This window comes from Myotis nattereri, assembly GCF_964212035.1.
Source record: "Myotis nattereri genome assembly, chromosome: 1".
NCBI lineage: Eukaryota > Metazoa > Chordata > Mammalia > Chiroptera > Vespertilionidae > Myotis > Myotis nattereri.
The window spans coordinates 26,823,944-26,890,923 of NC_138075.1; the positions used below are offsets into that span (position 1 = coordinate 26,823,944).

General features: G+C 42.9%; 2 protein-coding genes and 1 pseudogene across 3 annotated transcripts; 1 reads left to right on the plus strand and 2 right to left on the minus strand.

Annotated features, from left to right (window-relative positions):
• Nucleotides 1–7,342: 7,342 nt before the first annotated feature.
• Nucleotides 7,343–9,684, minus strand: LOC308515303 (disintegrin and metalloproteinase domain-containing protein 20-like; the record flags this gene model as incomplete). The annotated part of the gene is made up of 1 exon (XM_081085947.1): nt 7,343–9,684. The coding sequence occupies exon 1, from the start codon at nt 9,539–9,541 to the stop codon at nt 7,343–7,345; it is 2,199 nt and encodes a 732-aa protein (XP_080942073.1). The 5' UTR covers nt 9,542–9,684.
• Nucleotides 9,685–24,473: 14,789 nt separating this feature from the next.
• On the minus strand, nt 24,474–26,873 carry LOC308530065 (epsin-1-like; annotated as a pseudogene). The gene has a single exon. The product of its transcript is annotated as an epsin-1-like (transcript).
• Nucleotides 26,874–27,946: 1,073 nt separating this feature from the next.
• On the plus strand, nt 27,947–57,443 carry LOC308516623 (synaptojanin-2-binding protein). Its single transcript, XM_081087665.1, has 4 exons — nt 27,947–28,131; nt 45,743–45,879; nt 55,523–55,618; nt 56,908–57,443. Exons 1-4 carry the CDS (start codon nt 28,068–28,070, stop codon nt 57,046–57,048), a joined length of 438 nt encoding a protein of 145 aa, XP_080943791.1. The 5' UTR covers nt 27,947–28,067; the 3' UTR covers nt 57,049–57,443.
• The last annotated feature ends 9,537 nt before the right edge of the window (nt 57,444–66,980 follow it).

Sequence of the window (66,980 nt, forward strand, 5' to 3'; positions counted from 1 at the left end):
TTCTCTTTTATATCTTTCTGGGGTCTTCGTCCCGCAAATATGGATGATGCTTCTGGTCCTTTTCACGGGCTTTGCAAGAAGGCCAGGTGTTGGGCGCTCCAGGCCATATCTGATGGTCTGGCCTGGCACTAGCATTAATAACCCCCCTACTCTGGGGCAGTGCACTGTTCACAGTTTTATAACCTCTGTATTTAGAAAACAGGCTCTGCAAGACCAGTTCCTGGAAAAGAGGTAGCAACTTAATTATAGGTTATCAAGAATGTACACTGGGCGTGCATGGCACAGATTCAGATTGCTAGCTGCCCCCCACCCCCAAATATCAGGGTTACATTGGAATTAGCCTTTTAGCCTCCTCAGCCTCAAGTGCATGACAGGCAGCCATTGATTTAGTAATAGTGCTAATTGCTGTTATGATCAGAAAAAGTATCATAAACAACCAGGCTTCATGTGGCATAGATAAATGTACTTATTTATAGCTTTGTCCACAAGGGCTATATTCATCCATCCCCGTTATTTGTGTCTTATAACTTAGCCCTTTCTTGATATGCCAAAGCCCTAGAATTAGGATTTAAAAAATTTAAAGTTAACCCTGAGCATTTATGCCCTTGTGTTAACTGGGAAATGTCCAGCTGTCATGAATCTGTCTCGAATATCTGGCACCAATTAGAAACCACGTTTTAAAAAAAAATTTTTTTTTTGTTTTATTGCTTAAAGTATTACATACGCCCCAGTGGCTTGTGTCCATTGGTTATGCTTATATGCATGCATACAAGTCCTTCAGTTGATCTCTTACCACCCCCCAACCCTCCCCGGGCTTCCCGCTGTAGTTTGACAGTCTGTTCAATGATGCTCTGCCTCTGTATCTATTTTTGTTCATCAGTTTATAATGGTCTTTATTATCCATAAATGAATATCATGTGGTATTTTTCTTTCATTGACTGGCTTATTTCACTTAGCATAATGCTCTCCAGTTCCATCCATGCTGTTGCAAATGGTAAGAATTCCTTCTTTTTTACAGCAGCATAGTATTCCATCGTGTAGATGTACCACAGTTTTCTAATCCATGGGTACTTAGGCTATTTCCACATCTTATCTATTGTAAATTGTGCTGCTATGAACATAGGGGTGCATATATCCTTTCTGATTGGTGTTTCTGGTTTCTTGGGATATATTCCTAGAAGTGGGATCACTGGGTCAAATGGGAATTCCATTTTTAACTTTTTGAGGAAACTCCATACTGTCTTCCATAGTGGCTGCACCAGTCTGCATTCCCACCAGCAGTGCACAAGGGTTCCTTTTTCTCCGCATCCTCTCCAACACTTGTCGTTTGTTGATTTGTTGATGATAGCCATTCTGACAGGTGTGAGATGGTACTTCATAGTTGTTTTGATTTGCATCTCTAGGACGATTAATGACTTTGAGCATGTTTTCATATGTCTCTTGGCTTTCTGAATGTCCTCTTTTGAAAAGTGTCTATTTAAGTCAGTGGTTCTCAACCTTCTGGCCCTTTAAATACAGTTCCTCATGTTGTCACCCGGCCATAAAATTATTTTCGTTGCTACTTCATAACTGTGGTGTTGCTATTGTTATGAATTGTGTTGTAAATATCTGATATGCAGGATGGTCTTAAGCAACCCCTGTAAAAGGTCGTTCGACTGCCAAAGGGGTCACAATCCACAGGTTGAGAACCGCTGATTTAAGTCCTTTGCCCATTTTTTTTTTAAATATATTTTATTGATTTTTTACAGAGAAGAAGGGAGAGAGATAGAGAGTTAGAAACATCGATGAGATAGAAACATCGATCAGCTGCATCCTGCACATCTCCCACTGGGGATATGCCCGCAACCCAGGTACATGCCCTTGACCGGAATCGAACCTGGGACCTTTCAGTCCGCAGGCCGACGCTCTATCCACTGAGCCAAACCGGCTTCGGCCTTTGCCCATTTTTTGATTGGATTGTTTATCTTCCTTTTGTTAACTTGTATGAGTTCCCTATAAATGTCAGAGATTACACTCTTATCAGTGATAACATTGGCAAATATGTTCTCCCATGCAGTGGGCTTTCTTGTTGCTTTGTTGATGGTTTCTTTTGCGATGCAGAAGCTTTTTATTTTGATGTAGTCCCATTTGTTTATTTTCTCTTTAATTTCCAATGCCCTAGGACAGTGATGGCAAACCTATGACACGCGTGTCAGAGGTGACATGCAAACTCATTTTTTGGTTGATTTTTCTTTGTTAAATGGCATTTAAATATCCTATCTAATAATAGAGAAACATGGTATTAACCGTAACTTCACTACCCTTCCCATTGGCTAATCAGCGAGATATGCAAATTAACTGCCAACCAAGATGGTGGCCGGCAGCCAGGCAGCTGAAGTGAACAGGAGGCTTGCTTGCTCCAGTGATGGAGGAAGCCAAGGTTCCCCGCCTGCCGCTGCTGGCCTCTGAGCTGCAGTCTAAGAAACAATGTTGCAATTATAGAAGCTAAACAAGCTCCAGAAACCTGCTTTCAGCCAGCCGGGATATCAGAGCTTAGAGTGGCAGTGATGGCAACAATGTTTCAATTAGCCACAGCCTCAGAGCTGGAGCTGGCTCTCAGCTCCAGTGACAGCTATAGAAGGTAAATAAATCCCAGAATACAAAAAAACAAAACAAAACAAAACAAAAAAACAGAAAAAAAGGAGAGGCTGGGAGCTTCAGTTGCCCGCCAGCCTGAAAACGGCCCTCAGCCCCTCACCCAGACTGGACAGGCACACCAGTGGGGACCCCCACTCTGAAGTGGGTGTGACCAGCTGCAAACAGCCATCAGCCCCGTCATCCAGGCTGGCCAGGCACCCAAGCGGGACCCCCACCCTGATCCAGGACACCCTTCAGGGCAAACCAACTGGCCCCCACCCGTGCACCAGGCCTGTATCCTATATAATAAAAGGGTAATATGCAAACTGACCCTAACAGCAGAAAGACTGGGAATGACTAGTCACTATGACACACACTGACCACCAGGGGGCAAATGCTCAATGCAGGAGCTGCCCTCTGATGGTCAGGGCGCTCTCACATGGGAGGAGCTCTGCTCAGCCACAAGCCAGGCTGATGGTTGCCAGTACAGCGGTGCTGGTGGGAGCCTCTCCTACTTCCTCAGCAGTGCTAAGGATGTCCGACTGCAGTTTAGGCCTGCTTCCCGCTGGCAAGTGGACATCCCCCAAGGGCTGCCGGGCTGCCAGAGGGATGTCAGATTGCTATCTTAGGCCCAATCCCTCAGGGAGCGGGCCTAAGCCAGCAGGTGGTCATCCCCTGAGGGGTCCCAGACTGTGAGAGGGCACAGGCCGGGCTGAGGGACGTCCCCCGTCCCCCCAAGTGCACTTTTGTGCACTTGGCCTCTAGTATAAAATAAATATCAAAAATATAAATTTTTGCTTTACTGTGGTTGCAAATATCAAAAAATTTCTATATGTGACACAGCACCAGAGTTAAGTTAGGGTTTTTCAAAATGCTGACATGCCGAGCTCAAAAGGTTCACCATCACTGCCCTAGGAGCTGTATTGGTATAGAAACCACTTTTAAGGAATACAATGGTAGCATTAGCATGACACAACCACCCTTAAGAAGTGATAGCCTACCCCTAGCTGGTTTGGCTCAGTTGATAGAGTGTCGGCCTGTGGACTGAGGGGTCCCAGGTTCGATTCTGGCCAAGGGCACATGACCGGGTTGTGGGCTCGATCCCCAGTAAAGGGCATGCAGGAGGCAGATGATCAATGATGCCCTCCCATCATTGATGTTTCTATCTCTCTCTCGCTCTCCCTTCCTCTCTAAAATCAATAAAAGTATTTTTTAAAAAAAGTGATAGCCTACAACCTGAGTTGTCAATACTATTTAGAAACATATTAGATGGGCAACTCACCCACCCTTGGGTTAAAATCTTCTTTCACCGTTTTGGAGAGAGCATGATAACCAAAGACAAAACCACACACACTCAAAGTTATGGTAGTAGAAATTAAACAGCCCGAGGGGAACCAAAGGTCCTCAACAAATGTAAAACAGATTAGTGAGGACATGAACCAATATTGAAAAGTGGGGGGGAATGAGGGAAGATCTTACCGGGTCCACAATTAACATGCTCTGGTCAGCTGGCTGCTGAAACTGAGACAGAATTTCTCCCCTCCTCGGAAGAGAGTCTAGTTTCAACAGTTGCCCATGCATCAGCAAGAAATAACCCTGTTAGTCAATGGTCATCAACCTTGATTTTAGGAGATCCTGATGACAACCGCAAATGCAGCACCGCTGTTAGATAGGAGCATAGGCAGCAGAGACTCGGACCCATCCTGGATGAAGGTCCAAATCACTCGACCACCTACTAACTAGTAAGCCACCTGACAAGTGCTGGCCATGAGAGCTCTATACAAGATGGACAAATTGCAGTGTCACAGACTGATTCTCTCCTGCTGCATCCCTCCTCCACCATCTGGACTCTGTGTTTTCAGAAAGAGGCTTGATCTGAAGCCTGAGGCATCTAAAGGGCACAAATATAACACACCACTTATCGCACTCTGTCCTAGTGCACTATTTCTGAATGATTGCTTCCTGTTTCCTTTGACCTAAATTTGTGTCTTTGTGCACACATCAGACAACCTGTTCTCTTCTGTAATTTAGAGGCAGGCTGCGATTGGTCAATTCCTTAGATATTAACTGTGAGACACTATGACTTCAATAACCAGAGGCCTTATGAAATGACGTATCAGTGATCAAAGGCTCCTTAGGTGTAGTTTTACAATTAAGATGCAAGGCTGAAGTCATTATATTTGCAATACTCCAGGTTTAGCACAACCAAAGAAAAATAATGACAATTAGGAAAATGACAGAGTTAGCATAGTAAGTGCTTCAAACCTGGAGGCTTTTCTTAGATTCTCTCTTTGATCTTGATATATCCTTAGAAATATCTACACTAATAAAAGAGAAGCATGTAAATTGACCGTCCCCTCTGCTATGCTCATCAGCCAATCAGGATGAGTATGCAAATTAACCCAACAAAGATGGCGAGCCTGTAGGCAGCATGCACATGCACAGGCGCCAAGCGGCTGGGGGCAGGCATCACACCCCGCCCCACCCCGGTCACTCCGTGGCAGTCTGCAGTACATGGAGGCAAGGAGCGGCAGTGGCAGGGTGGGACACCAGCCTTCCTTTCCACCTGGGCCGCTCCAGACAGGAGAGCAGTGCTTGTGGACAGGGGAGGCAGCCGGTGGAGGACGGCCTGTACTCTCCACATGGCAGCGGTGACAGCCGTGAGCACACCAAGAGGAGCCTTGGTGAAGTAGCGCCTGCAGGCCATCAGTGCCGAGGAGTGGCTGTGCAAGTCCTGCCTCCTGACCCAGGAGGTGCGTGATCGCAGGGACAGCCACTGTGGCGGGCCAGATAGACATCCTCCTGGCCACACAACAGGAGTTTGTGGATCTGCGAAGCCACAGTCCTCCAGTGTGCACATCCTCTCCTCCCCCATTGGCGTGCGAACTCCCCCCAGCACGCTGTCACCCTCGCTTGCCTGCAACAGTCCCAGACCAAGGCGCATGCCAGTTACTTCCGCCCCTCCGCCACACTTCCATCAAACCAGCATGCCTATGTCCCCCACAGGACGTGTGCAGGTCCCCTCCGGCATGCTCATGTCCTTTGGAGAGTGTCTGGGTGTTCTGGGTGCTGAGGGTGAGTGTCTCTGAGATGACAATGAGAGGGCGGTGTGGTGATGACCTGTTCCTGCAGAGGCCAGTGCAGTGAGGAGATCACCTCCATGGGGCTAATAATGCAGGTGCTGAGGCAAGAGCAGGTGCAGACAGACACACCTGGTGGGTGTGGGTGGCCCTCGCTGAGGTGCCTTTGGTCAGCATTCAAGATCAGGAACCCAGAGGAGGCAAGGAGTTCCATCCTCTCTGTGAAATGGTGGGATAGTTGGGGCGACTGCAGAGGAGGAATGTGCACTTTGGGTGCCAGCACCCATGAGCAAAGGCTGCCCTGACTGAGCCTCGCTCACTTGGGTCCTAGCGCACGCCTGCTGGACAGTGGGTGACAGGACCTGCTTTTCCGAGTTAATGAGAGAAAACATTGGTTCTCCCGCTGCCTGTGAAGGTGGAAAGTGGAGTGGGGAGACATGCAGGGAGTGAGCGAGGTTCCCTGTCTGGGGGTTCTAAATCTGCTTTTGGTTCCTTTCACCGCTGACTAGAGATATACAGGGTGTTCCCCCAAAATGTATACACACTTTGATTACCTACTAATTCCAATGGGTTTAAGCATGAAAAGAAAGACACACAATGGAGCTGTCATCTGTTAAAAGTCGGGGAACAAACAGGCAGTCGGACATTCCCCAAGGGGTCCTGGTTTGGAGAGGGTTCGGGCCAGAGTGAGGGGCCTCCTTTTGTGCACCGGGCTACTAGAACATGTATAATTTCTGCATGTCATTGTGGGCCTTGAAAGCATAAAATTCTAAGACTTCATGAAGGCTCACATACTGAGCAGGTGGTAGCTCTACTGTTGACATCACGGGCCTATGCCACGGGAGTTATTGATCCTCCCAGTCTGTCTGACGAGGAATTCCTCTTATGCTTACTTTACTAGCAATAAAGTAAACAAATAACAAAAATTAGCCCATAACCAGTTACAGAAAACCATTATAAACAAAAGTGCACACCACTGTCCACAAGGTTTTCTACTGGTGAATGTGTAAGACACAAGGACCAACATCTTATGCATGTACAGGTCCGCATGCTAGTGAATCTAAGACAGTGGTTCTCAACCTTCTTAATGCTGCGACCTTTTAACATAGTTCCTCATGTTGTGGTGAGCCCCAACCATAAAGTTATTTTCGTTGCTACTTCATAACTGTAATGTTGCTACTGTTATGAATCATAATGTAAATCTCTGATACGCAGTATGTATTTTCATTGTTACAAATTGAACATAATTAAAGCATAGTGATTAATCACAAAAACAATATGTAATTATATGTGTTTTCCTATGGTCTTAGGCGACCCCTGTGAGAGGGTCGTTCGACCCCCAAAGGGGTCGCGACCCACAGGTTGAGAACCGCTGATCTAAGAGTTCCTACTGTCATCTACAGGAATATTAGCAATATGGCCACATATGACGTGTTAAAATGAGTTGAAACACATTGGACCTTTTTAAATTTCCAAGTCATTTTATTTCAAGATGACAACCTTGGAATAGCTGTAGGATGATGTCATTATCAGAGTGAGGATTGAGCATTTCTCCCAGTAAGTGCAATGTGATTTTACCCATTGTGTAGGTTCCAGTTAGCATTTAGTAAAGTTGTGGGGATTCTGTTTCTGTACCAGTTGAGTTTTTAGTCCTCTTCATCCTCATCAGTACTTAAGTATGAAATGCAGCCAATAATGAATGCACACAGTAAAAGGGCTGAACGAATCATCAGTACAACTAGACCCTGGTTTACATTCATGCTTATTCTGCCACGAGCAGATGGTTCTATGTCAGGTGGAGGGCCACTGTCTATACTACCACCCGGTCCGCTGTTTTCACACAGTGGTGGCCTCCGTCCCTTCTGACAGTGACAGTTTTTATTATTGTTGCACACTCCTCTGTAATTGCATTTCTTGACATCACAGTCAAAGGCCATGTCTTGATGAAAAGTACAATTCATGTTATAACAGTAACTTCCTGGCCCACATGTTGCACCATCTATTACTAACGCAAGTGGTGGCAGGTCTATCCCAAAGTGTGTATCGTATCCAAAGCACATTTCTTGCTTAGCTAATAGCTGATGAAATGTAGTGTGCTCACCTCCACCAGGCACTTGTTGGATATCACGACAGTGCAACGTTCCGCAAAGAACATCATCTTGTTCACATGGTTTATGTCTTTCTCCCCCTTTGAAGAAGGACTGCCCACAGCTTCCAAATCGGTCACCCCTTACATTCAATGTATCATAGCACACTTGCGGAGCATCGCTTACTTTGTAGCCAAATAGAGCTTGACACTGCATGTCACGGTCACTACAGTTTCCTCTTACGCAAACGGCTAAAGGTGAACACGGGGTTCCATCCTGGATATAGAAGTCATTTGGACAAGTATTTATTTTCCCATCACAGTATTCTGGTAGATCGCAAATGCCACCCTTCTCTCTACAAATCCATCCAGGATTAGCATATTTACAGTTCACACAGCACTCTCCTGCACTGCAGTCACTACCAAGGGAGAGGGCACAATTGGTCTCACAACATTTATTTTCAGCACAGTCTTTCAAGGAGCCACAGTCACATTCTTCCCTCTGATTTATGATCTTGTCACCACAACGAGGAGCTACATAAGGAAAATTATCGTATGGTCCCCTTGTGTAAGCCAAACATTCATCATAGCCTTGTAATCGATAGTGGATATGCGTATAAGAACAATTGCTGAACATATCGTTAAGACCTGGCGTAGGAGCCATGACACAGAAAGTCCTTCGAAAACATTTACAAGCAGCTTCATCATGTTGCATGCCAAAAATATGACCCAATGTATGTGCTGCGATACCGGCACCTAAAAATAGATGAACATTTGCTACATAGACAAACATTGCCCCCCAGTTGGGGTTGCATATTCCATTTTGGAAGCCAAAATGATTTGCACCAGCGATTTTATGTCCCGTAAGAAGTATTGTAGTATCATGAGGGAGAGAACCAAACATTCTATAATATTTCCACAAACCAAAACTTTCCATAGCTTTAGGCGCATTGTTAAAAGTTGTGACGTCCGTGTGATCTGAATCGTCCCAGATGCACAAAATAAGTAGGTTGACAACCAGAAGATGTTGGTGAAAAATGCTGTGTAATATGCTGTTAATCATCACCACTCTCTCTATTAGATCTGTCTTATTGGGCCTGCTCCTGAATAATGAGTTACTAACAGTGTAGTGAAGTTTTAAATCTCTTCTATGGGGCCACCACAAATACACGGGCGCTGCTCTAGGGGTTTCAGCAAACTTTGCCTCTTCATATGCTGGATCTGCGTCTTCTTTTCCAACGGTACAACTTTCGTCCTCTCTTGGTTGTTCTTTCACAAGCAGAGAAACCACATGCTCAAACTTGGAAGAAGCCTCCATTGGTTTGATTTCATAAGTCGAGTCATCCACCTGCAGCATGCCACGCAGACCCCCATAGCAAGTGTCCAGCGTGCCCATGGACCCAGGAACCCCCTCCAAGTAGCTGAAGTAGTAGCAGTCTCGAGGGATAAAGGGGTAGTCCTCCTGCATGGCACCTTGGTCGTTATCGGTGATAACCGGAAAATGTCTGGGCAGCACGTTCTTCTTGACCTTCATGTGAACCACATGTCTTCGGCCACTGAAGTGAATCCTGTAGGAGAGCTGGCCTCGTACCCCAGCTCCACCCAGCCTGTGGGACACCTTCCTGGGGATCACAATTTCAGAGGAAGTGAAACGCCACCCTGGTAGGGCATGGGAACAACTGACCTGGGACAGGAGTAGCCAGAGGAGAGGCAGCCAGAGAGCCCCTGTCAGGTGGGCCTTGGCCCAGGCAGGTGCCATGAGCGAGGGAACCTGTGACCATAGAAAGTGCAGGCCAGACTAAAGCTGCTGTAGCACCTTTTCCAGCAGGAGGAGAGCAGAGAGAGGCTGGAGGTTGGGCACCCCCCAGAGACTGGGAGGGGGAGGGGGTAGCTATTACATAACAATGGTGCATTCTTTGGGGGAGGCTGTGCTCAGTGATGTAGGGAGTCTGGGCTGAAAGGTCCCCTGGTCTCTTGGAGAAGACTCAGGGAAACGATCAGTGGATTTTGTGGCAATTTTAAGACACTCGGTGGCTTTTTTTCCTCCAGCCTAGAACATAATAGGTCAACATGACATTAAAATGGAGAATGGTGAGGAGAGTGGAAGCTTCTCTGTATAAGAATTTTGAGGAGAGAATTAGATTCTCTCACACTTTTTAAAAATTAAATGCAGTTGGGCTGAGTGATGGAAAGGAAGTATAAACAGATGTCATGAATAGAAAAGCCAGGGTGTATAATGATAGTTTCTTGTAGAGTGAAACTCACACCTACTTTATGTCGCCAAGATTGTAGTCCTAGGAAATTAATTGCCCACTAAGACTTGCACATGAATATTCATAGCAGCATTATTCATGAATTTATCCTACCAAATGGAAACAAACAACCAGTACTCAATAGACGAATGGATAAACAAAAGGGTATATTTGTCCGATGGAATATCTCAGTAAATCAGACGAGACTCCTGATACGTGTAAGAACATGGATGAGTCTCACAGATATGATGATGATGATGATGATGAGGAGGATAGAGAGAAACAGGACCAAAGCAACTTAATATAAGATTTAATTTTTATGAAGTTCTAGAACACTCCAAAACCAGTTCTGGTAATAGAATTTAAATCAGTAGATCAGTAGTTTCCTGACTTGGGAATGGAGGAGTGGAGAGAACTTTCTAGTGATGGAAAACTAGTGCATCTTGACTGGGGTGTGTTATAGATTAAGTGTTTGTGTGCCTCCCAAATTCACATGTTGAAATTATAAGTGTGTCTGGGTTTTGTGAAGTTTGAGTAAAATTAAATTTAAAATTGTATCAGAAAAAAAAAAAAGACCAAAACATGCAGCGTGGTTGTCTCTATCAGGTCCCACTCAAATCACCAATCTGGCCCCTACAAAAACCCTATTGATCCTGAAGAATGACTGTAAATTACATCAAGCTCTACCCAGTAGAATCTCTTATTGTAGCTGCTGCGTCAGATGTGCTGTCATTGCTAGAGCAAACTAAGCTGCCCTCAAGTGCATGACATGCAGCCATTGATTTAGTGGTAGTGCTAATTGCTGTTATGACCAGAAAGAGAATATCATAAACAAGCAGGCTTCATGTGGCATGGATAAATGTACTTATTTATAGCTTTGCCCACAAGGGCTGTATTCACCCATCCCCCTTACTTTTGTCTTATAACTTTGCCCTTTCTTGATATGGCAAAGCCCCAGAAATAGGATTTAAAAAATTTAAGGCTAACCATTAGCATTTCTGCCCTTGCGTTAACTGGGAAATGTCCAGCTGTAATGAATGTCTCGAATATCTGACACCAATTAGAAACCATTTTAAGGCATACACATGGTAGGCCTTAGCACAACACAGCTACCTTTTAGTAGTTATGGCCTACAACCTGAGTTGTCAATGCTATTTAGAAACATCTTAGATGGGCAACTACACCCACCCTTGGGTTAAAATCTTCTTTCACCGTTTTGGAGAGAGCATGATAACCAAAGACAAAACCACACACACTCAAAGTTATGGTAGTAGAAATTAAACAGCCCGAGGGGAACCAAAGGTCCTCAACAAATGTAAAACAGATTAGTGAGGACATGAACCAATACTGAAAAGTGGGGGGGAAGGAGGGAAGATCTTACCGGGTCCACAATTAACATGCTCTGGTCAGCTGGCTGCTGAAACTGAGACAGAATTTCTCCCCTCCTCGGAAGAGAGTCTAGTTTCAACAGTTGCCCATGCATCAGCAAGAAATAACCCTGTTAGTCAATGGTCATCAACCTTGATTTTAGGAGATCCTGATGACAACCGCAAATGCAGCACCGCTGTTAGATAGGAGCATAGGCAGCAGGGACTCGGACCCATCCTGGATGAAGGTCCAAATCACTCGACCACCTACTAACTAGTATGCCACCTGACAAGTGCTGGCCATGAGAGCTCTATACAAGATGGACAAATTGCAGTGTCACAGACTGATTCTCTCCTGCTGCATCCCTCCTCCACCATCTGGACTCTGTGTTTTCAGAAAGATGCTTGATCTGAAGCCTGAGGCATCTAAAGGGCACAAATATAACACACCACTTATCGCACTCTGTCCTAGTGCACTATTTCTGAATGATTGCTTCCTGTTTCCTTTGACCTAAATTTGTGTCTTTGTGCACACATCAGACAACCTGTTCTCTTCTGTAATTTAGAGGCAGGCTGCGATTGGTCAATTCCTTAGATATTAACTGTGAGACACTATGACTTCAATAACCAGAGGCCTTATGAAATGACGTATCAGTGATCAAAGGCTCCTTAGGTGTAGTTTTACAATAAAGATGCAAGGCTGAAGTCATTATATTTGCAATACTCCAGGTTTAGCACAACCAAAGAAAAATAATGACAATTAGGAAAATGACAGAGTTAGCATAGTAAGTGCTTCAAACCTGGAGGCTTATCTTAGATTCTCTCTTTGATCTTGATATATCCTTAGAAATATCTACACTAATAAAAGAGAAGCATGTAAATTGACCGTCCCCTCTGCTACACTCATCAGCCAATCAGGATGAGTATGCAAATTAACCCAACAAAGATGGTGGGCCTGTAGGCAGAGTGCACGTGCACAGGTGCCAAGCGGATGGGGACAGGCGTACCAGCCCACCCGGCCCCAACCCGGTTACTCTATGCCCGTCTGCAGTGTGTGAAGGCAAAGAGTGGCAGTGGCAGCGTGGGACGCTTGGCTTCTGCCCCGCCTGGTCCGCTCCAGGCAGGAGAGTAGCGCTTGTGGACAGGGGAGGTGGGCTGGTGGAGGACGGCCTGTACTCCCCACATGGCAGCGGTGACAGCCGTGAACACTCCAAGTGGAGTCTGCAGGCAGAGCTGAAGTAGTGCCTGCAGGCCATCAGCGCCTAGGAGTGGCTGTGCAAGTCCCGCCTCCTGGCAGGGACAGCCACCGTGGTGGGCCAGATTGACATCCTCCTGGCCACACCACGGGGGTTTGTTGATCTGCAAAGCCACAGGCCTCCGGTGTGCACATCCTCTCCTCCCTCCTTGGTGAGCAAACGTCCCTCAGCACACTGTCACCCTCGCTTGCCAGCAACAGTCCCAGACCAAGGCGCATGCAAGTTCCTCCCGCCCCTCCACCACACTTCCATCTACCCAGCATGCCTATGTCCCCCACAGGACATGTGCAGGTCCCCTCCGCACACTCATGTCCTTTGGAGAGTGTCTGTGTGTTCTGGCTGCTGAGGGTGGGTGTCTGTGAGATGACAGTGAGAGGGCGGAGTGGTGATGCCCTGTTCCTGCAGAGGCCAGTGCAGTGAGGAGATCACCTCCGTGGGGCTAATAATGCAGGTGCTGAGGCGGGAGCAGGTGCAGACAGACACACCTGGTGGGCGTGGGCGGCCCTGACTGAAGTGCCTTGGTCAGCATTCAAGATCAAGAACCCAGAGGAGGCAAGGAGTTCCATCCTCTCAGTGAAATGGTGGGATAGTTGGGACGACTTCATAGGAGGAATGTGCACTTTGGGTGCCAGCACCCATGAGCAAAGGCTGCCCTGACAAAGTCTCGCTTGCGTGGATTCTGGCGCATGCCTGTTGGGCAGCTGGTGGCAGGACGTGCTTTTCTGAGTTAATGAGAGAAAACATTGATTCTCCTGCTGCCTGTGAAGGTGGAAAGTGGAGTGGGGAGACATGCAGGGAGTGAGCGAGGTTCCTTGTCTGGGGGTTCCAAATCCGCTGTTGGTTCCTTTCACCGCTGACTAGAGATATACAGGGTGTCCCCCCAAAATGTATACACACTTTGATTACCTACTAATTCCAATGGGTTTAAGCATGAAAAGAAAGACACAACAATGGAGCTGTCATCTGTTAAAAGTGCGGGCACAAACAGGTAGTCGGATATTCCCCGAGGGGTCCTGGATTGGAGATGGTGCAGGCCAGACTGAGGAGTCCCCATTTCCCCCCACCCATGTGCATGAATTTCATGCACTGGGCTACTAGAACATATAAATTCTGCGTGTCATTGTGGGCCTTGAAAGCAAAAAATTCTAAGACTTCATGAAGGCTCACATACTGAGCAAGTGGTAGCTCAACTTTTTTTTTTTTAATATATTTTATTGATTTCTTACAGAGAGGAAGGGAGAGGGATAGAGAGTTAGAAACATCGATGAGCGAGAAACATTGATCAGCTGCCTCCTTCACACCCCCCACTGGGGATGTGCCCACAGCCAAGGTACATGCCCTTGACCGGAATCGAACCTGGGACCCTTCAGTCTGCAGGCCGACGCTCTATCCACTGAGCCAAACTGGTTAGGGCGGTAGCTCAACTTTTATACAACTACTGTTGACATCACGGGCCTATGCCACAGAAGTTATTGATCCTCCCAGTCTGTCTGACGAGGGATTCCTCTTATGCTTACTTTACACTAGCAATAAAGTAAACAAATAACAAAAATTTAGCCCATAACCAGTTACAGAAAACCATTATAAACAAAAGTGCACACCACTGTCCACAAGGTTTTCTACAGGTGCATGTATAAGACACAAGGACCAACATCTTAAGTAAATACAGGTCCTCTTGCTAGTGAATCTAAGACAGTGGTTCTCAACCTTCCAGAAGCTGGTCCATCCTTGCTGCTTGACACAGTCGCTGCAGGGAAGAAACATCTGACCAGCATATGTCTCAAGGGACCTGGCATATATGGCATATTGTTCTTAATATGTTTGTTCCCCTTCTTAGCGCTATGTGTTTTAACCAAGGTCACCTCTCTGAGAAAGGTTGTTTTCCCCAGGTGGGGATTTTTCCCTGGAGTTAGGGATTAACAGGACTAAGAAAGGGAATAAAACCCCTTAACTAAGTGCCAGGCGGGTAATTAATCACTTTATCTATGAACAATCACGCTTAAACTACATAATCTTTATTTAGGATAATCTCCTTCAGTTACTTCCTTGTAGCTTAACAGAACAATAGTGTAGTGACCTTGGAATGGAGATAACAAATGCCCTAACCTTTGGAATAGAATGGATAGGATTAAAATCAACTGGTATAAATACAGATGTAACAGGAGAATAAAGAGAGAACCTGGCTAGAACCTGGCTGGAGAACCTGGCTAGAACCTGGCGAGAGAACCTGGCTATGCTGATCAACTGAATGCTGCTGCCTCCATTTCCTTCCTTCTTCACCAACTCCGTCCACACCTTTGGGAACCCCTGGACCTGCTGGTGTTGAACCCCAACACCTGGCGCCCAAACAGGATTCCCCTAGGTAAGCCCCCTCCCCCCCGCCCCCCCCCCCCCCCCCCGCACTCGGAACGGATAGGACTGCACCATAGGGTGCTGCAGACACCCCTATAGAGGATAAGTAGGGTAAGAGGGTGGATAGTACAGAACTTAGATTGAGAAGATGGGCCATACTGAGTCTAAAGAAAAAAGACTGTGTATTGATCTTTTAACACATATGCTTGCTAGCAGAGGAGTTAAGGTTACTCTGAGTCAGACAGAACGTTTTATACAAGAAGTATGCCCATGGCTTCCTGAGGAAGGAACTGTTAATTTAGAAACTTGGACTGAAGTAGGAGAGCAATTAAAGGCTTATTACAGATTCCATGGATCTGAGAAGGTCCTGGCAGATACCCTTTCCCTCTGGAATTTAATTCATGACACCTTGGCACCAGAGGCAGAAACGGTGGAACTTTCTCAAACTTTAAATAGTCCCTCAGCTCCACCTAGACAGGACACATCATTATTGTCTCCAGTTCAATCTAAGAGCAAGTTAGTTATGCATACTGATCGGAAGGAGAATAATATCATAAACATGACCCTTGGTCCTTTCCAGTCAGTAGAGAGGAGAAAAGCCCTCCCATTCAAACCAGGCTCCCTAAATCAGAAAAGAAGCCTAAACCAGGTTCTCCGGCTCCTATGAGCTCCATGTCTAAATTTCAAAGGGCTATAAGAGAAGCTGAAGCTAGTGGAGATCTTGAATTCTCACTCTGCTTCCCAGTCGTGTATGAGAGTGAGGGGGACGAAAACCCCACCTGGGAGCCTATACCTTACAAAATACTTAAAGAATTAAAATTGGCCTGCTCTGAATATGGACCTCTAGCTCCTTACACACAAACCTTGGTAGAAGCCCGAGCCAGTAAATGGATGACTCCTTATGATTGGTCACAGGTTTGTAAAGCCTGTCTCTCAGGAGGCAATTACTTATTATGGAAAACTGAATATGATGATCTTGCTAAGAGAGCTGTAGCCACTAGCAAGAATTCCAGAGGAGTAATAACCCTAGACATGATATTAGTAGAAGGTGATTTTATCATGGCTCAGGAGCAAATGTATATACCCAAAGAGGCACTTATTAAAGTAAACAGTTGTGCAGCAAATGCCTGGAAATCCCTACCTTGTACAGTAGGAAAAACAACCACCCTTACAGAGGTTAAACAGAAGGTTGAGGAACCGTATCAGGATTTCCTTTCTTGCCTCATACAGGCAGTCAAGCGAGTAATCACTTAATGAAGAGGCAGCCGATATCCTAATCAAACAACTGGCTTTTGAAAATGCTAATAATACCTGTCAGGCTTTATTAAGGCTGATTTGCAGAACGGGAACTATAAATGATTTTATAGAACAGTGTGCCGATGTAAATCCAGCATTTATACAGGGTGTAGCTATAGCTGCAGCCCTCAAGGGGGAGACATACCCTCAATATGTGCAGAGCATAGGACAAGCCAGCAAAGATACAGGTAATAAAAGAAATATGAACTGCTACTCTTGTGGCTTATCTGGGCACTTTAGCAGAGAATGACCAAATAAAAATAATAATACTCAGGCCAGATGGCAAGCTCCTCGACAGCCTGGAAATACAGCAGGGAATAATATTAATCCTCCAAAAACTGTTTGTCCCCGATGTCAGAAAGGATTCCATTGGGCAAAGGAATGTAGATCAAAATACCATAAAAATGGCCAGCCTTTAAATTCTACAAACTGCTCCCAAGGAGGTTATATCCCATCACCTCAATTGGGAAACTTGAGAGGGGACCAGCCCCAGGCCCCTGCAATAATAGGGGCATCAACTCCCAACCCCTATGCAAATTTCAATCAGTCAGTGACCTCTTCAGGGCAACCCCAGGCAGTGCAGGATTGGACCTCCATTCAACCACCCATGCAATACTAACCCCAGACTCGCAGGTAGCAGCCATTCCTACAGGAGTGTCTGGGCCGCTGCCTGAGGGAACTGTAGGTTTAATATTAGGACGGAGCTCCACCTCGTTACAGGGGATCTTAGTCATCCCAGAAGTTGTTGATGCAGACTTCACAGGAGAAATACAGATTTTACTTTCCCCACCCACCACAACTATACAGATTCAGCCCAACCAGAGAATTGCCCAATTACTCCTGTTACCAATACATAAAATAGGGACAGCTGTTACCCAGGAAGCCAAAGGGGCCGGAGGCTTTGGATCCAGTGATACAGCATTTTGGATACAAGAAATCCATGCTGCTAGACCTACAAAAATTTTACAAATTCAGGGAAAACCAATTGAAGGTCTATTGGATATAGGAGCAGATGTTTCCTGCATAGCAGGGAAGGATTGGCCCTCTTCATTGCCCACACACACCACTTCCACTTCCCTAGTAGGACTAGGCAAGGCATCTAATGTAAAAAAGAGTTCTCAGATTTTAACCTGGGCTGATGAAGATCAACATTCAGGAACATTCTGTCCCTATGTAATTACGACTATCCCCTTTATATTATGGGGAAGAGATATCTTGTCTCAAATGGGAGTTCTATTATTTAGCCCCAGTGATAGAGTAACATCACAGATGCTAGACACGGGATTTAATCCAGAAGAGGGATTAGGAAAAGAAAGTAATACATCACACTCCTCAACAGGATTTATAATTGGGGCCATTGCCCTTAGGACTGCTGATCCCATAGTCTGGAAATCGTCACAACCAGTATGGGTCGAGCAATGGCCCTTAACATCTGAGAAAATATCAGCAGCCCGACAATTAATTGATCAGCAATTAGCAGAGGGACATATAGAGCCCATATTTGTAATAAGAAAGAAATTAGGCAAGTGTAGACTTTTGCAAGATCTTAGAACCATAAATGCCACCATGGAAGATATGGGCTCCTTACAACCCGGATTGCCCTCCCCTGTGGCAATTCCACAGGAGTATTGTGTTGTTATTGACTTACAGGATTGTTTTTTCACTATACCTCTTCACCTGGCTGATTGTCAAAGATTTGCATTCAGCATACCATCAGAAAACTTTGAACAGCCTTATCAGAGATATCAATGGAAGGTTCTCCCACAAGGGATGAAAAATAGTCCTACATTATGTCAAAAGTTTGTAGATAAATTTGCAAGTTATTAGAAAGAAATTTTCAGATCTATATCTTATCCATTATATGGATGATATTTTACTAGCTCATAAAGATTGGGCTACTTTACAGGAAATTCTTACTCAGACCGTCCTTGCTTTAGAAGAACATGGTCTAAAAATAGCCCCAGAAAAGATTCAGACTGAACCTTCTTTTTCCTACTTAGGCAGAATATTACATACCTCTACAATCACCCATCAGCCTTTACAATTAAGAAAAGATAATTTAAACACATTAAAATGATTATCAGAAACTATTAGGTGATATCAACTGGGTCAGGTCATATCTAAAAATAACCACTCTTGACTTAAAACCTCTATTTGACATTTTAAAGGGAGATTCTAACCCTAAGTCTCCCTGACAATTAACTGTAGAAGGAGAAAAGGCTATAGCAAAAATAGAACAGGCCATCAATAAACAGCAACTACAGTATCTAGATTATTCCAAATCTTGGGCCTTAATTATTCTAGCCACTAAATATACTCCTACAGGATGCTTATGGCAGGAAGGACCATTAGAATGGATACATTTACCTGTCACTCCTAGGAAGATTGTACCACCCTATCCCTCCCTAGTGGCCACTCTCATTATCAAAGGTAGACGACGCAGTATCGAACTCTTTGGAAGAGAAGTTACTGAGATAATAATACCTTATAAAAGAGAACAATTAGACACACTATTACAATTTGAAGAAGAGTGGCAAAAGCTATAGGTAACTTCCCAGGACAATTTTACATCATTTGTCAAGATCACCTCTATTGCAATTTCTCTCCCTACATCCGTTTATATTTCCTATTAAATGTTCAAAAGAGCCATTATCACCTCCTGCCTCCTTAGTATTCACAGATGGTTCCTCTAATGGTAGGACAGTAATAATCATTGACTCAACAACCCATGTTCAACAAACCCTAGAGACGTCAGCCCAGAGAACAGAGTTTTTGGCAGTCATTTATGCTTTTGAACAATTGCAACAGGTTCCCTTTAACTTGTACACTGACTCTCAATATATAGTTAAATTATTTCCTCATATTGAGACCGCCTCTCTCCCACAAGGAAGAACAGCCATTTTCTCTTTGTTAGCTCAGCTACAAACTTACATTCATAAACGAGAAAAGGCTTTCTATATTGGACATATTAGAGCTCATTCCTGCCTACCAGGACCCTTAAGCGAAGGAAATTATCAGGCGGATTTACTAACTCGCCCAGTAGTTTGTACAGCTCTAGAAGAAGCCCGGCAGTCTCATGCCATTCACCATCAAAATGCTTCTGCTCTCCGACTATATTATCGCATATCTAGAAAAGCTGCTTGAAGTATTGTGCATGACTGCGGCCAATGTCCTACTCATTTTCCTAGCCCTGCTACTGGAGTTAATCCAAGAGGATTTAGACCCTGTGACTTATGGCAGATGGATATTACTCATGTCCCATCTTTTGGCAAACTTTGCTATGTGCATGTTGAGTGTGTTTCCCCTCCACGTCCTGCGTGGTTCAGGGTTCAGGATCTGGAAGAGCCGCACACAAATGAAAGAAAAGAGACAAGAGACAAGAGATAATTTGGAAATATTAGGGAGCCAGGCGGGCAAGTCCAACTCAAGGAGAAGGACTTCCACTGGTGCTCAGGCCTCACCAAGCTTTTATATGGTTCGGGATCCACCCATAGTATAGCCCTTAGGCAGGGAGGTCCCAGTGACACACAGACTTATTCTTATCAATAAGGATTTACATGAGTATCTAATCAATAAGGAATTAAATGAATTAAGGTGGGGAGGATGCTTCAGCTACCATTATCTAGATTAACTGGGTGGTGCACAGCTCCGACCTTTGCTAAGGCTTCAAAGGTCATCAGCTTTTGGGGTCTCTATGCTAGTGAAGACAATAGGTGGTTTCCGACATGTGCATGTTTGTATTGATACCTTTTTCTCATGTTATCCTTGCTTCTGCACGTACAGAAGCCTTTAAAGATGTAAGTCAACATTTATTTCAATGTTTTTCCTACCTAGGAATACCAAGGGCACTTAAAACAGACAATGGGTCTGCCTATACCTCTAGAGCTTTTAAAAACTTATGCTCTACATTCGGCATTGCACATACTACAGGAATACCCTACAATCCTCAAGGCCAAGCAATAGTAGAAAGGGCTCACCAAACTTTAAAAACACAAATTAAAAAATTACAAGAAAATGAGTTTAAATATTCCTCTCCTCATCATGTTCTACAACATACTCTATTTGTAATTAATATACTAAATGTAGATTCTGAGGGAAATTCCCGGATGTACAGACATTGGAACCCTGATCTAACTAAACCTAAAACCCTCGTCAAATGGAGAGACTTGCTTACAGGAGCCTGGAAGGGACCTGATGTACTTTTAACCTAGGGGAGAGGATATGCTTGTATATTTCCACAGGATGCAGACTCACCTGTGTGGATTCCAGACTGTCTAGTCCAGGGGTGGGCAAACTTTTTGACTCGAGGGCCACAATGGGTTCTTAAACTGGACCCGAGGGCTGGAACAAAAGCATGAATGGAGTGTTTGAATGAACTAATATAAATTCAAAGTAAACATCATCACATAGAAGGGTACGGTCTTTTTTTTCAATAGTTTTATTCATTTCAAACGGGACAGATCCGGCCCGTGGGCCGTAGTTTGCCCACGGCTGGTCTAGTCTGACCTTATGTCTCACCGCCCTCCATCTCCGCCTCACCCTAGCACACCTGACCAGTGCCCATCTGCAGCAGATGTGCAGCCCTGAGCTGGAACAACCTGTCCATTGGGAGGATCACATGTGCCTCCTTTTTGTCTGTCCATATGTCCCAGCTTTGCCCCACATCTCCTTTCCTTTTTCTTTTCTTTTCTTTTTTTTTTTTTTTAATCTGACTACTTGTTTGCTGGTTCTTTGGCTTTTCTCCTTCTCTCCTGAACACAGCCTTTTCTAGAATCTCCCTACCCTACTGTTCCAGGAAGGGCACCTCCCTTTTCTGCCGTGACTAGGCGGTGTCTGGTATATGCCCCATACGTGGAGTTGTCTTGGGCCAAGAGCCTGACATCCTGGGCTGAGAAAGCCCTGTCCCTGGACTACATGCTGATAGGCCATTCCTCCTTTGTCCTGTATTGGCCCCTCTTGCCCTTGTGTCAAGAGGGACCCTCTTCTCACAGTCCATTTGCCCACAGCTGTTGCCTGGGCTTTCTGTTCACGCTGAGGTTGAGGCCTCGTGGTGGCCGGTGCCATGGATCTGTCTCTTGCCCAGTGGTGTGAGCTGGGCCCTCCCTGGAGAAGAAACCTGGGGTCCCGAAGAGATGTGACCAGAGCCGAGGCCCCACCAGCAGGCGAGGGGAGCCCAAGGCAGGTGTTGGGCGTGGAGGCCACAGGGGCATAGGCTACCAAGGAGACAGAACTGAACCTCTTGCAGGGGGGCACTGCCCCTCCCTCATTTGCACACCTCACATCACCCAGCTTGGCCCTGGAAGATGGCTGGTTAGCCAGAGACGGGTAAGATTCCTCAGGGAAGGAACAACCTAAGACAGGCACAGTCGCAGAGGGGCCATTAGGAGATAACTTGGGGCTCAACAGAGGTGGGGCATAGACCCTCACCCCCCCCAACTTTGCAGAGGCCTGAACCCTCACCCCTTCTGAGGGAGGTCTCCTGCCCCCATGGCTGCTTTGCTTCCCATGCCCAGCTCAGATTGGGACCCAGGTAAAGATAGAGACTGGCTGACAGCAGCTGCCCTCTCACTGCAACAGGACTTGTTTCCCATTTCTACCTTGGACCACAGGGAAAGGGCAGCTGAAGGAAAGGGCTGTGTCAGGATGCTGCCTTCTTCCCTTTCTTCTCCCTCTTTTTTCTAAACACTTCCATGCCTTGTAGTTCTTTTGCTTTCTCTTCTTTTTCTCTCTACTACCCTCCATCTCTACCTCCTCCTCCTCCTCCCCGGTATCTTCCATATCAGCCGACCCAGAGGGCACAGCTGACTCCTCCCCAGACGCCAACACCACCATCAAACGCGACCCTGATGGACCCTTTGATGCAGCCCTTCAACTCGCTAACGCTTCGGGAAGCTCGTCGCCAATGATGCTGCCCGCTAGCCAGATCAACAAGGACAACCAAACCACCAACTTGAGGACAGCTGAAATCCCTTGACTGAAGAGGCCAGCAACATTCTACAGGAACAAGGCTCCTTCTGCACTCCATCCACTATGTTTATAGTTATGCTCCCTATCATTGCTTGTCAGACTTCTTCCGAGTCTTAAACAATCCAATCCGAGAGGTGGCTGCTGATTTACATGTGCTATCATTTAAAAAATAAAAAAGGGGGAATTTGCTGGAAGCCTGTCCATCCTTGCTGCTTGACACAGTCGCTGCAGGGAAGAAACATCTGCACAGCATATGTTTCAAGGGACCTGGTGTATAAGGCATACTGTTCTTAATATGTTTGCTCCCCTTCTTGGCGCTACGTGTTTTAACCAAGGTCACCTCTCTGAGAAAGATTGTTTCCCCAGGTAGGGATTTTTCCCTGAAGTTAGGGAGGGAATAAAACACCTTAACTAAGTGCCAGGAGGATAGTTAATCACTTTAACTACAAACAATCATGCTTAAGCTACATAATCTTTGGAAATCTCCCTGGAATGGAGATAAGAAATGCCCTTACCCTTGGAATAGAAATTGATAGGATTAAAATCAACTGGTATAGCCAGAACCGGTTTGGCTCAGTGGATAGAGCGTCAGCCTGTGGACTGAAGGGTCCCGGGTTCGATTCCGGTCAAGGGCATGTACCTGGGTTGCGGGCACATCCCTAGTGGGAGGTGTGCAGGAGGCAGCTGATCGATGTTTCTCTCTCATCGATGTTTCTAACTCTCTATCTCTCTCCCTTCCTCTCTGTGAAGAATCAATAAAATATATTTAAAAAAAAATCAACTGGTATAAATACAGATGTAACAAGACAATAAAACACAGAACCTGGCTGGAGATCCTGGCTAGGCTGCTGATCAACTGAACTCTGTGTCATTCCTTCTTTGCCAACTCTGTCCACACCTTTGGGAACCTCTGGGCCTGCTGGGGTTGGACCCCAACAATTTTCTCTGAGTAGAAATCAGTATATCCTCAGTTTTCTTCCTTCCTACATATTAAAGTTTCCTCATTGTTAAAAAAAACCCCACTATACTTACATTAAGATATAAAGACAATTTACATGTCTAACCTGTTACTCCCCTCATTACCAGTATTTCCTGAACTTATTTGGTGATTCTTTTCCTTTTACTGTCCTATGTGTTTCTCTTGGACTGCTGTGTTTAGGTGAGAAGGGTAATTTCCCAGGTACAAGCTAGTGATTTCCCCTTCAATAGTCCACGAGAAACTCTTTTCATCCTACAAATTTCTTCATTGATAACTTTCTTGATTTTCTCTTCCTAATTCTACTTGATCTTTTTTCTCTTGGTATTCCAATATCTCTTATTTATACCTTAGTTTTTTCACTTTTCACACTCTGCTTTTTATTATGATCATTTTATTCATTTATTCAACCTACATATGTTGAGGAAGGTTGGAAGTGAGGGTGGTAGGAATCTGAGTTTGAAGCTGAAAAGTAATTTTTAAAATTTCATCTCACTTAATCCTTTCAACAACCTTTTAAAGACCTATGATTATGCCCTTTTTCAGGTGGGGAAAGCATGGGAGATGATTATGTTACCTGCTCCAAGCTAGACAACTGGAAGAAGATTAAATTAAAACTTGAGATCAAGCCTTCCAACGTTATCTCCTATGTTCTCTTCCACTATCCCATGTTCACTTCTCTCTGGATTAGCAAATAAAAGGCCTTCCTGAGGAATCCACCTCTTTCTTGTTTTGCTTGGTAAATACTGTAGCTTCTGTTTTAATGATTTAATCTGAATTTGAATGCCTTAATGGGAACTGCACTGTTCAGTCCTCCGGAGTCCCCACCAGTTTGGCTGGTCTAACTCTAGGTAGTTTCCTACATTTAAATCACCTTCTTGGCCCTTCTGGCTTGTGAGATTTTGACCCCTGAAGGTTCCTTCAAGCCCTGTTTTGGAATTCCACCTCCAGAGTCTGGAAGGCTGGGCTGAAGTCACAGCTAGTTCACCCACTAGTCTTACTGTAAGAATTTTTTTTTTAAAGGATTGAACTTTCTCTTTTACTAAAATAAAGAGAACGTACCCCTTTTCCCTTTTCTTAAAGGATTTTCTTGAGTGAACTTGTAACCACAAATCCTTCCACTGTCCCTTTTGTAAGTCTACAGTTGCCTTGCTCCAAGCTGTAAGGACCTGCTTGTGATAGAGATAGCAAAGTTTTAATTTTTACTCTATTTTTTTTAAAATACAACAAATGTTTAATGAGCAAATTCGTCTTAGCAAATATGAAACCGCCACAGAGGAGGAGGGGCAGGGCCGTGGGACTGGAGAGGAGAGAACCAACTACGTTAAGAAGCCAAGGGGAGGACTAGAGGCCAAAGGGCTGGAGCTGCGGAGCTGGGGAGGGAGAGGGAGGGCCAAGGGCCGGACAACAAAATTCAAAATAGTTTGGCCATAAAATATAAACACGCTGTTCCTACAGTGGAAAAGGGGAGGAGGGGGGTGAGGTATGAGGGAGGAGAGGCTGTCTTGGGGAGGGGCTGTGGGGTCTTACCCCACCCTGCCGTGCACCCCTCCCCATCCAGACCCCTTCCCTCTGTGGGTGCGTGTGTGGGCCGTGTGCACACTTCCCATCCCCCCCCCCCCTTAATTGCTGCCGTTCCAGTTGCTGCCTCCTGTCATTCGGCTGTCACTCCTCTGCCCGTTGTCTACGGAGGGGGAAAGAGGGAGGGGGCATGGGGGAGTAGCCCCCAGCCAGCCCGGCCCCACCCACCCCCGCCGCCTCTACCAGAAGTCCCGGCGGTGGTAAGAGTCGGGGTCACAGTATTTTGTGACAACCACTCTGTTGGCGAACTTGCGACCTGGCAGGCCCTGCATGGCTTTCTGGCAGTCACACACAGAGGTGAACTCCGCGAAGACCTTCCTGCAGCCGGGCACCTCGACGCCGTCCACGGGCCAGGGGATTTCGATGGACTTGACCAGCCCGTACTTGCTGCACTCGTTCAGCACGTCCTCCACGACCTCCTCGTACTCCCCGTCGTCCAGCAGCTCCCCGGGCAGCACCGTGTTCAGGAGGCACAGGACCTCTGTGGGGTGGCCGCCCATCTGCACCTGGGAGCTCAGGCCTGGCACTTGCAGGGTCACGGGGGTCTGGTGGATGGTGCTCGGCGTGGCATTCTTGGCTCCCACACCCGCCCTCTGGACCAGCAGTTTCTTGTCCCCCAGCTGCATCCCGTTGGGCCCCGCCATGGCCTGATCCGTGACGCTGATGTCCACATACTCACAGAAGGCGCAGCCCTTGGAGAGCCGGGTGGCGCTGTCCTTGACCAGGTTGAAGGCCTTGAGAGGCCCGAACCATGTCAGCAGCTCTTTCACCTGATCGTCGTTCAGGTAGTTGGGTAAGCCCCCGATGAACAGCTTGTGGGCAGAGTCCGGGACCACAAGTGGGCACAGCTCCTGCCGTGCCGTTGGTGCTGGGCTTGGCAGGTAACCTCCCTCCCCCAACCAGGGCTCTGAGAAGGCTGGGGCTGGGGCCCAGGGATCAGCAGCTGGGGGTCCACCGACCAGGGCCCCACAGTCTGAGCTCCCCCACGGGTCAGGGGTGGGCCCCTCTCCAGCTGCAGGGGCCTGGGTCCCACCCCAAGGGTCAGTAGAGGTCCCCGCAGGGGCAGCAGACCTCCAGGGGTCCCAGAGGCCGGGATAGGGGCCAGACCACCCCAGGAGTCAGCAGCTGGAGGAACAGGAGGTCCCACCCAAGGGTCCGAGGCAGGGGTGGCTGTGGGGATGGTAGTGGCCATGGGTGCTGCCCCCCCCCCCCCTCCAGGGGTCCGAGGCCGTCGGAGGAGCCGGGGCCATAAAGACATCAGTGAGATCCATGAGGGACGACTCCTTCTGACCCCCGGTCTCCCGCTTGCTCTCCTCTATGGCCATCTGCAGCCTCGGGTCATCCCCATGGCGGATCCGCTCCTCCTCATCGTGTTCCTCTGGGCTCAAACTAAGGGCCAGCTGGAGCTGGACATCATCCTCGGGCCGCAGGACGCGGGCTGGTCCGCCTCCTCCTTGCTCATGGCCAAGGCCAGCTGCAGCTGCAGCTCCTCCTCCCCGTTGCTCTGCGGCCACGCCTGCTCGGCCTTGTGCGCCCCCCACCCCCTCCCCGCTAACCCACTGCTGCTGAGGAGGCCGTGACAGTCTGCGCCAGCTTCTCCTTGGTCTTGAGCACGTGGGCTCGCTCTTCCCGCAGCCGGTCCTCATCGCGCTGTAGGGCCACCAGCTGCTTGGCCTCCTCTCGCACGCTGACGCCCTGGTCCTTGCCGTCGCGGTCCACCTACTGCAAGTCCTTGAGCGTCTGCGCGGTGTACATGTTCTCCTGGCACTGCTGCGACACAAGCTCCGAGCCCGTCTTGATGGGGTGCTCCATCAGCGGCATGGCCTTGTAGACGTGCCGCCAGTTCTTGCCGTGGTCGCTGCGCCGCTTCCAGATCATGCTCATGATCTCCGATGGCGTTGCAGGTGAGGTCGGCGATCTCAGACATGAGCGAGCTGGACGGGCCCCAGGGGTCGTTGCTCGCGGCCTCGCGGACCTTGAGCTCGGCCTCCGAGTAGTTGTGGACGATGTTTTTCATCTGGCGCCGCAGCGGCGAGGTCGACATGGTGGCCGGTGTTGGTGCCAGGGGCGGGCCCCCGAGGTCGGGGGAAGAGAGGGGAACCGCAGGAGGGAGGCCACCGCAGGGCTGGCAGGTCACCGCATCTCGACCCCCTCACGCCGGCTCCGAGGGGGGTCATGGCTGGCAGCTCCCTGCCCGCGCTCGGCCTCGGTGTCCGGGGGTGCGCGCCGAGCCGCGGGCAGCGAAGGCAGGAACGCGCTCGGGCGGACGCACGGAGGACCGCACGACGACGGCCCCGCCCCCCTGGCGCCGGCAGGGACGTGGAGAGCCCAGCGGGAAAGCGGAGCCACCAAGCGGACGGGAAGCAGCCATAATTTTTACTTTTGATTATGGCAATTAACTAACACAGATGGCCACCAGAAAGGTGACTTACCAAAGGGTGTATAGCAAACGGCGCTGTTAAGTCCTCTTCCGTGAAAACGTGCAGGTCATGCATTGTGTCTGCCTGGCTACATAAAAGAGCGAAGTTTCTGTCTGTCTTTGCAATCCTATGAGCGAATTGTGTGAGACCCCAGCCCAGTCTGGTTTGGTGCTCACAGAATAATACAGTTTTTGTGTTTTTTTCTCCATTGGTGGAGATTTCCTAGAAGTTGCAGGATATCTTCCTTTAAAAAAAAAATTATATATATATATATATATATATATATATATATATATATATATAATTGATTTTTTACAGAGAGGAAGGGAGAGGGCTAGAGAGCCAGAAACATCAATGAGAGAGAAACATTGATCAGCTGCCTCCTGCACGCCCCCCACTGGGGATGTGCCCGCAACCAAGGTATATGCCCTTGACAGGAAGCTAACCGGGACCCTTGAGTCCGCAGACCAATGCTCTATACACTGAGCCAAACCGGTTCTGGCAGGATATCTTCCTTTTAATTTTTCCTCCACACTCTGACTTGACTTATGTCTCTCACCTTTGCTTTCCTTCCATCCCCCACCCGCAACAGTAACTTGCTCCAGGTTCACTTGCATGCCTAGGGATCGCAACGCCTCCGCCACCAGAACTACGATTCCCAGCATTCCTGACTCTCCCCGCGCTCCCCGCTTCCGCTTCCGGTCCAGGGGCCGCAGAAACCGAAAGTGCGGCGTTTTTAGGCGCCCCGCTGAGATTGATTCACCTTCACCTGTGCGAGCCCTAGTTGACCAGGTAGGAAACCAGACAGGCAGTAAAATATGAACGGAAGAGTGGATTGTTTGGTCACTGAGGAAGAGATCAATCTTACCCGAGGACCCTCAGGTACGTGCGGAATTGGGCATCTTTGGGAGCAGGGTCCTTTAAGTGTGATTGCAAAGCAGACACCTCTTCTTCTGAGCCAGATATTTTTGGACTCAGAGCTGGCAGGCCCCAATCTAGAGGTTTCCTGCCACGCTTTTGAGCATGTAGTAGAAGAATATTTTGGCATCCATCCTTAGCCAGACAAGGACCTGAGGAATCCGTCTCATTTTTTTTTTTTTTTGAGTTGGATTACCTATTGTAGTCAGGACAGGTTTCTTTCTGCTAATGGTACCAGAAAATCCTGGGAGAAAGCCTGCTTTTTAACCAGCACACAGTGAACAACACACCCCTCCTCCCATTGCCTGATCTATACCTGTTCCTAAGAGAGACGTTAATAAACATGGAAGTACAAACGGTGTAGACACCGTTTCTTGGTGCTAGTATCGCTCCCTTCCTCCTTTCGCTTCTGGGAAAGTCACTTCGTGTCAACTTGAATTTTAAAGCAGAAAGAGACCTTAGCGATCTATTACAAAAGTTCCCAAACCTGGTTCTGCCTCAAAATTAACCAGGGTTTTTGCTTAAAAAAAAAAAAAGTTAATTATTAGGTCCCGTCTCTTGGAAGTTGGATTCAAAGCAGGTATTTTATCATTTGGGTTCGTGTGTGTGTGTGTGTGTGTGTGTGTGTGTGTGTGTGTGTTTAAACAAGCACATCATGGTTTTGGGGTGCCAACAATTTTCTTGACATGAATAATGGTTCCCTGATTCTGATACCGCCCAAGTCTTCATTTACCAACAGTCCTCTTCCCCCTGATGCTCTTCACTCACTGGGCTGTTACCAATACTGCATGCTGCCTGCCTCGAATTTTGTTGCCTTTCCCTTGCACCTGTCTAGTGTATGGATTCAGAGCTTTAGCTGTGGGATTATGTAGGTCTAAATCTGGCATCTGATATCCTATTAGTTCTTTGATATTTATTCTCTGACCCATTTGATTGGTGTAAGCCTTAGTTTCTCCTCTGTAAAATGTGCCTAATAGAATACACTTCATAGGGTTATGAGAATGAAATGAATTAAACTATGTAATGCCTTTAGGACATTTCCTACCACATGGTTAGCACTAGGTATCTGCTATTGCTGTTGTTATTGTTAATAGATGAATGGTGAGATTAACACAGTAAATCCCACTACATACTGTTATTCCAAGAGTCTCCAGTAAGTCATTAAGTACCAGCAGCTCCATCTCTGAAATGTTTCTGTGAGCCTTCCACTCTTTTCTGTTCCCATCACCACTACCTAGAACAGTCCGTAATCTTTTCTCACATGGAATTTTGTTATAGCCTGACCACCATTTATAAATTATTCCCCATAAAATATGGCTTTCAGAATCATTCATACTTTGCCTTCTTTCTTGTTATAAAAAATTGGAAGGTGACTTTACTTATCAGAATATAACTCGTGGCTAATCTGCATGGTTTAGTGTCATGTATCATATGAGCTCCTAAACCTTTATCAAAGGCTCTTATGCCCAAGTGTCTTAGTGTCCTGTTTTATGTAAATAACTCCTTTCACCTTCAATATTTCTTGACTTTAAAGCTAACAGAAAATTATTAAACCAAAATCTGTCTTTCTGTTTTTTGTTTTTTTTTAAAAAAAAATAATGTTTCTATTATCTTTAGAGAGAGGAAGGAAGAGGGAGAGAGAGAGAGAAATATCTATCGCCTGCCTCCTGCATGCCCCCCTCCTGGGGACTGAGCCTGAATCCTGGGCATGTTCCCTGACTGGGAAATCAAACCAGCAACCTTCTTTTGCATGGGATGCTCAACCAAGTGAGCCAAAGTGGCAGGGCTGTTTTTATGTTTTTCATCCATTGATACTTGTTCTTCTCATAGGGCCCATTAAAACAATGGTGGTTCCTTTTCTGATTGCCCTGTAAATATTTAAAGGCATCTAGTTGTTCTGCTTCTGTTTTGTCTCTTCCTGCTATAGCCTACTTTTGATCTCTTGTGATGTGGTTTGAGGTTTTATTCTTGTCTCTTAGGAATTTAACGTACTTTGACATAGTCCTTTGGCGGTAGCATCCAACAATATTTTCAGGATCTCCTTATTAGAGGAGAGCAGAACTCTGATATTATCTTGCATGTTCTAGTCACTAAATATTTTTAAAGTTCAATATAGTATCGCTTCACCTTTTTTTGGTATTTGCCTAACAGTGTTGCTTGATGTTTAGCTCACATTCACTAAAATTTTGTGTTGATCTTACAGATGTTAGCATCTTTTTTCTGAATCATTACAGTTAGAAGAAACTTCAAGGGACTAATTAAGAAGAATAATTATATCTAGCTAATATATTTCACCCAAAAGTGGTTTAATTTCTATACTATATATGTATTTATTCACCTGGTGGCTTCTTGAAGTAGGTTCATATCATACTCATATAAGTTGATAGACAAGAGAGTAGCGTCACAAATTTTGGATTGAACTTAGATTAAAACAGTCATTGGAAGTTTGGGTGGTTCAGTTAATAAGAAAAGGTATCATGCCGAAACCGGTTTGGCTCAGTGGATAGAGCGTCGGCCTGCGGACTGAAAGGTCCCAGGTTCGATTCCGGTCAAGGGCATGTACCTGGGTTGCGGGCACATCCCCAGTGGGAGGTGTGCAGGAGGCAGCTGATCGATGTTTCTCTCTCATTGATGTTTCTAACTCTCTATCTCTCTCCCTTCCTCTCTGTAAAAAATCAATAAAATACATCAAAAAAAAAAAAAGAAAAGGTATCAAATTTCTGTTATTACCTCCCAGAGTTCCTTACCTGGTATGTGGTATTCCTAAGAAGTCTCACAGTCTAATTCAGCTTTTTTTTTTTTTTCTTCACTGTATCAGCATGCAGATACACAAGGAAGAAGTCAGTTATCACCACTGGAAACTTCCAGTGATTTTGGTTGTCCCCATAGGGATCTTTCTTTCTATAGAAGAATTATGAAAAGCCTCTAGTTCTCAGTACACATTTCTGTTTGTGGACAGTATTATCACTCTTTGCCTGGGTACAACTTCTACGCAGGAACTTGATAATTTAATCAGGTAACTGCAAGAACGTATATATCTTTGCTTTTTTTGGTGCCAGTGTTCTGCCAGGGACAAAAGTTGTGGATATTTCCAGTTTGGGGTCCATTTTGCAAGGCAGATGAACTGTTGTGTCTGATCTTGATTACTTTAAAGGAAATAATGAAATCTTAGGAAAATTAAAACAATGAGGCTTCTGGGGAGGCAAAAAGAAGCCTGGCATGCAGTTTGGCTTCTCTCCTATACCAACTTCCTCAACTGTGTAAGGAGAGGCTTAGGACAGGTGACTTTGCACATTTTTCCACTTCCAAGAGTTCAGAATTCTTTGGTCCATTTCACATCTTATTTTATGACTCCTGCCATTTTGGACTAATAGTGGGTGCTTGAAGAATTGTCAAAGGCAGTGGTCACAATCTCAAATGTCTTCAAGGGTTTGAAGAGTTCACCTTTTATGCTTTATGGAACACTATCAGTTTTCTTTCTATGGGAGTCCAGCTTGATTAATTAAGTCTTTAAACCTCCTACTTTTTCCTTTATCAAATTGAGAGTTCTTAATGTTGGAAAGACTCTGTTACTCTAAGAAGTATGACCAGAATCTAATCCTGCTTCCCCACCCCCCAACCTCCCCACTGAAACAGGTAGAGATTGGTCATAAAGACAACCTATTGTACATTGGGTATTAGGATTAGGACTCCTTGTTCAGGACTGTGTTTCAATGGGCTTAGTAAGTTGCTCCTGATAGATCTTTAAAAAGTGGGGAAAGATCTCTCGTTCTCTACTCTCTTAAAAGGAGTTGCAGGGATAAATGGGTTGGCATAATGTTTTAATACTGAATAATTAAGCAAATATCTTTTTGGCACTGTGCTAGCTACTTTATATATGTATTAATTCATTTAATTTTTACAGCAACACTGAGTGGTAAGTGAATAATCCACATTAAGGGGAAGTGATTACTCCACATTAAGGATTTGCCCAAGTTCTAAAGCCAGTGAGTTTCAAGAGCCAGGAATTTAACCCAGATCTCTTGGTTCTACTGTTTCATATGCTACATCTCAGTAGAGTAGCCATGTGTAGGGAGTTGACGCCGATCATTCTCCTGACCTTTATTTTATAATATCATGCCTTATTCCCAAAGGATTTGAGGCATCTTAAATGACTTACACAATCCACAGTGGAAAGTTTTTATAGTTTGCTGTTGATAGAGCCAGGGCATGTCAAGGTGAGAACCTAAAAACAAGAAAACTCATTAAGTCCAGGCATTTAAGCCTCTACAAACCTCTCATGTGCTTTCTGTTTAACCTGAGACAGTTGCTCACAGTTTTTTGATCTATTCCTTCATGTACCAAATAGATCTGAGACTGAAATGCTATATCCTTGCTCTATTTTCTCTTGATTACATGAAGTCTAGCCCTCATGGAAATTACATAATTGGCATTCTCATGTAAAAAGTTAAATCTCTGTGCAAAGGTGCAGATGGTTACGGATTATTACCTGCATATACGTAATAGGAGGGTAAAGGAAGTATGTAGGGGAATGTGTTCATCTGATCCTGTGATGGAAAGGTTCAAAGAATGGAGTCGTTGATAGGGGCCAGATTGACCAATTACAGGAAGATAGAACTTTTGTTTATTTTGTAGATTGACTTTAGGCTAGTGTGAGGAACAGGGATGGGTATGGCCTAACAGTAATAGAGAAAAGAAAATAAATTAAGCATATTCTGAACTCAGTGAGTAAACCAGCTTGGATAGAAGGAGAGTTAAGGGAGATGAGGTTGTTAAGATTGGTAGAGAATGGATGATTAAAAGTTCTCCATGTTACTGTGGAAACTTAACCTTTCTTTTTTGTTGTTGTTAATTCTCACTGGAGGATATTTTTTCCATTGATTTTTAGAGAGTGAAAGGGAAGGGGGGAAGAGAGAGAGGAGAGAGAGAGAGAGAGAAAGAGAGAGACAGAGATTGGCTGCCTCCTACACGCTACCCTAGCTGGTGCGGCCCAGAATCAGACCTGCAATCCTTTGTTGCACAGGCCAACACTCTAACCACTGAGCACACTGGCCAGAGTGAAACTTACCCTTTCTTAAGGCTCCATCTTGATTCCTTCCCCTTTCTGTTTAGTGGTTAAAACTGAATTCAAGAGTCACCACCTCCAGGAAGCTTTTTTGACCCAAGCTAGATATCTCTCTGATTAAGACTATCACCCTGGCCGGTGTGGCTCAGTGGCTGAGCGTCAACCCAATTAGCAGGAGGAAGCTGATCAGTGTTTCTCTCTCATCATTGATGTTTCTATTTCTCCTTCTCCCTTCCTCTCTGAACTTATGTGGCTAGGCAGCAGAGTAGCCAATTATTATATTTGAGTACGATGAAAATTATGTATTGAAGAAAAAATTATATTTAGATTATGAATCAGAGCAAACTATTGGTCTCAGGAGACTCAGAAATGAAGGGAAGCTGTTTTTAAAAATACTCATTTAGTGTTTACTACATTATGATTAGAAATCATGGATGCTAGAATAAAAAATTTAAAATGGCCCTAGCCAGTTTGGCTCAGTGGATAGAGCATTGGCCTGTGGGCTGAAGGGTCCCAGGTTCGATTCCGGTCAAGGGCATGTACCTTGGTTGTGGGCACTTCGCCAGTGGGGGGTGTGCAGGAGGCAGCTGATCGATGTTTCTCTCTCATTGATGTTTCCCTCTCATCGATGTTTCTAACTCTCTATCCCTCTCCCTTCCTCTTTGTAAAAAATTCAATAAAATTGATTTTAAAAAATTTAAAAATGATCCCTATTTTTAAGAATGTTGCAGTTGAGCCTGGTCAGTGTGGCTCAGTGGTTGAGTGTCGACCTATGAACCAGGAGGTCATGGTTTGATTCCCAGTGAGGGCACACGTCCAGGTTGCTAGCTCTATCCCCAGTGTGGGGTGTACAGGAGGCAGCCAATCATTGAGTCTCTCTCATCCCTCTCCCTTCTTCTCTGAGATCAATAACAATATATTAAAAAGAATGTTGCGCCCTAACCGGTTTGGCTCAGTGGAGAGTGTCGACCTGAGGACTGCAGGGTCCCAGGTTCTATTCCGGTCAAGGGCATGTACCTTGGTTGCGGGCACGTTGCCAGTGGGGGGTGTGCAGGAGGCAGCTGATTGATGTTTCTCTCATCGATGTTTCTAACTCTCTATCCCTCTCCCTTCTTCTCTGTAAAAAATCAGATATATTTAAAAAAAAAGAATGTTGAAGTTCAATAAGACGATAATTATAGGCGTGTGTCAAGTACCTTCAAGAGGTAGAATAATGAAAGTGCTATGGATCTGCATCAGATAGAGATATGTTGTGTTCCTTGAAGAGTCAGAGGCAGTGAATCATTTCAGGCAAACAACAACAACAACAACAACAAAAGAAAATATTAAACACCTTTAAGAAGCATTTTGGAAACAAATTAGATAATGTTATTTTTCCCTTTGTACAAAACTAAAGTATATTCAGGCAATGGCAATGATTATACATTGTGCAGTTTACTGTATGTTGGGCAAGAAGATTTGGAGTAAGAGAAAGTTGAAAAGAGGTTAGTGGAGAGGGTACAGATAGTATTTTGAGGCAAAAATGAAGAGATTGAAACATTTCAAAAGCACTGAAGCAAACCGAGACATGATGTAGTAGAGACCAGGCATTTACGTTCAGTGCTTGAACAAGGACTCATTCTGGAATGAGAGAATAAGAATGCCTACCTCGATATTTGAAAAAGAAGTTTAGGAGCAATAAAAAGGCCTCGGTATAGGTCCTGGCAGGTACTGCCTGAAATGTCTTTGGTAAGCCATATTCTCTGTTGTCCCTGTCAGATGAGGCACTGGGATGAGGAGGGCATAATACATGCTTTTATTGTTGGACCATCTTTCTGTTCCTTTGAGGTAAAAGATTTTCCCTCTTTCTGCCTTTGTTTGTCAATGCGTATTTGTTACTGTCTTTTGGGAGAGGTAACAAGGACAAGTGACATATTTCATCTTTGTATCAGAGAGTTTCTCCAGGGAATCCTATCTAATAAAAGAGAAACATGGTAATTGGCGTACGACCACTACCCTTCCCATTGGCTAATCAGCGAGATATGCAAATTAACTGCCAGCCAAGATGGCGGCCGGCAGCCAGGCAGCTTGAAACTAACATGATGCTTGCTTGCTTCAGTGACAGAGGAAACCAACATTCCCTGTCTGCTTTGCCGGCCTCTGAGCCTGCAGTTTAAGAAACATTGTAACAAATATAGAAGCTAAACAAAACCCCAGAAACCTGCTTTCAGCGAGCCCGGGATCTCAGAGCTGGAGTTATACAGTGTTTCGATTATAGAACCAAAACAAACCAGATACCTTCTTTCAGCAGCAGAAGCCTCAGAGCTGGAGCCAGAGCTAAAGCTGGCCCAGAATGAAAAAAAAAAGAAAGAAAGAAAGGAGCAGTTGGGAGCTTCAGTCAGCCTGAAAACAGCCCTCAGCCCCTCACCCAGACTGGTCAGGCACCCCAGTGGGGACCCCCACCCTGAAGGGTGTGTGTGACCAGCTGCAAACAGCCATCATTCCCTCACCCAGGCTGTCCAGGCACCCCAGTGGGGACCCCCACCCTGATCCAGAACACCATTCAGGGCAAACTAGCCAGCCCCACCCATGCACCAGGCCTCTACCCTATATAGTAAAAGGGTAATATGCTTCCCAGCACCGGGATCAGCGGAGCCGAGAGGCCTCCCGGTACCGGGATCAGCGTGACAGGGGGCAGCACCCAAACCCCCTGATCACCCTGCGGCTCTGTGTGTGACAGGGGGCGGGGCCACAACCTCCCTATCCACCCTGCTCTGTTCCTGACAGGGGAAGGCAACCCAACCCCCTGATCAGCCCTGCTTTGTGCCTGATAGGGGGGAGCTCCCCAACCCCCTGATCACCCTGCGGCTCTGTGTGTGGCAGGGTGCGGCGCCTCAACCCCCTGATCAGCCCTGCTCTGTGTGTGACGGGGTAGAGCCATAACCTCCCCATCGGCCCTGCCCTGAGTATGAGAGTGGTGGCGCCCCAACCCCCTGATTGGCCCTGCTCTGTGCGTGGCAGGGGGTGGCGCCGCAACCTCCCCATCGACCCTGCCTTGAGTGTGACAGGGGGCGGTGCCCCAACCCCCCAGTCGGCCCTACCCTGAGCGTGACTGAGGGTGGCGTCGCAGCCTCCCAATCCGCCCTGCTCTGTGCATGACAGGGGGCGGCGCCCCAACTCCCTAATTGGCCCTGCTCTGATCCCGACCAGGGGCTGCACCTAGGGATTGGGCCTGCCCTCTGCCACCCGGGAGCAGGCCTAAGCCAGCAGGCCATTATCTCCTGAAGGGTCCCAGACTGCGAGAGGGCACAGGCCAGGCTGAGGGACTCTCCCTCCCCCTCGAGTGCACAAATTTTTGTGCACAGGGCCTCTAGTATATAATAATTTTGGGCCAAAAAATGCCTAGTAATTTAACCTCTGGACTTGAAGATCTCCCTGACTTATATGAGCTATGAGAATTATTCAGCATACAGCTCCCTAGTTTTTGTGTGTCTAACCTTGTGGAGTTTCACTCAACATATGCATGACCTAGTACAGTGATGGCGAACCTATGACACGCGTGTCAGAGGTGACACGCAAACTCATTTTTTTGGTTGATTTTTCTTTGTTAAATGGCATTTAAATATATAAAATGAATATCAAAAATATAAATCTTTGTTTTACTATGGTTGCAAATATCAAAAAATTTCTATATGTGACACGGCACCAGAGGTAAGTTAGGGTTTTTCAAAATGCTGACACGCCGAGCTCAAAAGGTTCGCTATCCCTGACCTAGTACTTGGTAAAGACACATGCAGGTACGTAGAACTCCTTTTTTTCTGTCTAACTACCTCCTTTTCAGAATTTTACCCTATAATTTCTAGCAACCTCATCTTCCACAAACTTTGATTCCCCATCTCATCAACTCACTGAAGTTGCTAGATTGTACTTGGGCCCTTCTTCCTGTGGTCATGATCCAAAAATTGTTGCTATACAGTAAATTAGGCTGATCATAGAGCTACATTGTTTTAATTCAGCAGCATATTGAGAGGATTATATACCATGACAAAGTGGGATTTATTCCAAGAATGCAAAGAAATTTAAGAAAAGCAATCAGTGTAATACATAATATTAATAGAATGAAGGAAAACCCCTCATGATTATCTTAACAAGGTATTTGAGGAAATTCATCACCTTTCCATGTTAAAAACAATCAACAATTTATGAATAGAAGGAAACTTCCTCAACATGACAAAGGTCATATATGAAGAATGCATAGCTAACATACTCAGTGATGTGGGAATAAAAGTTTTTTCCTCTTAAGATCAGGAACAAACAAGAATGCCTGCTTTCACCACTTCCATTTAACATGGTATTGGAAATTCTAGTGAGAACAATTAGGGAAGAAAAGGAAATAAAAGGCATCTTCAGAAAACACAATCTTCTTATATGTACAAAATTCTAAAGATTCTACACCAAAAAATCTATTAGAATTAATAACAAATTCTGCAAAGTTACAGGCTACAAAACAAAAATTAGCTAAGTTTCTATACATTTAACAATGAATAATATGAAAAAGGGAATTAAGCAATTAATGAAATTCCATTAACAATAGCATCAAAAAGAATAAAATACTTATACTGTCAGTAAATTCAACCAAGGAGGCAGTAACTTATACTTTGAAAACTATGTAATTTGGCTGAAAGAAATTAAAGACAAAAATAAGTAGAAATATATCCCACATTCATGGATTGGAGGATTTATAATGTTAAGGAAGTAATACTATCCAACGCAATCTGCAGACTCAATGTAATCTCCATCAAAACTTCATCAGCCTTTTTTCAGAAATAGAAAACCCATTCACCTCCTAATAGCTAGAGAATAGAAGAAAGTTTGAGGACTCACAACTTCCTGTATGGGAGCAGATACGTGTACACCAGTGTGACAGCAGCATTATTCACACCAGCTGAAGTATGGAGACAATCAAGTGTACTTTGACAGATGACTAGATAAACAAAATGTGGTATATACGTACAGTGGATTATTTTCCAGTCTTTAAAAGGAATGAAGTAATTCTGATCCATGTTACAACAAGGATGTCCCTGGAAGACATTGCACAAAGGGAAGAAAGCAAGACAAAAGAACAAATATGAATTATTCCACTTATCTGAGGCATGTAGAATAGGGAAACTCATAGAAGTATAATAAAGGTTCTCAGGGGTTGGAGGAAGAAGGAGTGAGCAGTTATTCATTAATGGGTACAGAATTTTTGTTTGGTATGATAAAAAAGTTCTGGATATGTATAGTGATGGTTGCACAACAACATTATGCATGCACTTAATGCCATTGAATTAATGTCACACATTTAAAAATGGTTAAAATGTTACATATATTTTACTACTAAACAAACAGTGAGTTGTATGTCTCACACAGTTTTATTTTATGTTTTATCTTATCACAAAATAAATAAGCAGTGGGTTGTGTATTTAGTAGAGTTGGATTGATGTCTAAGGGAAATTATAAAGTTATCTTGTATAGAAAAAGCCTGTAGGTAAATAGGGAGAAAATAAGGTGTATGTCAGTCTGGTGTTCATAACTCAGCAAGCAGCACTTATCATTGGTGTTAGTGGACTATTTTGTTTCATTTTAATTATGCTCAGACTTTTTATTTCTAGAATAACAGATTGTTAAACACTGGTCTTTTATTTTATAACTTTTAGATTTAATAGACAGGAATCTGAGTGAAGTGAAAGGTTTTTCCTTTTTTGGCCTGAAAGTTTGGCAGTAGGAACCCGAACTAAGGTGACAAAACTCCAGAATGACCAATTCTTTCTCTGGAATATATCACCATTGGGGACTGTTGTACAACAATTATCCCAACACTTGTTATTCAGAGCCAGCCCAAAGACTTTTTTTCTAAAGCCATTTTTTATATTTTCCGCAAAGATACAGTATAGTAAAATGGTTTATAACTCACACTTTGGAATTGAACATCCGAGCTTAGTGTCTTGGCTTTGCGAAGAGCTAACTGACCTTTTATAAAGTTTCCTAATGTCTTTATGTCTCACCTTTTAAATTCACCTGTAAAATTTTGTTGAGAAGATTAAATGAGATAATATATGTGCAGCACATAGTGAATACCTGGTACATACTTAATGCTCAAAAATATTAGGGGTTGCTGCTGCTATTACTGTTCTGATTCATAAACAAGCTCACGGTCCAGACCTGGAAATAGAAGCAGTCCACAAGAAGACATTTCTTGTTTAAATTTCCAAGGCCCTTAAACTAGGCACACTCTCTCCCAGTCCTATGTGCCATACTTACTTTTGTTGTGTTGAAGACTTCTCTTCTAAAGTTGAGACTAAGCCACCCATTTTAATCTTGCCACTGCAAACCAGAATTAATTTTAGACTGTAGTAAAGAGTAAACAGCATTTATATGAGCAGAAGAAGCTGCAGCCCAGAATACATAGATTCAGGTAGCAACCTAAATAAATTGTGTCCCGGGAAGAACAAAGAAAGGGTTCTTAAAGGCAAAAATCACAGAATGTAATTCTTTCATGCAAATGAAGTTACTGGCCAGGTTAATAAGGTTTGTTTAGTTCCAATAGGCAAAGCAAACAAGGAAGGCAAAAACTACAGGAGGGAGGTAAACTCCATGTGTGTCCATGTCGCAGTCGTTCCAGGATATTGATGACTCAGCCTTGAGCTGTGTTTAGCAACAGATTTAGCAACTTAATAGCAGCTCTGAGAACTGAGGCTCAAATGTGCACAGGCTGTTAGGCCCCACTTTCTTAATAGCCTCCTGACTCCATTTTAGTCCCCCCCCCCCCCCCCCATATTAGTGACTACAGTTTAGAGCAGCCGTGGGCAAACTACGGCCCTCAGGCCAGATCCGGCCCGTTTGAAATGAATAAAACTAAAAAAAAAAAAAAAAAAAGACCGTACCCTTTTATGTAATGATGTTTACTTTGAATTTATATTAGTTCACACAAACACTCCATCCATGCTTTTGTTCCAGCCCTCCGGTCCAGTTTAAGAACCCATTGTGGCCCTCGAGTCAAAAAGTTTGCCCGCCCCTGGTTTAGATTTTTTGGTTCACATCACATTTTAAATTTTTTTTTTTTTTTTAATCTCTAGTGAATCTACTAGTAGTCGTTTTCTTTGCTCACTTCCCTTAACCCCTTTTGGATTGTAGATGCTGAGAACTGAATTAATTATATCCTTTAGCTCCATAACACATTGTCATCATCAGTACATGCAAGATCCTTTTTTTTTTTCGTTTTATTTTTACCCTTCATTTCTAACCTCATCCTGTATCTTTCCCTAATAGTTACCTACTCTGATGTGTCTCCACATGTACTTAAATATGCATGCACTTTTTTAAATAGATAATATTGTTTTGTGTGAATGGGTTTTTAATTTATAAGAAGATATTGTGCTATTAATTTCAACATTAAAATTTAAACTTCCATTACTTTATATATGACTAGAGGCCTGGTGCGTGACATTCCTGCACTTGAGGGGAGGGGTCCCTCAGCCCAGCCTGTGCCCTTTAGCAGTCCGGGAGCCCTTGAGGAATGTCTGACTGACGGGCCTTAGGCTGCTGCAGAGGCGGAGGCAGGAGAGACTCCCACCACAGCCTCTGCGCTCGCCAGGCCAGCCATCAGCCCCGCTTGTGGCTGAGCAGCGCTCCCCCTGTGGGAGTGCACTGACCACCAGGGGACAGCTCCTGTGTAGAGCATCTGCCCCTTGGTGGTCAGTGTATGTCATAGCGACTGGTTGTTCCACCATTCGGTCAATTTTTCATATTACCCTTTTATTATATAGGATTGTTTAGTGCTTCTAACTTTTAACTATATTTTAGTTACTGATTCCCCAAAGGATAGACACCTAAATTACTATCAGTCCACACTATCACAAAACATGCTGCAATTAAGATATTCTTACATCAGCCTATAGATAGGATGATCACATTGGTCCAAACTGAGATGCTTTTGAAATTGAAGGGGAATATTTTGATTACAGGAGTATATCCAGACTCCTAGACCAACAGGAAATGTGGTCCACCCTGTTTATGGCAGATTGTTTTAAAACACAGCTGATAATCAACAGATATGTACTGGGATGGTCTTTCCCTTTTTGTTTCCAGCTGACATCTTTTGCAGTTGGTTGGTGCATGTGCTGGACTGATTATTGCTTATTTTAAATACCACTCTTTGTAGATACTACTCATGAAGAGAAATGTCTGGGTTACAGGTTATAGACATACTTAAAGTTTGAGTTCGTCCAGTCTTGTCCTATTAATGGATGGATGGACTTTTTAAAAATATACTTTTTATTAATTTCAGAGAGGAAGGGAGCAGGAGAAATGGAAACATCAATGATGAGAGAGAAGCGTTGATCAGCTGCCTCCTGCATGTCTCCTGCTGGAGATTGAACCTGTAACCTGGGCATGTACCCTAACTAGGAATTGAACTAGTGACCTCCTGGTTCATAGGTCGACACTCAACCACCAAGCCACACCAGCAGGCTGGATGGACTTTTTAATCTCTCTGTTTTTCTATATTTCAGGTTTATTCACATTTGTACTGTATAGTTATTCATCCTTTCTCCATCAAACTGTCTGGTTTGGGGCTATAAGCAGGTACTACTAGTTCATTAACAACTACTCTTAGTGCAAGTCTAGTTTATAAGGCGCTTTTTTTTTTCAGATTTGTTAAGATAATTGGATCCTAACAACTACCTTTTGAGTTAGAGAGGGTAACAATTATAATCCTTATGTTACAGAAAAGAAAGCTGTGGATCAGAGGTGCAATGACTTTTTTTTAGTCCACTTATCTGTTAAGTTATGGGGTTAATTTGTGACCTGGTCTGATTTTAATTCGCTTTTTCAAAATCTAAAAGGGGTAGGAAATGGAGTAAATTTCTGTTTATGGTTAAAGCAGGAACTGTCTAGTTTAGCTTTATGTCTTTCTCAGAACATAACACAGTGCCTGACACACGGTCAATCAGTAATTTTTTATTTACTTATTGATTTATTGTTATGTATTTCTTAGAGAGAGGGAGAGGAAAAAAACAGTGATTTGTTGTTCCACTTATGCATTCATTGGTTGATTCTTGTATGTGCTCGCCTTGACTGGAGATCGAACCCACAACCTTGGCATATTGGGATGATGCTCTAACCAATTGAGCTACCCAGCCAGGGCCAATCACCAGTAATTTTTAATGGACACGTGAACTGGGGATTATGTAGATTTTTAATGGACCAGGTTTGAATTGGTAATGTTGCTGCTGCTCAGTACTTTGGTGACTTCTGTTTATTACAGTAGTGCTTTGAATTATAACTTGTGACCCTGGTCTTCTGACCCGGTCACAAGTTCAGTTCTGTAAATGTTCTGGCTGAAGAAAGGGATTTCACATCATCAGTCCAGGAGTTTTCATAGTAAGTGGTGTGGTTCATTTACAACTGAAGCAGCAATAGGTTATAAACATGCCTGTATGATGGGATTTCTGGAGGGAATAGACTGCACTGGTTTATTTTTAGGAAATTTCAGTAAGATTTCTTCCATTCTTCATTTTTAGACACTGTTCTGTAGGTTTAAATAACCAGTAGCAGAGTTCCCCCTCTTTCCTTGTTTTTAATTCTCATCCGAGGATATTTTTCCATTGCTTTAAGATGGACTGGAAAGGAGATGGGGCGGAGAGAGAGAAACATCAATGTGAGAGAGACACATTGATTGGTTGCCTCCCACATGTACCCTTTCCCAGCCAGCGATTGAGCCTGCAACCAAGCTACGTGCCCTTGACTGGGAATTGAACCCTCAACCCTTTAGTGTGCGGGCTAACGCTCTAACCAGTGAGAAAACCAGCCAGGGCCCCTCCTCTTTCTTACTACTATATTGCATTCATCTGCTTAAAACCTGCTTTCTACCCAAGATTTCTAGTGGCAGCTGTCGTAGTGTTTGATTAGGATGTTGGATTTCATTGAGAGATTTTCTCCAAATAGTTTGTTCCAGTATTGAGAGAGGCCAATTGGCCTGAGCCACCTTGCTCAAACCTGTCACAGTTGTTTTTTTAAAAAATATTTATATTAATTTCAGAGAGGAAGGGGGAGAAATAGAAACATCAATGATGAGAATCATTGATTTGCTGCTTCCTGCACGTCCCCTTACTGGGGATTGAGACCGCAATCTGGGCATGCGCCCTTCACCAGAACCTAACCTGCCAGTTCGCAGGCCAGGGCTCTATCAGGCCGAGGCCTGAGCCAGCTAGGGTAAACCGGTCACAGTTTTGAAGTCATTTCAAAGCCTTCCATAAGGTAGGCTCCACCTACCTTTCCATCTTATCTCAAAGAACTCCACCAGCCCCTTTCCAATACCTGCCACCCACAATAACACAAATTAAGAGTGTTCTAAGAGAAATCACTTAGTAAATTTAAATTTTTTATACCCTACCCTTCAAGGAAGTTGAAATAGTCATTTTCCAGAAGTACTTCTATCATGTATCTTAAGTCCTTCTTTTCATTCTCTAGCTGCAGATATTCTGTGCACAACTTATGTTATTTAAGTGAAATATTTCCTGCTTCTCTCTTCAGCCATGCATTTTCTTAAATCACAGATTAATTTTCTAGTGCTTATATTAATATTATGAGCTTTACATGTACGTTCTCATCCCACCAGTGAGGAGAACTTTCAGAAAGCCCACATATGTCTCTTTAAGTATCTGCTTTCTATTGAAACCAGTAAGTAGGCTAGTAATTATGGCTATTCCTGCCAATTGTACTACCAGATTTTTGATTTTTTAATTGTTTCTAAACTATCTCCTTTCTCTTTGCACTGTTTTCACTTCTACAGTACTTGACATAAAGAAAACCCTAGAGAAGTTCCTTTTCTTCTTATTGCATAGATAAAATCCCTTTATAACAATGGTTTTAATAAACTGAAATCTTTCCCACAATTTAATGGTTGGTACATGGAAATAGTACTTTGGTAGTCAGGTTTATTTTGTTTTATTTGTGTTAAAAACATTTAAATGATATCTACTCTCTTAACAGATTTTTAAAAAATAAATTACGAGCCCTGGCCGGGTTTGCTCCATGGATAGAGCATCAGCCTGCGGACTGAAGGGTCTCGGGTTTAATTCCAGTCAAGGGCACATGCCCAGGTTGCAGGCTCGATCCCCAGTAGGGGCGTGCAGGAGGCAGCCAATCGATGACTCCCTCTCATCATTGATGTTTCTATCTCTCTCTCCCTCTCCTTGCCTCTCTGAAATCAATAAAAATATATTTTTTAAAAATTATGATTGAGTTATGTAATCAACACTACAGTATTTATTTATTTATCCTCACCCAAGTATATTTTTCCATTGATTTTTTTTTTAGAGAAAGTGGAAGAGAGAGGGAAAGACGGAGAGAAATATCGATGTGAGAGAAACACATAGATTGGTTGCCTCCTGCACGCACCCTGACCAGGGCCCAGGCCATGGAGAAGTCTGCAACTGAGGTATGTACCCTTGACTGGAATCGAACCTGGAACCCTTTGGTCTTCAGGCCAACACTTTATCCACTGAGCCAAACCGGCTAGGGCTCTTAACAGATTTCTAAGTGTACAATACACTGTTGTTATCTGCACAATGTTTTACATCAGATTTCTAGAACTTAATCTTGTGTAACTGAAATTTTATGTCCATTTAAAATAGTCACTCCTAGAAGCGAAGAATAGAAAGAATGATGGTTACCTGGGGCGGGGGAGAAGCAGAAATGGGGAATTGCTAATCATTCAGTCAGTTTTCTACTGCAAATAAAACTTAGCAATCACTGTACCCAAGTACATGTTTGTTTGCACTTGAGGTAGAAAAGGAAAGAAGAGTGAATTTGGCGATTTTGTTTTATCATGAAGCATCAGTTACCTTTCTATTTCCCAGGTTTCCTTCCGACACTTACACTACTGCCCCCTCAACTCAAAATAGAAAAAATAAATAAGACTACCAAGACCATTTCTTCCAAAATATCACCATACACAAATCCTCCCAAAGGTTGGGAGAAGTATGGAAAGTAAAGTTTGGTTAGTAATCTCTCTTCTACTAAATTAAGAATGGTTTATTTGCTAATTAATCATTAAAAGCATAGCTTCTTCTCATGGACACAGCTAACCCTGTTACATTAATAAAAGGAAAGTCAAGAATTGGGTCCACTGAGTGCCATCAACAGAATCAGAATCAAATGTGAACAGAAGCACATCTTATAAGAATCACCATTATTCTTTCACTGAGTTAACATAGGTCTTTCTTTTTATATTCAACAAACCATGTTGACCACTATGTTTGTATTTTTAGTTCTACCTGATCTGAGCGGGCAGTTCTAGATACACTTGAGCACTCTTGGTGATATATTCACTGGCCTTGCCCCTGAATATTCACCAGCTACATCAGTCCTACTCACCAGCCTCCCCTCTCTGCTAGGCCTTTCCTCTCTCTTTACCTTCTTCTTCTCTAATCCCTTTCTTTTTCTTTCACCCCTATCTCCTTCACAACTCCTCCATGATTTTCTCAGGGCTGGGCTTCAACATCGTCGGTGGGACAGATCAGCAGTATGTCTCCAACGACAGTGGCATCTACGTCAGCCGCATCAAAGAGAATGGGGCTGCGGCCCTGGATGGGCGGCTCCAGGAGGGTGATAAGATCCTTTCGGTGAGAACTGGCTTCGGCCTCCTTCACTGTCCCTTGTTCCCCAGACCCTACTTCCTACTCCTAACCCCTTCCTTGGGAAGATTCCTGCCTGCCTTTCTGGATCAGAAAATATCCAATTGGTAGAGTTCAATACGAGGGACCTTGGTCAGTCATCTTTTCCAGATTTATCATAGAATATAGAGTATATTAACTTGCTTGATAGACAAAGCAAAAAGTAAGTCCAGAATGTAAAGTTACTTACCCAAGTTTTAAAAACATGAAACCGGGAGGGTTGAGGGACTGGTTGGTAGAGGGAGATGCTTAAAATCCACAGTGTTGGTTGTTCTTCCATTGTACTTTGTCACTTCCTCCTTGTAGATTAAAAAATTAATATGTCTCCCTTTATACCACAAGCAGCAAAAAAGTGAAGGTAGGAATTAAGTGTTCTTTTTAGACTCAGAGTTCCTTTTCACCCATTATTATGAGAAAAAAATTGGAATGCTATCTGATTTGGGTATCTGTCCACTGTGCTTGCTCCCATTTCAACTCTGTTAACGTCTGTAGTAAAGACCCTTACTGCATAGTAACCATTAATTTTATTGTTTTCTAGAAGTTCCTCAAGTCAGGGACCAGATCTTTTTTTAACCTTTTACATTCTAGCACAGTGTTAAATATGTATCTAACAAATAAAATAAGTTAGTAAATTCAGGCAAACCCAGCAAGGTTAGCTGATCAGAATATTAATAAAGTATCATGAATGGTAATTTCCCATTTTAGTCCTTCTCACTGACCATTTTTCCTCTTTTTAGTCCATTAAGCTTCTAGACCCTATTAATTAATCTGTTGAGATAGAGACAATGATAATCTACCTTTTATCTCAAAGGATATTGAGAAGTTAAGAAGCAGATTATATCCTACTGCTCCAAGAAGAAAGACATTCTGAAAATAGGAAATCAACTTGAGTGATACATAAAGGAAAACTTGAGAGTGGGTTAAAATAAAAGTTATAGCATGTAGTCAGAAACTATGCGGTCCAATATTTTGACATAAGAGGGACTTGAAAAGTATAGGGGTTAAGAAAGCCTTATTTGTAAAGCTTGGGTTAAAGGCCTATTGAAAAATTAGAATGGTTCGCAGTTTTTGAGCACTGTATGCTAAGCAATATGCTGAGAACTTTAAACTTATTTAATATTGTAGTAACCCTGTGAGGTGGGTACAATTATTGTGCCTGTTTTGCAGCTAAGAAAGTTGAGGCTTGGTAAGGTCAAGCAGCTTGCCCAGGGTCACACAAGTAGTAAGTGGCAGAGGACTAAAATTAGGTCTGTGAATTTGGAGCCTGTACTCTTAGCCAGTATACTATACTGCCCCTCCTAACAGGTAAACAAGGAGCTAGGACTAGTTATCCTAAACAGAAAGTTTCATGGTGAATTAATAGTAGATTTTAGGTATGGATTTATATAGAAACTGAAATTAGCCTTTTTATAAAGGGATAAAATTGGATAAGGGGGGGGGGAGGACATAAACCTCAATGTGAGAGAATTTATTAGACATAAGCTGAGATGATGAGCCTTATTTATATGGGCCATTGCCTCAAAGAGAAAGAAATTGGAAGGCCACTCAAGTTTTTAAAAAGGGTAGGAGATAAATGTCATGAGAAAAGTAGATGTCTAAATAACTTAGCTCGCTCGACTTTAAAATTTATAGCAAAGAGGATTTCACTTTATCAAAATACAAGAACTATTACAAAAATCTATACAAGATAGTAAATATTACAAATACATATAAAACACAGTACAAAGAATGATTCACGCTTAGGTTCTGTCCAGTTGAGGAAAAGACATGTGAAACGAGAGGAATATGCAGTCAGAGATGGAGAGAGATACAAAAGACAGAGAAAGAGGAAACGGTGGAGCCTGTATAGGTGGGAAAGGCCAGCTGTCCTCTCCATTCTGTCTAGGTTTACATTCACTGGCCAGTTTCCCTTCCCAGAGTTTGCTCCCAAATTCCTCTAGATCCCATTCCTTAAGAATTAGTGACTTTCTTGTCTCACCATCCTGTTCCCTCTATATCCTAAAGTGAACTAGTTATCCATTAATCCTTAAACAGTTACATCTGTGCATTAGCTCACTTTATCCCTTTGATGTACTTAAGTACTTATTTATTATTGGCTTTGGAGTCTCCATAAAACGATGCTAAATTATTTATTAGTCCATATTCCCATTTATTCTGTATGGGCTTTTCTGTTCTCCTCACATGGGTCCATGTTGTAAAATATGCCCCAACTCTTTCTTGTAACTTTTGCCAGATAATAAAACGAAGAATATGCCCTTTCCTGAGCACATATCCATTTTAGATAACTACTAGCAGTATCATTAAGTGATCTAGATTTCTTGTGAGTATTATTGACTATTAATTTAATCTTTGCATTTCTCCCTAAATACCCATGTTTTGTCTTACTTTCAAGTTCCTAAATTAAATAACTGCACAATTCATTTTGCAGTTTCCCTTTTTCATTAAAATAGTGAAACTTATTTTTTTGTGTGATCACTGTGGATGATTTAAACTGAAAAGAAAGAAAAACTTTAATGGATGTAAATGATATTTAAGATTGAAGGCCCTGTTACATCCGATAACCATGAAACAAAAGCAGGTATTTTCAGTAGAAGAACAGACCTGAAGCTGAGCTGAGGCCTGGAGGTTCATCACCCAAAGTTCACTTTTTTTGTGTGTTTAATATCTGTATAGGTTACCAGAGGATCTGGGGAAATTTTATTTTTGTTGGGGGAAAGAGGGGAAGGAATCTGTTTAGGTTTCTCATTTCTCCCATGTGGCTGCCTAAATGAAAGGAGGTGGGTAGTCAAGAATAGTGAATCCTCAGTGAACTCTGCATTTTTATAAAGCTCAGGGTGACATAGCTGGTTATTATAATGCACAGATGAATGTTTCATTTTGACCAAATCTCTTAGATAACAAAAATGGCACAGATTGGGCCATTAATCAGCTGCATTTCATATTCTCTTCAAGTACACTTATTAATTTGGTGAATGAAAGAGTTGAGTAGTCGTTAACATTTATCAACTATTGTACTTGGCCTGCAGAGCACTGTGCCAGGTGCTATGGAAAATTAAAAGAAAAAATGAAAGTCTTGTTTCTGCCCTTATCTAGAAATCAATAGGAAAGACCCAGCAGAAATCCTCATCCAATCAGCTGCAGAGACATTGAAATATACAGAATCCTTTAGACAAAGTACCTCTCCAGAAGGTACTCTGTCTTCCCATTTCTGTGTCCCCAGCTCATAGGTCTATAGCTGGCACAGAGCAAGCATCTAGTAAGTTAGTTGCTCTGTGAATGAATTATAGCATGATTGACATTTTTGGTTGGTCCTGATTAATTGGAACTGGATAATTTCCCCCCCTTCAACTTTGATTAAAAAAAAAGAGACATCCCCTCCCCCCAGTTGCAGTTCATTTCAGGATCTTGGTTAAACATTTAAATATCCAGAGTGTAATCTGAGGCCAGTGCTTATTAAATTGAGCCCATTTTTTTCTACATCTTCTACATACACATTTATATTATCCTATAGAGTTCCTGTAGCTACCATCCTGAGATAATGTTAGATTATCCTGAGGCAATTCAAAATTATTACTCATCAAAGGAAACTAATTTTAACTCATTTTATTCATTTCCTAAGTTTCCAGGAAATAGGAAACTCATTTTTAAAGACTGCTAACAACCATAGTTAAAGCAAAAATTCTTATGTTTTCCCATCAGAACACCTAGAACACCACTATCTCAATTCTCTGAACATTTAGTAAAATGTTCTAGCATATTATAAATCTGCCATATCTCAGGTTCAATAAAACTTACTATGCCATGAATTCTGGAAGCTGAAGTAGCAAGTTTAGCAGTATTCTAAGATTTCTCATTTGAATAGCTCTTGGTACTAGAAGTGAGGTCCAAGTGCTCCCTTTGATAGCTCAGCTGGTAGAGCTGAGGACTGTAGAAGTGAGATCCAAGACTATCTGGCCATCACATGGAAACCTGCTAGAAATGCAGAGCCTCAGGAACCTTCCCTGACCAGCATTATAATGAGATCCCTGGGTGAGAGTGAATAAAGTAGGAGAAGCACTGCTCTAGGCAAATGTCTTTCAAACCTTTTCAGTTATCAACTGTAATAGGAAACATACGTGTGTATGTGCGCATAAACACACACACAGTTGAAGCAAAGTTTAACAAAATAATTCTGTATGGGATGATTTCTGATATATTGTGTTTTCTTCTAATTTTACTTTCAAATATTCAATACTGGTCTTGACCTACTGGATTGCCTTCACTATCATCTGTAATAGGTCAACAGACCCATATTTTTTAAAAAATCACTACTCCAGTTAATGGAAAACCACTGATGAAATCTGTGGATGCATAGAGTATGTATTAAGATACATATCTAGAGTCAGTAGACTGGGTATGGAAACCAGTTAGAAGACAATTTCAGACAGTTTAGGTTAGAGCTAACTTAAATTTCAGGATCAAGTGGAGGGCTTGGTTAAAGCATAGAATATAGGATAGGGCCTAATAATTTCCAGAATAAACAAGTTCCCAGAGTAATGCTAATGCTGCTGATTCTGGGACCACACTGAGATCCTCTGGTCTATATGAGTAAAGATGATGATTTTTTTAAAAAAAGGATGTCACATATATTTAGGGGTAAAGCTTACAGAACTCAGTGGTTAATCAATAATGAGCTGGAATCTGTAAAAACACTTAGAGGAGCTAAATATTAGAAATCAAATTTGTCTTTGGAGTAGAGATGACATTGTCAAGAGAGAAAGAATCATAATTTGTTTTATAGGGCTGGTTTACCTTGGGCAAAGGATGAAAAATGGTTCTTCAAAAAAGAAATTCCCTTTGCATTTCTAAAAGGCCTCTTGTATGGAGTTTCATTTGCTTATTTTTTTAAGCAGTTATAGAGTAAAAGTCCTTTTATATTAGAATACCTTTAGGCTTAAATAGGAGGGTCAGAAGGCATAATTAGCATAATGTGCCTGTACCCTGTATAGCACCTTCTTTTGCCTGATGTCACCAATATCTTTCTTCCCTATTAGCAGAAGGAGGCTCAGCAGAGGACCAAGATTACATACACATTGAGTCATCGGTGGGTAAAGCTGCTAATAGAGCACAGGCTTTTCAGCTTTGTGTCATATTGAGAATATGTCCGTCAGACTTCGTGTAGTTATTTATGGCTGTTTGCAGGGAGTGCTCTGCAACCAATCCTCAGAAAATCATGTGACATTTCTTGTACTCAAGTGTTATTCAACCCACTATTTAGGTATTATAGGGATAATAATGATAAGTTGTGATACAGGCTCGCCAAGATGTTTACAGTAGTACATAAAGGGATTATGATATAAGGCAGAATTTAGTTTGACTTTATGATGGTTACATATTACGGAGATTCAAAGTAGCAAATCAGCTGAAACCGGTTTGGCTCAGTGGATAGAGTGTCGGCTTGCGGACTGAAAGGTCCCAGGTTCGATTCTGGTCAAGGGCATGTACCTGGGTTGCGGGCACATCCCCAGTAGGAGATGTGCAGGAGGCAGCTGATCGATGTTTCTCTCTCATTGATGTTTCTAACTCTCTATCTCTCTCCCTTCCTCTTTGTAAAAAACCAATAAAATATATTTTTTAAAAAAAGTAGCAAATCAGTCACATCTAGAAAGGCCTTGTCAGTGACGTAGCAGTTAACTAAATTGCTTTTTAAATTTTAATGCTACTTCAATATATAAACACCTTATATTTTTATACAACTCTAAATTTTTTCAGTGTGTTACATACAGGGTCTCTTCCCAAAAATGTATATACACTTTAACAACTGATAGCTCAATTTTGAAAGTGAAATGTATTTAATAAACACTGCCTTTATAATTATTCAAAGTGTGTGCATACATTTTTGGGGGACAACCTATATTAGATACAAATGAAACTGCAAAATCAAAAAAATTCAATTTACAGCATTAATGTGATGAATGGTGATTTGTTACTGAAATAAAATTCTTGCTTACAGTGTAAATTTCTATAGTGTTTTAAAGTGAAGGTTTCGGGGCCAGGCAGCTGGAGTTTGAATCCTGGCTTTGCTGCTCCCATTACACATGCCATGCACAAGCTGCATAGCCTCTCTAGTTTTATCAGTAACATGGGGGTTCCTAACCTACGGGGCTATTGTGAAACTGAGTAAGTTTGTACATGTGAAATCACTGGACAGCTCCAGAGATGATAAATATGCAGTGGGTCCTGGCAATTATTACTGACTAGCATGGCAAAGATTATTTTGAACTCACTGTTTGTTTTTTATCCTCATCTGAAGATATGTTTTTGTTGATTTTTTTTTAGAGAGAGAGAGAAACATCCATCAATTGCCTCCCATATGCGCCTCAACTGGGTATTGAATCCGCAACCTAGGTATGTGCCCTGACCAGAAATTGAACCTGCAAGCTTTTGGTGTTGAAGGCAACGCTCCAACCAACTGACCCACCCAGCCAGGGATGAACTCTGTATTTTTGCCATTGAATGTCATATCGTTCTCTCATTTGCAGTCATATTACTATGAAATTGGGCTCTGATACTGAACTATGACATTTGGCATTTGTTAACATGACTATATCATTAACTTATTTGTCTCGGAGAGGAAATAAATACCTATTTCTTTAAATGAGAAATACAGTTATCACAGGCTAAATTAGTTAAGTGAGTATTCTCACTACAATCAACAGTCTTTCCCCAGGAATTAACTAAAAAAAAATTGAGACTCTGGAAGTTCTTCCCTGTGGCATATGTAAAAAAAAGATATGATCAGAATATGGTTTAGTAGCATGAAATCAAAGTCCATCAATTAGAAAACCTTATATTCATTTCTACACTATGGGTAACAGGACTGATCCTATTTAAGATCAATCTTAGAAGATAAGTAGAATTTTTTTAAGAGGAAAGGGTATTTAGATAGTAGATATAGCTTAAGCGCAGGTATGAAAGTAAGAATATATGTTTTTTTGTCTCGGAGTAATGAGTTACGTGATTTAGCTAGCGCCTAGGATACGTGATAGGGAGTAATGCGAGATTAAATTGGGAAAGTAGGTTCCAAAGGTAGAACTTTGCATATCAGAATGAGAAATCAGGCATGCATGCTTTCCTCCCCAGCTTCAACTTCTGTTTTTGTTTTTGAGCCACGAAGTGGTATAAACAGAATTATACTTTAGAAAGATTGGTCTGGGGACATAGTGTTTGAATAGGGTAGTACGGGGGAGGACCTAGAGGACAATAAATCAGAGAGAAGGTGATTACAGTAGTTCAACTAAAAGTATCCACAGTCTAAAGAGAGAGGTACCAGACAGAAAATAATAGCATATGCGGAATATCATTATGTTAAACTACAGGATTTGCCAATATATTGTATGTGAAGATTGACAGAGTGGAGAGAGTTTAAAACTATTATCAAAAATTTAGTCTGAAAGGGTGGCAGTGGCAATAAAAGAAAGTTGGGATAGTCTGGTTTTATGGGAAATAATAAAGAGGCTTTGGAAACGTTGAGTGTGGTCTGACAGAATATCCAAGTGCAGGTACCCAGCAGGAAATAGGTAAATCCAGAAGTAGAAGTAGGGATACAATTTTTTTAAATATATTTTTTTATTGATTTCAGAGAGGAAGGGAGAGGGAGAGAGAGAAACATCAATGATGAGAGAGAATCATTGCTTGGCTGCCTCCTGCACGCCCCCTGCTGGGGATCGAGCCCGCAACCTGGGCACGTGCCCTTGACTGGAATTGAACCTGGTACCCTTCAGTCTGCAGGCTGACGCTCTATCCACTGAGCCAAACCAGCCAGGGCGGGATACAAATTTTGGAGTTGTCTTGCAGATTACAGTTGAAATTATGAATAATCACATGGGAGAAAAAAATAAGAGGAAAAAGACAACTGACATTGAGGAATATTTACTTGCCTTAAGAAGGAAAGGAGAAAGGAATTAGGAAAGGAATAGTTTAAGAACTAAGACAGGAGAGAACTGCAAAACAGGAGGCGGCCTCAAGGTTGAAAAGGGGCTGTAAGATTTGGTGATTGGAATTCACTGCCCTGTGTTGAAGTCCAAGGCTTATGGCACTTGGTGACTAATATGTAATAGAGCTAGAAACTATTAATTCGGGAAGGCCAAACTGTTGGTAGATGAATTCACCAAGGATATTGGCAGGAGATAGAGTGGAAGGACTATTCTGAACCTCTGGAGAAGGAACACTGTGACAAGGAAGGTGAGAGGTTTGAATAAGTCAATGACCTGAGCTTCAGCTGAGCAGAGAATAGTTGGTGAGTCAGAGCAGAGGAATAGTGCAGAAGGAGCAGTAAAATGCAGGGTACTTCAGTCTTCCTTCTGGTATTTAAACACACTAGCCCTGGCTTCCGCACTTACTATGCCTTTGGGTACATTCCCTAACCTTGCTAGGCTTCAGTCTCTTCATCTGTGAAAAACAAGATAAAAATAGTGTCTACCTCATAGGATTATTGTGAGAATTAAATTAGATAATTCATAATGTAAAGCATATAGCACAGAGCCTATCAAGTAAATATATTAGGTATTTTTGCTGCTGTTGCTGTTGATGACACTAGCATGTACAAAAGATATGTAGCTCTTGCATAAGGTAGGCTGTGCTGTGTCACTGAGTGCAGCATGGATAGATATCACTGTGGCCAGAGTCACTCCTGACACTGAAAGTAGTAATACCAGTAGCACTGCACATCTCTCACCCCTAAGTGGTAGGACTGACCTACCGTGAAACATTCTTTAGGAGTTTGGATCATCACAGAAACTTGAGGAGGGTAGGAGTATCAGTGGAATTAAGGGCAATTGTTCACAGTAGAACAAGACCAATAGAATGGGCCAGGAGATTTTGTACCACATCAAAATAAATTATGGGAGAGTTTCATGTAATTATATTTCTAGAGCTGAAGCTGGCAATGCCAGGGATTAGAAATAAACCTGGAAGACCATGCTAGCTGTAGGAAGTCAGACTGATGCTCATGGAAGACATACAAATACAGTAAAGAATTCCAGGTGTCCAAATGAGATAGGCCATAGGAGCTAAGGAGAAAGAGACTGCCTTTTTAAAAAATATTTATTTTTTAACATTTTTTATTTATTGATTTCAGAGAAGAAGGGAGAGAGAGAGAGAGAGAGAGAGAGAGAGAGAGAGAGAGAGAGAGAGAAACATCAATGATGAGAGAGAATCATTGATTGGCTGCCTCCTGCACGCCCCCTACTGGGGATCGAGCCCACAGCCTGGGTGTATGGCCTGACCAGGAATTGAATCGTGACCGCCTGGTTCACAGGTTCACGCTCAACCACTGAGCCACGCCGGCCAGGCCAAGACTGACGTTTTTTGTTCTTTTTAATTTAAACTTAAGTGCTCTTCACATGGTCCATGGAACTCAGTTTTAGGAAAACGTAGCTTTGAAAATGAAAAGTGTTACACTGAGTTCTAAGTGACATTATTCATTCTCCTAAACCTTGGAATTTGCTCTGTAGGAGTTGTTTTTTAAATGTTTGATCACATGAAAATATATCTTTGACTTCAGAGAGTTTACATTCTAACTCTTACTACTTTTTCTTGCTGTTTTCGACAGGTAAATGGCCAAGACCTAAAGAACCTGCTGCACCAGGATGCTGTAAACCTCTTTCGTAATGCAGGCTACGCTGTATCCCTCAGAGTACAGCACAGGGTAGGTGTGTCCTTTGCAGCCAGCACCTGGCCCCAGGCTTTTGTGCCATTGTGAATGAGCCCTGTGGTGTAATCTTCAATGGTGTGTTTGGATTTTTTTCCTTTCACTCCCACTCTTCTGAAGAGCTTGTCTAGTAGGTGTCTTCTGGAACGCTGCTTATCATCAAAGGACATTTGTAACAGTATTTTTGCAACCCAGGTCCTAGTTTTAAAGATAAAGCTTGACAACCAAATTGAAATAAATAGGGTGGGGGGGGGGGCGGGTATACAACCACAGTCAATTTTTTTAGTGGGGAAGGAAAACATGTGTCTGCCATTGGACATTCTTGTTTATAAAACGCTAAGTACAAAGATGGTAGGTTTTCTGATACCCACTCACTGTCACCTCCATGAACACTTTGCTTATCAACTTGGTGACTCTCCTGACCAAAGCTCTGGTGCTCAAAGCTGAGCCCCAGGAAAACGGAAATGGAATTCAGAATTCAGTCAAGACAGCACCTATCCCTGTATCCACTTCTTAGTTCCTAGTGTCTTATAATGTGAATGATGGGAAGAGAAGCCTGTAGACATAATTCCTCCCATAGCAACGATTTTGGGGGCATATGCAACACTGGTTCAATGTGTCTTTAAAGTTATTCTCTCTTAAATTGATGCTTGGATATGATTTCTTTTCACTTCATTACCTCTGATTCTGTTTGCCTCCATTCCATACAGGTTCCACCTTTATCTGTGTCCAGTGTTACAAAATAGGGGAGGAAGGACACAACCTCATCTTAGGAGGGAGTGGGGTGCCTTTTGAGTTGAAAATAATGGAATTATACCTTGTGCAATTTATGCTTAGATAACAGATAATTTAAATAACATTGCTCAGCTCTGCTCTTATTGCACTCTAATGACTGATAATCTTTCTAAGTAAACATTCTAGGAAGATGGACATCCCCCCTGTCCCACCCAATAATTTTCAGGTTTCCTATACGATCAGTAGACTTCATCTCATACCTTCACTTCCTGAGATGAGACACATAGAGCTTGGTGGAGGCCGTACAAAAGCAGAAAGAGGTTATCTGGCTTATTTCCGGGGGTCCCTGTAGGTCAGTAGCACAGAAAAGGCAAATGTCTCCCCATCAGCCTTCTTCTGTTTCCAAAGATTCGGTGATACTGACATATACTCTCTGCTAGATAGTGCTTAGGCTTGCAGCTTTGACAGACCCAGGTCATGTGTCAGCCCGGACCTTTCAGTTGTGGGAAACACACTGGTCACCAGAGTTAACATTTTTCTTTCCCTTCCAGTTACAGGTGCAAAATGGGCCCCTAGGACATCGAGGCGAAGGGGAGCCGAGCGGCATTCCCATGCCTGTGGTGCTGGTGCCACTGTTTGCCCTCACCATGGTGGCAGCCTGGGCCTTCATGCGATACCGGCAACAACTTTGAACAGCTCGCTTCCTTCCAGTGCTCCTGATGAAGAGAACATTTCTTCCTTTCTCTCCTCCTCCTCCCCTGCCATTCTCCCGTCTCTTGCCCTCTCTCTGCATAGCTCACACATGATTTAAAGAGACTGCTTCCCAACCAGAACCTGGCTCTTCAAAATCTTCAAGTCCTCGTATTCTGATGGGAGAGTAGAGGCATTGTTTGAAGGGAAGCTGAAGAAAGACTTGCTTAGGACAAATGAGGAGTCATATGTTTTACTAGGACCGCCAATAGAATCAGCTACAACCAAAGAGGGAAAAGTCCAGTCTTCCCGTCACCATGGTGATACCTGTTTTCTTAGCTGGCTTGCCTCAAAGGCCAGCTGTGCGATATAAGAGGAAGAGAGGATTTTTCTTTCTAATGATCTTCCTTGGGAAATTTTTTGGCCTTTATTTACTTTCTAATGACATACTTGGGTGCCTATATCAAACAAAATACAATGAGACCATTTTTACTTTTTAAAAGATATATATATATATATATATATATATATATATTTACACATGTATACACATACGTGCATAAATGATAGTATAATAGTGAAGCCTTATGGAGAGTTAAACAGGTAGAAACCTGCTCTGGTTTCTAGATTTCTGGTGGAAGGGGTGATCTTAATTGAGGGAGTAAGAGAGTGAGCCTGACAGGATGCCCAGTTTGAGTCATAAGAAAAAGGAAGGAAAACTGAAGCAACTAGTTTAAAATCTTAGAATTCTTATTTCTCATAACACTTAAGGTGAAGTTGAGGCAAAATGCCATAATCCAGCTTAGCGCAAGTCAATCTGTCGGAAAACCTTTGAGGTTTAGAGAGAAATCTTACCAATCTCCGGCCTACTTAGTGACTTTTTGGATACCTCACAGCCTGTGAAAGGATCGGCTGGAATGACTGTGGTCAGAGCTGTAGTGACGGGGACAGAACAACCCAGTGAAAACCCCACAAAGGAAAAAGATGGTGCCTCCAAGGTGGTGCCTGAATCCCCAGACTGCCAGCACGTCCCGCAGGGCTAATAACAGGCAAACTCTGAGCGAGGGAGCTGCTCTTGGCCGGCTGGGCATGAAACCAGTTTTGCTTCTGATTCAGTTCCGTTTAGAGAGTTTGGATTGCTAGTTTGTAATTATTATTATTATTATTATTATTTTGGAAAAAAAAACAAAACACACGAAACACTGGTTATGGTTTTAATGAATGAACCAGTTTGCAGGGAAGGGGAAGAAAAGAGTTGCTTGTTTTAGGGGGGAGGGACCTTTCATAGGGAAACCTTGAGAGCAAGATGCAGTGAATGGCGAGGTGGAGCCGCCCTGTGGAGGTGGAATTGAAGGGGGGCTTTAAAGCATTCAGGAGAGCTGAACCAAGACTAATTTTCTGGCTTTAAGAAAAAACATTTCCATCTTTCAAACATATCAGCTAGACTGTAGGCCTTAATCATACAATCTTGACAACAAGAATGTGAGGTCTTCCCCTCGGGCAGTCAGTTGTGTCTATTTTTGGGCATAGACGATCTAACAAGTATTTTACAAATGTTGATTGGACATCAGCTTTGTTAAGACACGTTTACAAAGAAAGAAAATACTTATTGCCTCCATCCTAAAGGTTTTTTTTGTTCCAGTTGGGAACCAAACCTATATACATAAAAAGGGAATTTGCATAGTCAGGGCAATGTAAGTTTGGTGTCAGATGTACAATGCAGACAGCAAAAGGGAACAGAGCTGAGCTACCATCACTGAGAACGTCCGTACAGGAAGGGGGACAAGCTAAGGGCCCTTGAGGAGCTCACAGTCTAGTTATCAGGTTAAGTAACAGTTGAACACAATAATAAAAGAAATGGTACTCGGCACAACACAATGCAGCCATCACACTTTTTTAAGGTATTCAGAAAAAGAAAGCCATTGCATAATGACATGAGGCCAGAGTGGAAAGGGAAGGCTTTTAAAAATCCCAGTAAGACCTTGCCTCTGGGTCAACTGTTCCTGTAGGGAGAAACTTGCTTTAAACAATCCTGATGTGACTTACGCCTTTAAACCTTAACTGGTCACCTAGACGCTTGGCATTTGTACATTCCTCAGAGAAACATTGACAGTATTCCAGTTCTCACCCCAAACGCCCACTGTGGGGGCTCTGCCTCGGGGTCCTCCTTGTCCCTGGAGTGTGTGTAGCTGTTTCACTCCTGTAGGGGCCGGCTGGCCTCCCAGGGTTCACCTCAGGGTGTGCCCGTTAACTCGTGGGAGGACCTGAGACACACATACCAAACGAAGCAAAGGGGCAAGCAGGAAGGAAAGCTCTTTTTTTTTATTTGTTGGTATATATAAATAAAGAGAACACCTATCCCACTGCTGGTAGAAGTTTAGCTTTGGTTGATAATAGGGATTCTGATGCGTTTTAATAATTTTGGCTTTCCCTGGATTTAAATAGCATTGAAAGAGCAATATATTGACATTTTAGGCAGGTGTGCTATACTTTTATTTCATTCTCACAGTGGTTCTCAACCTTCTGGCCCTTTAAATACAGTCCTCATGTGACCCAACCATAAAATTATTTTCGTTGCTACTTCATAACTGTAATGTTGCTACTGTTATGAATCGTAATGTAAATATCTGATATGCAGGATGGTCTTAGGTGACCCCTGTGAAAGGGTCATTCGACCGCCAATGGGGTCGCGACCCACAGGTTGAGAACCACTGCTTTACATTATCATAGATAAGATGTCAGAATCCATTGTAGATCTTTTAAAAAAATCCATGCTCTTTATGAATTGAATATTCCTGCCACCTTATAGATTGTATCATTCCTACCTGAACTAGTGTTTTCAAAGTTTTAAAAAAGTATTAAGGCCATGTTCTTAGAACACTTCTCTATATCATCCTATCTTATACATATAATCCTAAAAAAACATTGTTTGCTGCAATCATCTATTTCCTTTTCCTGCCAAGTTTTAATCTGTGCTATTAATTAATCACACCTTCTAGTCATGCATAATGAAAAGGGAGATTAATATTTGTTACTGCATTTGTGCCAGGTACTGTACTAAACCCTGATAGGTAACACTAATTGTTCATGCCTCACAACTCTGGGATCTAAGTATTATTATAAAGACACTAAAGAAAAGAGAGTAAAATTACTTTCCTAAGATTGCATAGGTGGTAATAACAGAATCAAGATTTAAACTCATGTCTTCAGGTGCCATCATCAGTGATATTTCCTCACTGGCAGTGGCTCTCAAACTGAGGTCTGGTTAAAAGCATCACCCAAGAACTTGCTAGAAAAGCAAATTTTGGGGCTTAACCCAGACCTATTGACTCAGAAACAGTAGGACACCCAGCAATCTGTAATAATACCTCCAAGTGACGGATTTAGCTGAAGTTTAAGAATCACTTCTGAATGCCAATAATTGTACCCATTTTCTCAGGTTAGAATTACCTGGAGAGCTTATAAGAATTCCGATGCCCGGGTTGTATCTAGGCCAATTCAATAGAATCTCTGGGTGTGGAAGCCAGGCACCATAAAATAAAGTTTACCAGGTGATTCTAGTTGCAGTGTCAGTAAAAAAAACAAAAACTAACAAAAAAACCCACAAAACAAAAAACTCGATGGCATTTAAACCTAGACACCATTTAAGTTACATACAGCCATGGCTCCAGCCAAAAATGAGAATTTCACTTGGGCCTTTTTATTTTCTTAAAATAGAAGCTTATATTGCAACTTTCCCTCTACTTTTATTTATAAAATGTGCTTTTATTGATTTTTAGAGAAAGGGAGAGAGAAAGAAATATCAGCGATGAGAATCATTGTGACTGCCTCTCCTAGGGATCGAGGCCACAACCCGTGCATGTGCCCCGACTAGAAATGAAACTGGTGACCTCTTGATTCCTGAGTCAACGCTCAACTGCTGAGCCACGCTGGCGGGTCCACTTGGGCCTTTTTAGAGCCCAGCTCTCCGTGAGCTTCTGCCCAAAGTATAGATGTGGAATAAGAAGTGGAACATGCTTTGGCTTCTGATTTACTAATGACTGATCAACCTCCAGCAAAATGTGGTGTTTCAGGTTGTGCATCTGTTAAATCAGAACCAAACTGTAGAACACTGGAGCAGACGGAACCAGAAAGATTCTAGGATGTATTTGACTCAGAGGTGAGAACCTCAAGGCTCAGGGAAGTGAGCTAACTTAACCCAGATCATACACTTGTTGCATAAGTGCTCTTTCCGTCTCATCTTTGTCTTGAATGTATCCACTACATGAACATATACAAAACTCCTTTGTTTTTTTTAAAAAAATCCCAATCCACTTCCATCTTCTCTCTGGGTCTTAAATAAAAACCAAAGGAACTGACTGATTACACAAGTGTGTTGCAAGCTTCATGCATAATTGGGAGATGCCACAGAATAATCTGAGAAAGACCTAACATCAAATTCAATTAAATGAGCTCTTCTGAGACTAATTCCAATAGGCTAGAGAAGTGTGTTTTTTGACATTGGACATCGTTTTTATTGTGTAAATAGCAAGTTAAGATATAATTTCATGTGGAGCCAATAAAGATCTTATTCTAGTCAAATCTAATCAAACTTATCTTTGTACAGATGAGGATTTTCTTTTCCTTCAGCAAATGAGTGCATGCTGGGTGCTGAAGATACAAGCTAAAATTTCATTATTGGAAAGTGGTGGAGTATTTATTGGTGATGTTGATGTTAAATTATTTTTATATTATCACTGAGAAGCAGAGAATATATTGAATTATGATACTCTACCTCTCAGCTATAAGTTGAAAGGTGATTATGATCTTGGGTAAGCTCCTTTTGCTGTTTCTCTTTTATCTGCAAATCTGAGAGACCAGTATTTACATTTAAAAGGGTAATTGTGATCAAAAGGGAGCCAGTATTTTAAGGAATTCTGTTCTGATTGGAACCAGGTTCTTAACTGCCATAAACTCTTGCCTGATGTTGATATTTATATTTGGGCTGCAAAGCACCTAATCTCTTACCTGATGCACTTGATGATAATAACATATAAGAATGCATTGCTGTGTCTAAGGAATCAAGTTATACCAAACATCAGGTCTTGTTACTCTAAGTGTTGTCCTTACTGTTCATGTTCTTTTTGCTGAGTGAAGAGGGAGAGGACTGGATAATGTTTTCAGTTGCAAATTGATCATTAACAGAGTCATATACAAAAGAACTCTGTAGTTACTGTAATTATTAAATGTATTGACCAATCAGGAAAATTGAATAATCCTTAGTTTGCAGATTGGCAAATGGAATCACAATTCCATTTTAATTCTGTATCTGCAATGCTGATTTGAATATGAAATTCTTATTACTGGATATTTGTACATTTTACCCCTGGGCCATATTAGTTCTTATAAGATTATTTTCCTTATGAACCTTATGTTATTTTGCTTCCTTTCTACTTTGATCCTAGTGTCACATTGCATGCCTGGATCTAAATAGCAAGTAGATGCCCTATAGCATCTTGGGAGATACATAGGCATAAAACTACTTCTAGGAAATATAACTACAAATTAAATATGTTAGTGAGGCCATCAAATGGGTGATAATTTCCTAAGCTTTGCTATTTGATACCAGATAGAGCAAATGAGATCCTAGTGTATCTAACTGTGCCTCACTCAATACTGGCATCTAATAAAAACTTGTTGCATTTGTCAGTGATCTTTATAATTGTTCCACCTTATTTTGGAGATTATTGAATTTTTTTTCTTTTTGCCAACTTAAGAGTAGTGCCTCTGACAAAACAATGGAAAGAGGAAAGAAAACTCTAAATGATCAATTTGAGGCTTATCTTTGACTAAGGAGATAAGGAGGGGCACTCTCATGTACCACTATTAATGGCGAACAGTTACTGAGCTCCTTTCAATATTTCAGCTACTGTCCTGAGCATGTGTTCATTTAAGCCTCACAACAACTGTTGTCATTATTCCCATCTTACAGTGAGATGAGCGAGGCACTGAGAGGTTAATCCACCCAGGTTAGTCAGCTAGAACCTGCATACATAACCATGGCTCTGTACTGCCCCTAGTCTCCATGGTGTCAGGCACTACCCTGGGGTTCTCTTTTGCATAACTAAGGTAAAAAAATATCTCCCTGTTATGCAACATAGTATCAGTAATCCCATTTTTACAGATAAGGTAACTCTCGGTTTAAAGAGGTTAACTTGCTCTTGATACATAGCTAGTTAGTTCCAGATCTGGGAATTTACTTAAAGCCAATGAGAAGTTCACTTCTCACCATTTCAGAAAATGAAAATTTAGTTTGCTGAATTTGGTTCAACCATGCTAGCTCAGTCTTCCATTGTGGATAATAGGTATTTGGCTACACTAGGTACAAAATAGCAGTAGCTGTACCCTTCTGTATTTACATACAACATTTGAAGGCAGGTGCCAACCTTTAGTATCTTACTTCTGGCCCCTTCATCCCCCAAAGCCTTAAAAGATACACAGAGGCGGAAATGGGTTTGTGCCACAGGATGAAAAAGGGTTTGTCAGAACTGAATATTGACTCTGCTTATAGCTGACTTCGATGTGAACAGGAGAGGCAGGTTACACTGGTCATTATGGCTCTGTCACAGCTTAAGCAAAGTGCAGGCCTGGAGTCCAAGTGCTAATCTGTACCTGCTGTGTGTACAGAATGGCCGCCACCTTTCTCCCTGATGGGCGAAGAACATATGTCAGTTTTCAACTATATAACAAGCCACTGCAACATTAAGTCACTTAAAAAAATATTTTAATAAACTTTTAAAAGATTCTATGGCTGCCTGAGTGTTTCTCCTCCTGATACCACCTGGGGTCACATGCAGCTGCATTTATCTGATGGCAGAGCAGAGGGTAGGTAGTCCTGGATGGCCTCTCTTCCCCGTCTGGAAATTAGTGCTGGCTGTTAGCTAGGTGCCTTGGTTCTCCTCCACATTGCCTGTCATCTTACAATCCACTAGATTGGGCTCCTCACAGACTGGGGCACAACATGGATGAACCTCGAAAACCAGACACACAGGAACACCTATGATTCTATTTTTATGAAATGTCTATAGAGACATTAGATTAGTAGTTGCCTAGGGTTGGGGGTGGAAAAAAGGCACAAGATTTCTTTTTCAGGTGATAAAATGTTTTCAAATTAGATTTTACTGATGGTTGTGTAATTGTGTAAATATACTAAACTTAAGCTCAACCAAAGGACTTGTATGCATGCATATAAGCATAACCAATGCACGTAGACACCAGGGTAGGGGGTGAGGGCATAAATGGGTGGGGGATAAGGGATTAGTGAGGGGGATAAGGGCACATATGTAATACCTTAATCAATAAAGAAAAAAATTAAAAAATATACACTAAACTTAAGACAGGGATTTTATGGGATATAAATTAATAAAGCAATAGAATTTTTTATTCAATTCTCAGAGCAGAAAATCTCACGAGGGGTTTCTTCCCCCCTACCCAGTACCAAGATTGAAATACACAAGTCTCCTTACTGTGTCTTCCTGCGTGACATTTATTTTTCCCTTCCCTTAGGAAAGGTCGCCTAAGAACACACATTCTGCATGGTGTGTTCTCTTTCCCTAGTGGCATATAAGATAACAATGTCAATGGCATCTTTTAAAAATATTAGGTTGGGAGTAGGGGTTTGGCATTGTGAAGAGTCCCTCTCTAGACCTGAGAAACATCTGCATTACTTAGACAGGGAAGTTGGGGGGCGGGGGGAATCAGAGAAAAATGAAAGTAAATCTAACTCTGCCTGTAGTTATTATCATTTAATAAAAAAATATTAACTGCAAAAAAAAAAAAAGTAGAATGGGAGGCAGAGAGTGAGGGAAGAGAAAGGAAGGAATACATCCTCATGGTATGCTGACTTTGAGTTGCACGAAAACCATGGAGGCTGCTGGATATGTACCAGAACTCATCCACACTGTGATAACATTTGAAGCCAAGGTAGGAGTTGAGTTTACCTCATGAAAGAAAATAGAGCAGTGGTTCTCACACTGTCATCTTCAGACCACCTCCAGCAGCATTACCTGGAAGCCTGTTAGATAAGTCAATGTTAAGGTCCCATTTCAGATGTACTGGATTAGAAATTTTGGGGATGGGGCTGAGAAATCCATGTTTTCATAAACCCTCCAGGTGATTCTGTGCACACTGCAGTTGGAAAGTTACTGGGGCAGAACAACAATGAAAAAAGGCTAAGGACTCCAGGTTTCAGTCTATAAAGCTGAAGAAGAGAAAAGGAAGTCTCAACGTTGGAGAAGACCCAGGAGAGCCAAACATCCATGGAGGAGGGAATTTCGGGAAGGAGATACTAGGAGTCAATGCTATTGTCAAATGCTACAGGAAGTTTAGTAGCAGTTGGGGCATTTGTACTACTTTACAGAGTGTGACCTCGTGCAAGCCTCTTACTCTTCCTGATTCTCCATTTGCTCACCTGTAAAATGAGTCTGCAATCATGCTCTTTTAAAGTTTATAAGGTTTTTCACCCTAGCCGGTTTGGCTCAGTGGATAGAACATCAGCCTGAGGACTGAAGGGTCCCAGGTTCAATTCTGATCAAGGGCACGGCCCAGACTGTGGGCTGGATTCCCAGTGTGGGGCATGCAGGAGGCAGCCAATCAGTGCTTCTCCTCATCATGGATGTTTCTATCTCTCTCCCTCTCTATCCCTTTCTTTCTGAAATCAATAAAAATATATTTTACAAAATTTAAAAATTGTAACGTGTTTGAGTGAATCAAGTTAGATATGATATGTCAATTATGGAGCCATAAAAAACTCATGAAGAAACTAATCTTTCCATACCAGAGCCATTACAGGTGGCCATAGTTTTAAAACCTGACCTTAATGCTAAGGCTCTCAAGATTGGTGATTTTGATACCTCTCATGGACCTGCAGGGGTTAGTGATGATAGATACTGGAGGGCAACTTGCCTAGATATCAAGAACATACCAGTCCTGAGGGACTGGCTTGGATGGTAGAGATGCCTTGTTTCCTGCATATAAATGTTATATCCTCCCACTTGGAAGTGCGACAGTTATAATGGCTGAGTCAACATTTGGATTGTTGGTTAACACTGGAAACATACGGATGAGATTTGAGTCACCTTTCTGAGAAGCCAACAGAGCCCATACTGATGAGCTATTTTGTGCGTTTTTTAAAATGAGAATTGTAAAAGTGATGACTAATGTCACTCGATTTAACAGAAAAAGAAACTGAGATACTCCATGGTAATGCTTAAGTGAGTACTAAGCATAGAAAATAGAATTTCCCACCTATGTAATAATGTCCAATATGTGCTTAAATTCCTCACTGCCCCAAAATTTGTCCCCTGACAATCTTCCAGCATACTTGTAATTCTTACAATTTAATTGCATCTTCAGGACCATCTCAAAGTTCTCAATAAATGTTTATTTGAATGATTGAACAAATGAGAGGCCGAAGACTTGTATTCACTTAAATAGAATATATGCTCCATCTGAAAAGGGTAACAGATTATTAGCTATAACATTACCGAGAGTTTATTTTTTATTTATTTAATCCATTATTTAATCCATTATTTAGCTACTAGCTGAGTATAGGGCTTTATTGGAGTTGGATCCAGTATGGTGATGGTTTTATATAGTTAAAAGGTAGGAAAAGGTCTAGACTTAATTTTTTGTTAATCCTCACCTGAGAATATTCTTCCATTGATTTTTAGAGAGAGTGGAAAGGAAAGGAAGAGACAGAGAGAAACATTGATGTGAGAGACACATTGATTGGTTGGTTGCCTCCCACATGTGCTCAGATCAGGGCCAGGAATCAAGCTGCAACTGGTACATAACCTTGATCAGAATTGAAGCCAGGACTCTTCAATCCACGGGATGATGCTCTACCCACTGAGCAAACTGGCTAAGGCAAGGTCCGGACTTTTAGAATAGCATG

What these genes read in the sequence shown, in the direction of transcription:
- LOC308516623 (XM_081087665.1), top strand. Translation starts at nt 28,068, where the DNA reads ATGAACGGAAGAGTGGATTGTTTGGTCACTGAGGAAGAGATCAATCTT. An exon ending in TCTTACCCGAGGACCCTCAG is followed by an intron (nt 28,132 to 45,742) that starts GTACGTGCGGAA and finishes TGATTTTCTCAG; the next exon opens with GGCTGGGCTTCAACATCGTC. An exon ending in AGGGTGATAAGATCCTTTCG is followed by an intron (nt 45,880 to 55,522) that starts GTGAGAACTGGC and finishes TGTTTTCGACAG; the next exon opens with GTAAATGGCCAAGACCTAAA.